Source organism: Muscardinus avellanarius (assembly GCF_963383645.1).
Source record: "Muscardinus avellanarius genome assembly, chromosome: 16".
Classification (NCBI taxonomy): domain Eukaryota; kingdom Metazoa; phylum Chordata; class Mammalia; order Rodentia; family Gliridae; genus Muscardinus; species Muscardinus avellanarius.
The window spans coordinates 50,234,383-50,306,471 of NC_137802.1; the positions used below are offsets into that span (position 1 = coordinate 50,234,383).

Consider the following 72,089-nt stretch of genomic DNA (forward strand, 5'->3'; position numbering starts at 1 on the left):
CAGCTAATTAATACCTGCTTCTCCCTGTCAGTCAGGACCCTGCCTTCTCCATAGCCAGGGCTCGGGTGTTGGGCTGGGTCCCGGGTGGGGAACCTAATGTATTGTGATCTCTCTGGCATCCCAGGAGTTTTGACACTGGGTGAGCAGGAAGCATCCTGTAGTTTTTAAACTTACACAAACAATCTCATGCCTTCTCTGAAGTGCCATCAAGAAGTGGAAGGAGCCTGGCATGGTGCACACGCTAGTAATACCAGTACTTGGGAGGTTGAGACAGGAGGCTGAGACAGGAGGGTCAAAGCAGACAACCTCAGCTACTTAGTGAGGTCCTTTGCAACTCAGTGAGACCCTGTTTCAAAATAAAGAATGAAAAACCAGGCTGGGGGTGTAGCTCGGAGGTGTAGCTCAGAGGTAGAATGCCCCTGGGTTCCATCCCCAGTACTGAAAAAAAAAAAAAAAAAAAAAAAGAGGTGGGAGGAGCCACGGGGCCAGGGCGAGAAGAAGCTGGCTGCTTCTCACTGGCCCTGGGGCAGCCTCTGAACCCTGAGAACCTGTCCTGGCGAGCCCTCTGCCCGTGGGTCATCAGCACACAGCCCGAGTGCTGTGAGAAGCTGCTCTGCAGCCCAGCCCGGCTATGGAATCAGTCTCCCTCTCATTTCCACCACAGCCTGGACGTGTTATCCTGCTAAAATCACCCCCTGGGAAGGCCACCAGCCTCCTATTAGGTTTCCCAGTCTGCCTGGAGGCAGCTCTGCTAATCTGGCCATCTTTGAGTGGTGGATTCTCTCTGGGCCTGGGTGTTCTGACGCCACAACTGGCACCAGGAGGGTGGAAGAGGGACAAAATAATTAAGCCCCACGACTTCAAAGGAGACTTAATTCCCCTGTGCAAACTGCCCCCTCCATTCCCTTCCTAGTAGCTTCAAATGCATTAATCCAGGATTGTTGGCTTTGCCTTTTGTAAGAGGATTTTTGGCAGTAGTTTTAAAAACATATATATGTGTGTCTATATCTATCTATCTATCTATCTATCTATCTATCTATATACACACATATGTTTTACACACATATAGACATATATGTTTTGCATATATTTACATGTATATTTTACATATATTTACATATATAAAACTTTAACAGATATATTTCAAATACAACATAGAAGTTTACAAGCTTTTCATCTCTAAAAATGTGACAACTTTTAGGGTTCAGAAATTACAGTCTTGCGGGGCATGGTGGCACACGCTTGTAATCCCAGTATTTGGGAGGCTGAGACAAGGAGGATCTGGGTTTGCAGCCAGCCTCAGCTACTTAGTGAGGCTCTCAGCAACTTAGTGAGACCCTGTTTCCAAATAAAATATAACAGAGGTCTGGGAGTGTAGTTTAGATGTAGAAAGCCCCTGGGTTCCATTCCATACCCCCCCACACACACACAATTACATTCTTCAAAAGAAATGTCCAAGCCAGGTATGGCGGCACATGTTTGTAATCCCAGTACTTGGGAGCCTGAAACAGGAGGATTGCGGTTCGTGGCCAGCCTCAGCTACTTATCGAGGCCCTCCGCAAGTTAGTGAGATCCTGTTTCAAAAAATAGGGCTGGGGGTGTTCCATTTCATTCCAGACAATGTGACATGACTGAACTACTTCGTGTGTTACCACCTTCTTCAAAGAAAGTTAAAAAGGGAGTTCCTCATAAATGCAGGTTCCTAACGCAATGTCTAATATAATATCTGACACAAAAAGCTTTAAAAAGATCATTTTGTTTATCATTTAATTAGCTAGGAGTTAATCCTCTATAAAGGCAAAGAAAAATCACTTACAAAGCATAACACTGGGCATTCCTTTTTTTTTTTTTTTTTTTTTTTTGGTGGTACTGGGGTTCCTGACCTATTTTATACTTTTTTTTATTTTTGGAAACAGGGTCTTTTAAGCCAGCGGGGCTGGCTTCGAACCAGCGCAATCCTCCTGTCTCCGCCTCCCAAGCGCGGGATTACAAGTGTGCGCCACCACGCCTGGCTGGGAGTTCCTTTTTTACTCAAGATGTTTTAACTACTCAAAATGAGTGTAATAAAAAGGGTAAAAAACAACATCACAATTGGCAAAGTATAGGAACTTTTTTGAGGAGCAAGGATTAAAATTAAAAGGATTTCTTGGGGAAATCCAGGATTAAAACACACAGAGAGAGAGAGAGAGAGAGAGAGAGAGAGAGGGAGAGGGAGAGGGAGAGGGAGAGGGAGAGGGAGAGGGAGAGGGAGAGGGAGAGGGAGAGGGAGGGAAATCTTCAGCTGCAATCGTTCTGTTATCAATAGCGTCCTGGGCTATAGAACGAGATCTTGATTATGATCTGTTTTGACCGTAATAAGGAGATGGCAGTCTTCCTCTGTATTGGTAACCATGGTCTTCATCTCTGTCTTACTCACGATCATATCCTCTATCATAGTGAGAATCTCAACGTCTGCCGCCACCACCTCTATGAGTTGGTCTGCCCATGTCAATACCTGGCATAGGCCTCGGTGTGCGCGCTCTCTTTGTAATAGAATAATCAACAGGAATTCTTTTACCATCCAGCACCATTCCATTTGCCCTCTCCATAGCCTCCTTAAAGTCATCTTCTTACGGATTGGGAGAATATGGTTGTGGGGAAACTGTTCTCGGGAACTCCTGCTAGGGTCCCGGACACACTTTCCCTCAAACTACAACAAAACTCAAAATGACCCAAAACAGAAAAAAAAAAACCAAAAAAAAAAAAACCGCGGATTCTTGTCCTAAGCTAAGAATAAATATGCATAGCTTGGACAGTTGCTGAAGATTTAAAGAAATTTATTAAAAAGATAGAAATACAGGAGATAGTTACAGCCCTGTACCTGAGAGTGGTACAAGGGGGCAATTCGACTGAATATATACAAAGAACTCCAGTATACTGAGTGTTTTTATCCAGACCAATTCCCCGGCAGGTCTTTGATCTGTAGATAAGCTGCCCTATCTCTAGCCCAGTTTTCTGCTATCTCCAGCCAGATTTGGGGCCCTGTCTTCCTGACACAGACCTCTTCACCTTTGTTCTATCCCCAAGATGTGTTAAATTTCTTCCCATCCCTCAGGCCATTTGTCTCTCTTCAGAAATGTAAAGAAACCTCTTCCCTGGCTCCCGCTTTCTTTCCTTCTCTTTAGAAATGTAAATTACAAGTCCCTCCTTCCTGCCAGTCCTAGCTTTCTCTAGTAAAAATGATATATTTTCAAAATTGGAAATCTTTCCCAATACTGGTACATTAATACATTTTAAAACCTCCTCCCAATACTAGTACAATCTATTCTCTCAAAATACACAAAAGCAAATCCTCGCGATCGCCCCGTTCACTGGTCCTAAACTACGGTGATGCCACTCACTGGCCTGTTATCGAGAAAACACTTAATAAAGATCTCTTTTTGTGCTGTGGTGGCGCACACTTGTAACCCCAGCATTTGGGAGGCTGAGACAGGAGGATCACAGTTCGCAGACAGCCTCAGCTACTTACTGAATGTGCAACTTAGTGGAAACTTGTTTCAAAATAAATAACTAAAAAATAGGGCTGGGGGTATACTCGGAGATAGAACGCCCCTGGGTTTCATCTTTTGGGTTGGATTCGCCAGCTGTGCTCAGGTGCTCTCAAAAAAGAGCTCCCCACCTTCCAGTAGGGTAAAGATATTTCCAGGGCACATCCGTGCAAAGTTTTTCATTCATGGGGGCATTTGCCCACGGGACTGTGGTCATTTATACAGACATCTCCTCTGCCAGACAAAAGGCAGGGACCATGTCCTGCTGGATCTTATGTTATTGTTGCCAAGCAGGACCCTTGGCATAGAAAAGGTGCTCAGTAGTAGTTCTTGAATGAATAAGAGTCAGAAGTGTGATTCACAGCCCACAAAAAATGTGTAAGTCACCAGGTTTCATTTCCAGCCTGGGTTGCAGACTGTGACCCGTGGTTCTGTTTCAGGGGCTTTGGGGGATCTGACTCAACTCTCTCCCATACCCGCCTCCACTTCAACCATAAAATAATGAAGGTCGAACAACTCAGGATTCCCATCCGACCCCCTAGCTGCAGCTGTAGGTCCACCTCTATTTAGTAAGGTGTCCCAGTTTGCCTAGGACTTGCCCAGTTTTAGCAGTGAGCAGCCCCTCACTCCAGGGCAATGGAGCCAGAGTTTTGCCCTATTGCCTGTATCCAGTTCTTCTCAAGCTCCTGTAGAGGGCGCAGGAGGCAAAGCAGATGCGGCTTGAGCGCTCCCAGGCCGTAGCTCATCAGCCAGAGGCAGTCAGATTTGGATTCTGTTTCAGCCATCAGGAACAACTGTCAGGGTACCGAGGAGCGGTCAGAGAGGATCAATGACACAGCCCTCTCATTTCTTGATCTGGAGAAGCAAACTGCGTATAAATAAACCGTGGTTAATTCTAGGTGACTGAGCCTTCTCTACCCAGATGGTAAGACTCTTCAGGTAACCAAGAACGACATAGGCAAGAACAGAAAAAAATCGGTTTGATTTTGCAGGGGAGTAAATTTGCCTTTTTGCTTCTACCTTTCCAGGTTCTTAGTTGAATTAAAAAGAAAAAAAATTATACACATTTCTCTTAAGTTTTACATGACAAAGAAGCCTTATAAAGAAATGAAGTCCCCGAGAAACAGTTAAATCTGGAGCCATGGTTGTTTGATGAAGAGGGTGCGAGCTGAGTGGAGGAAGGTGGGATTTAGCAGCGCCCTTGTGAACGCTCTAAGTTCTCCCCACCATTGCATTCTTGGGTCTTCAGGGATAAGTATGTTTCTTCCCTGTGGGTACAGGGAGGCCACCTCTCAGACAAGGGTTTTATGACCTACTGCAAAAGAAATTCAGCTCTTCCTGTAGGTACTATTAAATTTCTTTCACTTATGCCTGGTGTGGTGGAGCGTGCCTGTAATCCCAGTACTTGGGAGGCTGAGACAGGAGGATCATAGGTCCAAGGCCAGCCTCAGGAATTTAATGATTGTTTAAAAAATATATGTACACACACACACACACACACACACACACACACACACACATTTTCTTCTACTTAAAAAGTTCAACCAAGCCGGGCGTGGTGGCGCACGCTTGTAATCCCCGCGCTTGGGAGGCAGAGACAGGAGGATCGCGCAGGTTCGAAGCCAGCCGCGCGCGCTGGCTTAGGAGACCCTGTTTCCAAATAAAAATGTAAACATAGGTCTGGGAGTGTAGCCCAGAGGTGGAAGGGCTTCCAGGAACCCCAGTACCACCAAAAAAAAAAAAAAGTTCAACCATGTTTTGGGAATAATGTATCCTGAGCTCCATCAACTTTTTTCAAGTGTGTCTATGAACCATCCATTAATCTCAAGTTTTAGACCCTACCTATCTCGCTGGGAAGATGGAGTGGGAAGATAAACGTTACTTTCAAAGTGAGTGTGGTGAAGCCAGGCATGGTGGCGCACGCTTGTAATCCCAGCATTTGGGAGGCTGAGACGGGAAGATCTGGGTTTGCGGCCAGCCTCAGCTACTCAGTGAGGCCCTTTGCAACTCAATGAGACCCTGTTTCAAAATAAAGAATAAAAAATTAGTGCTGGGGGTGTAGCTCAGAGGTAGAATACCCCTGGGTTCCAACCCTAGTACCACAAAACCAACCAACCAAACAAACAAAAAACAAAGTGGGTGGGGAGAATGAAAAAGGAAATCTTGCTAGAATTGTAGGAAGACAGGAGACCATGCAGACTGGACTTTGGGCATTAGCCTGGCTGAACCTAACAGCAAGTCAGCTATCAGCTATTTAGTAAGGTGACCAATTAGCGCCCTGCTGTTTCTCGCTCAGCAGGCCTGCAAAGTGCTTTGAACACAGTTGGCTCTGGGGCCAGCCCTTCTACTTGTTCATTCTTTGTTGTTAAACGATGTATTTCAGGCAGTGATTGCAGTTCAGTAGGTATGCTGTGAGAACTGTCCTGTCAAGAGCGCCTGGCTGAAAACACCCGCAAAACGATTTAGAAACAGAGCTGCTGTTTACTGCTTGGAAGGGCATGAACGTGGTTATTTTCAACTGCACCAATATTTAGTAAATGACTATTAGGATAACAGTCTTTCTTTCTTTCTTTCTTTCTTTCTTTCTTTCTTTCTTTCTTTCTTTCTTTCTTTCTTTCTTCTCTTTCTTTTTTCTTCTTTTTTCTTTTTTTTTTGCGGTGCTGAGGATGGAACCCAGGGGTATTCTACCTCTGAGCTACACCCCCAGCCCTATTTTTTCTTTCTTATTTTGAAACAGGGTCTCACTGAGTTGCAGAGGGCCTCACTAAGTAGCTGAGGCTGTCCATTAACCGAGATCTTCCTGTCTCAGCCACCCAAATGCTGGGATTATAAACGTGCGCCACCATGCCTGGCTCCAGTTTTATTGTTCTATAAAGAGAAGTCATTTGGTTCTAAACCCTTACCATGTGTGTATGTGTATGTGTGTGTGTTTTACTGAGGATTGTACCCAGGAACACACTACCACTGAGTTACATCCCCACCCCTTTTTATTTTTTAATTTGAGACAGTCTCACTAAATTGCTAAGGCTGGCTTCAAACTTGTGATCTGCCTGCCTCAGCCTTCTGAGTTGCTGGGATCACAGGCATGTGTCATTGCACCCAGCTCTTTCACCCTCTTAAAAAATCATTTTAGCCGGGCATGGTGGCGCACGCTTGTAATCCCCGCGCTTGGGAGGCAGAGACAGGAGGATCGCGCAGGTTCGAAGCCAGCCGCGCGTGCTGGCTTAGGAGACCCTGTTTCCAAATAAAAATGTAAAAATAGGTCTGGGAGTGTAGCCCGGAGGTAGAAGGGCTTCCAGGAACCCCAGTACCACCACAAAAACAACAACAACAAAAAACATTTTAAACTGGACATGGTGGTGCATGCCTGTGATTTTGGGAGGCTGAGACAGAAAGGACTGTGAGTTTGAGGATAGCCTCAGCAATTTAGCGGGACTGTCAGCAACCTAGTAAACGTGTTTCAAAACAGAAAATAAAATAGATCTGGGGGTGTAACTGGTTAGAATGCCCCAGGCTCAATCCCCAGTACCACAGGGGAAAAAATTCATTATAGAACCAAATAAGTTACGGAAAAGTGCTGGTGCTTTTTAAGAGCTGCAGAAGAGGGAAAGACCGCTTGGCTATTGCTTTGAGTTTGTATCTCACAGGTGAGAACCTGTCACCCAGAACTGGAGCAGACAGACCTGGGTGGGAATCCCATCTCCACCATAAATTAACTGCGTTGTCTTGAACAAGTTACCTAGCCTCCCTGAACCTCAGTTTCTCCCTCTGCAAAATGGGGAGGATATTCATAGTGCCCCCTTCTGAAGCTGTGGGTTGGGTTAAAGGAGATGTGTGGAAAGCATTTAAGCCAGAGCCTGGTACCCGGAGGGGTTTAACAACAAGTTGTTGATGGATTGAGTCTCTTCATTTTTAAATTTTAACTCCAAACTGGCCGGGCGTGGTGGCGCACGCTTGTAATCCCCACGCTTGGGAGGCAGAGACAGGAGGATCACGCAGGTTCGAAGCCAGCCGAGCGCGCTGGCTTAGGAGACCATGTTTCCAAATAAAAATGTAAAAATAGGTCTGGGAGTGTAGCCCGGAGGTAGAAGGGCTTCTAGGAACCCCAGTACCACCAAAAAATAAAATAAAAAAACCCCAAAAAACTCCAAACTGACTGCCTATTTTGTTAATCCAGTACTGATTCAACAGGAACTACGTTGCAATCGATTACGTGTGGCTTTTGTTAGTGGCACTTACAAGCACCCGGTGAGTAAGAGGCTTCCTCTGTTTCCCCCAGTGACCCTATTTTAGATGATCATCCCCATCGACCATAATTTCAACGATACCAGGTTAGACGCATTGGATGGTTTTACGTTTATGCTGACATCGTTTTCTTTTTAAACAAATCAAGAAGTGGAAGAAGCAAATTCAAAGAAAGCTGTTAAGTGATAATAGCATGGGTGGTACCTAGAAATGGTAAAATCTGTGCTTGGTGGCATGCAAATGACTGAGCTTTGAGAAGCACCGGATTAGTGAAATCGAACCCGCTCCATTCTCATTTCATGGAGTTTGACTCTGTAATACTGTTATACAATTTTTGTGTGTGTCGTGTGTGACCTTGAGATTATCATAGAACAAACCTTTTAGTGTAGACAGATGGTTTCAGAGGTCGGGAGGTGGGGTGCCCTAATTGAGTGCAGTATGGTGGGGAGGAACTCTGAATTTCCCATATTAGAAGAAACGGTGCTAGTTCTAGTGATCTAGGCCGCGGAAATAAAAATGGTATCATCCTCCTTTAGCCTCAGCATACCAAGAAGAGCGACAGAGGAGGAGAGACCACAGGACCAGGAGAATGGAGACCACGTCTCCCGAGAAGATCGTAAGGGGCACTTGCCTTAAGATAGTTCAAGATCTCTTATTTGAACGAGTACTACATTTATTCTATTTGACTTAAAGGTATGTGAGTCAGAGGCTAAAATTATAGGAAGATGATTTTAGACAAATGAAACAGTTCTACTTAACTAAGGAAGAAATGAGCTGTCTTAAGAGATGATGGGCTCCCCAACACTAGGGGTATTTATTTAAGTAGAGCAAGATGTTCTAGGGGACCTGGGGACCATGTGTCCGCTCCTCCTGAGTCCCAAGGAGTCTAAACAGCCTTTCTCGTCTTCAACAGAGGGAGCCATTATCTGCCGTTACTGTGTTTTGTGTAATGAATCCCCCTACCCTCCATATAACTTTTTTTTTTTTTGGTGGTACTAGGGGTGGAACCCAGAGGCTTTCTACCTCCGGGCTATACTCCCAGACCTTTTTTAATATTTTATTTGGAAACAGGGTCTCACTAAGTTGCTGAGAGCCTCACTAAGTAGCTGAGGCTGGCTTCGAACCTGTGCGATCCTCTGTCTCAGCCTCCCAAGTGCTGGGATTACAAGCGTGCGCCACCACGCCTGGCTCCATATAACATTTTACTTCTGAATCTGTGCAAAAACAAACACAACAACAAAATATTTTGGTGCTAAATGAGACAAACATAAATTGGCTAGTTTAACTATATGTTTACCTATATATATATATATATTTTTTTTTTTTTGAGGGGGGGGTGGGTCTGGGAATGGAACCCATGGGCATTCGACCTCTAAGCTACACCCCCTGCCCTGTTTTTTGTTCTTTAGTTTGAAACAGGGTCTCACTGAGTTACAGAGGGCCTAAGTAGCTGAGGCTGTCCCTGAACCGCGATCCTCCCATCTCAGCCTCCCAAATGCTAGGATTACAAATGTGTGCCACCACGCCCGGCCTTACCATGATATATTTTTAAACTAGGCTATTAAATACTCTATAGTTTGAGACTTGCATTTTAATCAGGGTTTTGGTTAACAATATAAAGTAAAACTATTAAAGAAGCATAGGTCGGCCAGGTAAATTATAAGTTCTGTAATTTCCCACTCAGAAAGCTACCAGTCAAGACTATACTTGAAATATAAAATGCAGAATTGTTATTAAACGGAACCAGGTGAAATTGTCATTTTGTGGGGGAGAATCTACAATTGTGGCTTCATATGGTTAAAGCTAATAGCAAGTCATTTATAAGCGGTTTTATGACTATTAATATACTTGGACATCTTTTTCTACTAAACTCAGTGTTTTCCTTATCCTACTGATCAAAGAAACATTATCACAGTGGGCCAAATTACAATTCAATAAGGTTTCTTGTAAAAAAAGAAAAGACTCCAAGTTCAGTTTGGCTTGTTATTGCATAGTGTATTTTCACTTGCAAAGATGTTAAGCCCTCTACTGTGTAAATCATTAAGAAGTCAAATGTAGCTGTTCTGGCGAGGTTTTCCCAGTGGTGAAGAAACAAGATAAAATTTACCCATGAGCTGAAACCAGGTGGGGAGACTGTGTATGTAGTGCTTGTGGGTAAAGGGAACGCCTTCTGAAATGAGGACTAAATGAGGTATAATCCCAGCCTCATTGGCTTGTTCACATGAAAAGCTGAGACTTCCGTGTAACTGCAGGCAGCAGGAGGCTCATTCTGTCAGCGCCAACTGTCTAACATCCCAAACTAGTATCTAATTTGAAATCAGGTATTGTGATGCGTCCAGCATGGTTCCTATTGCTCAGAATTACTTTTTCTATTCTGGGTCTTTTATTCTTTCATGTGAATTTTAGAACTTTTTCCCTACCTCTGTGAATAATGACATTGGTGTTTTAATAAGGATTTCATTGAATCCATAGGTCACTTTTGGTAGTATGGCCATTTTGATATATATATATATATATATATATATATATATATATATATATATATATATATATATATTTTTTTTTGCCTATCTGTGAACGTAAGAGGTCATTTTCTAAGGTCTTCAATTTCTTCCTTCAGTGTTTTGTAATTTTTATTGTAGAGTTTTTTTTAAAACTTCCTTGATTAGATTTATTCCTAAGTATTTTATTTTCTTGGGGGGGATTGTGAATGAAATTGTTTTCTAGATTTCTTTTTCAGTGGATTCATAGTTGATGATATATGGAAAAACTATTAACTTTTGTAAGTTTATTTTGTACCTACTTTGCTAAGTTTATCAACTCTAGAAGTCTTCTGGTTGTATTTTTTTTTATCATCTAAGTACAGACAGAATTGTGTGATCTGCAAACAGAAATAATTTCACTACTTATCTCCTTGTTTGTATCCCTTTGATTTCCTTCTCCTGCCTTATTGCTCTTGGTAAAATTTCAAGTACCATGTTGGATAGAAGTGGTGATAGTGAGCATTTTGTCTTGTTCCTGATTTTAGAGGAAATACTTTGGTTTACACCATTCAGTTATACTCAAAGATATGATAACAAACAGAGTGGCAGTGGTACAAAAACAGACATATAGATCAATGGAACAGAAGATACAAAGACAAATCCTCACATTTATAGCCAACTGATTTTTTACAAAGGGGCCAAAAAATCATATGCTGGAAAAAGATGGCCTTTTCAACAAATCATGCTGGGAAAACTTGTTATCTATATAGACAAGAATGGAATCATATCCTATTTCTCATCCTGCACCAAAGCAAATTCAAGATATCAAAGATCTAGGAACCAGACCAGAAACTTTGCAATTATTAGAAGAAAATGTAGGACCTACTCTCCAAACATATAGGCACTGGTAGAGACTTTCTCAAGTAATAAGACTCCCAAAACTGAGGAAATAAAACCAAGAAGCAAAAAATGGGATAGCATTTAACTAAAAAACTTCTATGCAGTAACAGAAACAACCAAGAGTCTACAGAAAAGACAGCCTACAGAATGAGAGAAAATCTTTGCCAGGTACCTATCTGATAGAGGACTAATATCAAGAATATATAAAAAAAACTAAAAAAAAAAAAAAACAACTGGATACCAAAGAAAACCAAATTGGGCAATTGAGCCAGGCGTGGTGGCACACACCTGTGATCCCAGTACTTGGGAGGCTGAGACAGGGAGACCACAGATTCAAAGCCAGCCTCAGTACCTCAGCGATTCAGTGAGGCTCACATCAACTTAGCGAGACCTTGTTTAAAAAAAGAAAGAAATACAACCAGCCAATAAATATATGAAAAACGTTCAACATCATTAACATTAGGAAAACACAAATGCAAATCAAAATAACAGAGTCCATCAATCTCATTAGAATGGCAGCTGTCAAGAAAATGAACAATAATTAATGCTGGAGATGATGTGGGGAGACAGGAATTCTTACACATTATTGGTGGAATTATGAATTAGTACAACTCTCTGGGGATCAATATGAGGTTCCTCAAAAGAGTAGGATTGGAACCACCATATGACTCAGCTTTACCACTCCTGGCTATTTTTCCAAAGGAATTAAAGTTAAAATACTATAGTGACAGATGTTTATAGCAGCACAACATCTAAACGCCACATTATGGAAACGACTTATGTGTCTGTCAACACGTGAATGGATAACAAAAGAATTCTACTCAGCCGTAAAGAAGAACAATATTGTTAACAGGAAAATGGACGGAAATAGAGAATATTATGTTAAATGAGATCAGCCAGTCTCAGAAAGTCAGGGGTCGTATGTTTTCTTTTATATGTGGAAACTAGAGGGAAAACAGGAAACATAAGGGATCTTGAATACATGTGAAGAGACACCGGTAGACTAGTGAAAGGGGATTGGTGGTGGGAAGATAAAAGGAGGATTGCAGAAGAGACAGTTCAATACTTGAGCTCTACTGGCAGTATTACTAGCCGGGCGTGGTGGCGCACGCTTGTAATCCCAGCATTTGGGAGGCTGAGACCGGAGGATCGCAGTTCGCAGACAGCCTCAGCTACTTAGTGAGGCCCTCTGCAACTCAGTGAGATCCGGTTTCAAAATAAAGAATAAAAAATAGGGCAGGGGGTGTAGCTTGGAGGTCAAATGCCCCTGGGTTCCATCCCCAGACCCGCAAAAAAAAAAAAAAAAAAAAAAAAAGACATTACTACCAGTTTCAGTAGCAGTAGCATGTACAGGAAGGGAGGAGGGGGAAGCAGGATGGAATGTAGAGGAAGCTGGGTGCATGTGTTTGTAGCATATTAAGCCTTCCGATGATGTATAATTGCAATGCACAAATAAAAATATAAAAACCACAAAAAACAAAGTAGCATCTTAAAACTAAAAATATGGACATAGGAAAATATCAACAGATATACATGATGATCTAAGATTCCCCTTTCTAATAGTAAATCTATTTTTCACATGACATTCACATTACCATGTTAAAATGAGACTGCTCTTACTTCTCCCCAAATCTCTTAGAGATCTATACAGAATATAGTCATTTGCTGCTGAACTATAGGAAACATTCTGAAAAATGTAGCTAGTTGATTTTGTCATTGTGCAAATGTTACAGTGTACTTACACAAACTTAGATGGTGTAGCCTACCACACATCTAGGCTGTGGCCCATTGCTCCAAAGCTATAACCCCTGTGGTATTAAATACTGTACCAGCATTAAATACTGTAGGCAATTATATGGTAAGAAATTGTATATCTAAACATAGAAGAGGTACAGTAAAAATGATTAGTGGTGGACATTTTCCTTCATTATAATAAGACCACTGTCCTGTATGTGGTCCTTGGTTATCAGAGAAATATGTTTATGTAGTACTTGACTGTACATGTACTGTAGGAAAGTCATTTAGAGACATACTTGTTGATAGAGGGGAAGTTACACAATTTGAAATTCCTGTAAGAAAACTGAGGGATTATGGAGGATTCCCTTTTCCAATTGTTAAAAGTAAAATTTAAGACCTCAAGCTTTATGCATCCATACTTGAAAGCAAGTGAGGTAAAACTCATGGCTATTTGAAGCAGTAAAGGCACAGAGGAAGTAAAGTCTGTTTCATAGTTGAAACAGGCTGAGTTCAAGCTACTTGCTTAATGCCTGCGGGGATGTGGGGAAGGGGTTAAAACCCCTATTATATCCTCCATAAGAAACATCACTCTGCTTTATCACAGAACATTGGCATCTACCCCCGACGTTAAAAGCTGTTAAATCTCATCTCAATTCTCAGCCATTTTCTGGTGGTGTATTGTAAGGGCAGGCCTGGTTTAGATGGACGTGGCTTCTGTCACCTGCCTCTGGAGGCTCAGCAAAAGCAGCACTTCTACCCTGAGCCTTTGGTTATTATAGTGAACCACCTGACATCTCACTCTGGCAAACTTTCCATTCTTATTAACAAAATCTCTGCCCTACCTGGACTACCACGGAATGTATCAGAGAGGCTGTCCAATCTTTCTGGGATAGTTTGCACTCTTAGTCCTGCAATGCTGAACACCAAGAAATAGATGTTTTGGTAAATTAGTACTTTAACTCACAAGGAACTGGGGGTAAAGTTCTACATATTATTTAGAAAAACAAATGTCAAAGGAAGTGTGCACCCAATATCAGGTTTCCTCTCCTCTCAGGAAACTGAACAGTGTGGAGCCAGTCACTAATGGTACTGTCCACTCAAGAGCAAGTGAATTCACTGTAAACTAGTGCATGCTGGTTTAGAGCTCTCTCCCCCCAAACAGCTTACATTTACTATTGAGCCTTTTTTTCGAATATTTATGTCATAGGTTTCTTCATATCTCTTCCATGTTAAATGTAGAAACACTCCAACTTTACTTCTGGAGGCAGACCGACCTCCACGTGACTTTCATGTAAACAACATTCTCACCAAGTGTCTCACACAAGTCAACCTAATACTACAGCACTCAGAAATGGGTGGTGAGACAAGGCCCCCGAGGATGCAAATTCATGACTGTGACGCGCCATTCCAGACTGTCACTGTACTATGGGGACAAAAAATTGTACGCTTGTCTTGCATACAAACATTTAGTGCATTAAAAACACTGAGACCATTTGTTTCATTTTTTTTATTACATTTGGACCTTTAAGAAACATATACCATCAGATATACCACTATTCAGTAAAAATCTATTCTAATTTTTAGGAAGCATACATGTCACAAATTATCTTTCTTCTAGTCTCCAAGACTTTACTAATAGTCTATCAAAAAAGGCAGGCTCTGGCCTACGAGGACCTGAGCCTTGAGGTTTCGGATGTTTGAATTGTTGTAACACAATTCAAGTGGATGAACTTAACTGCCAGCTGTTTTTCTTCTGGAAGGGGTGGATCGTTCTGAAGCCATCTAGTCCATACAAGAACATTCCATTCCTTAGGCTTTGCGATCTATTGTCTTTGGGAAACTTGATAAAAAAGTTTTTTTCTTTTTTCCTTCTGTACAGTAAAGATGAGTTTACTAGAACATACCCAATACTAATTAGAACAAAAGGCAGTATAATGTGAATGTGCTGTGTTCACTTTAACGACTATTTCATAAGCTAGTAACTACGCTACCCCTGGAGACTATTTCTGGATCAGCATGACCCAACTGTAGTTATTTGCAGGCTACACTCCACCCCTTGACACAACTAGAGACCTGACACTGATTAAAAAGAAAAAGGGCAAGTGAACAAATACATACGCACAGGACTGTGTTCTTAGAAGGTACTCTCTGCACAGTACACAGGGAGGGGGCTTGCAAGAAGCTGTGGACGGAGACTGGGAAGGTTTAAAGCTATGGCTTTGGTAAGCACCCAAGTGAGCTGGAGGAAGGCATTTGTAAGAGGAGATTCTGCAGCATCAAAGGAGAACTCTCTAAAAGAGGTGGGTGTCTTCTCAATTTATCTAAATTCTGAGGCTTTCAGCAGTTGACGGCTAGCGACAAGATCCAAAGAAGAGAGCCATCTGCACAACGCTGTGCAAGGCAACCGATTGCCACTGGGCCCATGACGCTCATGGTCCAAAAGCCTTTGGTGGTGTGAAGTAGACAAGAAAACACTGATACACAGACCACATAACACCATTAAAACCAAAAACATTGTTTTCATTTAAAAAAGTTATTTAGGACACATAAAACAAGGCAACGATTATTCCTTCTTCTCGTCCTCAGGCGTGGGGTCTGCCGGTGGCTCCTCCACTGTGGCGCTGTTGCTCTCTGAGCCAGTGTTACTGTCGCTGGTGCCCTCCTCCGCCATGCTGTCCACGCCCTCCTGCCCACTCTCCTTGTCCTCAGGAGTGGACGTGCCCTCTTCACCGTTCTGTTGGCTCTCTGTCGTTTCTTCAAGGTGTGTCTCTTCTGTAAGCACACATTTGTCACCGTCAGTCCCAAGACATGACACAGAGCTGTGCTGTCCAACATGGCAGCCACTGGCCACAGGCTATTAAGTGCCCGCCATAGCCCATGTGACTGAGGAGCGTTTAAGCACATCTGGAACAACTCTTTTTCTTTTGTTACAGTACTGGGGATGAAACTCAGGGGTGAAATATCTGAGCTATTCCCTCAGCCCTATTTTTTATTCTTTATTTTGAAACAAGGTCTCACTAAGTTGCAGAGGACCCCACTATGTAGCTAAGGCTGCCGCAAACCCAGATTCTCCTGTCTCAGCCTCCCAAGTACTGGGATTACAAGTGTGCGCCACCACGCCTGGCATCTGGAACAACTTAAGATGTGAAAAACTACTTTTCAGCTGTATGTTTATAAAAGTGAAATACAAATAATTTTCATAAAAATTTAGCTTTTAAGTTGAGATGTGCTGTAGGAATAAAATACATACCGAATTTCAAAGACTTACCATGAAAAGAATGTGAAAAAGTAACTTTAATAGTTGATTACATGTTGTAATAATAGGATATATTTGAATAAATATTATCATTAAAATTAAAGCCGGGCATGGTGGCGCACACTTGTAATCCCAGTACTTGGGAGGCTGAGACAGGAGGATCCCAGGTCACAGCCAGCTTCAGCTACTTGTGAGACCCTCTGTAACTTAGTGAGACCCTGTTTCAAATAAAAGAATAAAAAGTGGGGCTGGAAGTGTAGCTCAGAGGTAGAATGCCCCTGGGTTTTATTCATAGTTCCTTAAAAAAAAAAAAGAAAAAAGTATCAGAGGTAAGGTGGTCTAGAAATGTCAAATAATGGTCAATCTAATCAGTACTCTATGTAAGTTTTACGTGTCATTTTTTTTTTTTTACCATGAGAGATGCTTTTATACAGGAAAATTGACTCATCTAGAAGTGTACTTTTTTAGGAAGAGGTCAGCATATTTTTTCTGTAGAGGCCTAGATCGTACTTATTTTAGACTTTGTGGATCAGGCACCTTTGTTGTAACCATTCATTTATATCTCTAGCTTTAAATCAACCACACACAATATGTAAGCAAATGGGTGTGGCTGTGTTCCAGTAAAACTTTATTTACAAAAAAGATAGGTTTTACTCTGCCAGACACTGTCCTAGAAACCAAAGACAATCAATCTTTTTTTATTGGAACTGGAGATTGAACCCAGGGTTACCTCTGAGCTATACCACTAGCCTTTTCCCAAAATTTTTTATTTTGAAACATAGTCTTGCTAATTTGCTGAGGCTGGCACTGAGCTTGCAATCTTCCTGTCTAAACTTTTCAACTGGGATTGTGTTGTGCCACCATGCCCAGCTAAAGGCAATCAATCTCAAGAACAATGATCATATCTTGTGTATATAATATTAGCAATAAAGGTTAAAATACTGAGTGTGCACACCACGTCAAATTGAGTAACAGAATGCACTCAGAGGCAATACTAGAATGCTTTCAAAGAGGAAGCCGAGGTTAAAGAACTGATCTAAAGTCGAGGTACTAGTATCAGACCCCAATCTCTTTGACTTCAGAGCCAGTGTCTTTAACCACTGGGCTGATCAACTTCACAATCTCAAGCCAAAAAACAGCATGTACCATCTGGTGTGTAACCAAGGTCTTGGACAGCAAGGCTGGCAGCAATGTGCCACTGCTGTTTCCATAATGATACCAATGTTTCAAGAGAGATTCAGATTTGGAAAGAATTGGGCCACAGAGAGTAACTCAAGGGGCAAGAGAGGGATCTCTGAAAAGCAAAAAGCAGAGGCTGCTGCTCCAGGCCTGACAATTCCCTCCACGCCGCGGGGGTTACCTGACTCTGTTGGAACGTTCTCGTCGTCCTTCTTTTCCTCGGCTTTGTTCGCCGACTGCTCCTCCTCCGGGGCGCTGCTGCTCTGGCTGCGCTCGGCTTGCTCTGCAGCCTCCCTCTCCCTTTCCTCCTGCCTTTTGCGGGCCTGTTCTTCTGCTTGTGCAATTTCAGCTGCAATTTTCTCCATATCCACTTCTACCTTCAGACCACACAACTAATAAAAAAAAAAAAAAAAAAAGAAAACCCTTTAGTAGTGTTCTTTTCTTAAAATCATTAAACTAGATAAACTGTTTGAAAAGTGGGCTTTACTGCCTATAAAACATATACTATATGGGAAGAAAAAAACACGGTTCTTAGTCTTCCCTGACACATGACAAGGAAGCTCACCAACAGCCATGTAACATCAAATATTATGAGGTGCCTGGTGAGGCGATACTGAGATACTAGATTATTCACAAGGATTCCAATTTGTATTTCAGGCCATCAAACACTAGATTTACTTGTTTTTAATATAAAATACAAACTGTATTAAAAGTTTGAATAAATTTAAATATATATATATATATATATATATTTTTTTTTTTTTGGTGGTACTGGGGTTCCTGGAAACCCTTCTCCGGGCTACACTCCCAGACCTATTTTATACTTTTTAAATTTGGAAACAGGGTCTCTTAAGCCAGCGCGGCTGGCTTCGAACCTGCGTGATCCTCCTGTCTCTGTCTCCCAAGCACGGGGATTACAAGCACGCGCCACCACGTCTGGCCAAATTTAAATAATTTTACAAAGCAAGGATATTATAGGCTACACAGTGATGATTACCCTCTTTCCAAGTTAAAAAGACTCAATAAAAACACTGGGAAAAAAAGAACATAGGAAAAAAAAAGCAACAGGAACAGGGTTAAAAGTATAGTTAACACATCCAATGAATACCCTTTTGAGTTCATTGTTAAAAGAATCTGTGCTTTCCAGGAATTTCCTCTTCTTTTCCTGGTGCCGCTCCTCGATTTGAAGAAGTTCAGCTTCCAGCTTTCGCTGTAAGACATACAATCAGGTTTTAAATAATCACTTAATTATTTTCTCTGAAGCAAATATCAAACAGAAAATATGTCTACTTTTTGATGGTTCATACTTTTTTCCTTCCTTTGCGGTACTGGCGATTGAACCTAGGGGCATTCTATCTTCAAGCTACACCCCCAGCTCTATTTTTTATTCTTCATTTTGAAACAAGGTCTCACTAAGTAGGTGAGGCTGGCCACTAACCTGCAATCCTCCTGTCTCCGCCTCCCAAGTACTGGGATTACAAGTATGTGACACCATGCCCAGCTGGTTCATACTTTCAAGTAGTGTGACAAACAACATTTTGCATTGTTTTCTTTTTCTTTTTTTTTGGTACTAGGGATTGAACCCAGGGGCATTCTACCTACGAGCTACACCTCCAGCCCTATATTTTATTTTGAAACAGGGTCTCACTAAATTGAGGAAGGCCTCACTAAGTAGCTGAGGCTGGCCTCAAATCTGTGATCTTCCTGGATCAGCCTCCTAAGTATTGGGATTACAAGTGCGCACCACCACGCCCAGCTAACATTTTGCATTTATAATCTTAATAATTTATTAGAAGTCTTGCTAAGGTTTTAAAAGTACAAAATGAAGCATTAGAGGGATTACCATTGTTAATAAAGTAAATGTTAAAAAATACTTTTTCAAACCTGAGCAATTTCTCTGGAAAAAAAGTGTTTAATAAAGCAATAAAGGTAGACAGGTTGTCTCAAAGTTCTTAAGTGTACATTATTTCTTAGCAAATATTACTTTTTTTTTTTTGTGGTACTGGCAATGGAACTCAGGGGCATTCTACCTCCGAGCTACATTCCCAGCCCTATTTTTTTTTTTTTTTTTTGGTGGCACTGGGGTTCCTGGAAGCCCTTCTACTTCCACGGGCTACACTCCCAGACCTATATTTTAACCTTTTCATTTGGAAACAGGGTCTCTTAAGCCAGCGAGGCTGGCCAGCGCAATCCTCCTGTCTTCGCCTCCCAAGCGTGGGATTACATGCGTGCGCCACCACGCCCGGCCCCCAGCCCTATTTTTTAGTCCTTTAAATTTTGAAACAGGGTCTCACTGAGTTGCAAAGGGCCTTGCTAAGTAGTTGAGGCTGGCCACAAACTGCGATCCTCCTATCTCAGCCTCCCAAATGCTGGGATTACAAGCATACATCACCAAGCCCAGCAGCAAATACTACTTTTAATTACAAGATTTTTTTTCCAGTATTGGGAACTGAACCTAGGGGCATTAAACCTCTGAGCTATACCTCAGTCTTTTATTATTTTGGAACACGGTCTCACTAAGTTGCTGAGGCTAGCCTTGAACCTGTGATCCTTCTGTATCAACTTCCTAAGTACTGAGAGCATACCTAGCTCCATTACAAGGTTTTGTTATGGTTTTGTTTTATTACTGTTATTTTTGATGCTGAGGATTGAATCTGGGGGTACTCTACCACTGAGCTCCACCCCCAGCCCTCATTTTTTTTTTTTTTGCGGTACTGGGGATGGAACCCAGGGTCATTGTACCACTGAGCTACACCCCCAGCTCTATTTTTTAGTTCTTTAAATTTTGAAACAGGGTCTCACTGAGTTACGAAGGGCCATGCTAAGTAGCTGAGGCTGTCTGCAAACCACAATCCTCGGTCAGCCTCCTGAATGCTGGGATTACAAGTGTGTGCCGTGGCGCCCGGCTCCCAGCCCTCTTTTAGTTTTAAGGAGGATATCACTAAGTTCTCCAGGGTGGTCTACTTGCAATCGCCTACCTCAAGCATTTCCTGAGTAGCTGGGATTACAGGTGTGCACCACCTCAGTTACAGTTTTTTCCCCTTGCTGTACTAGGGATTGAACCCACGGGCATTCTACCTTCGAGCTACAACCCCAACCCTATTATTTATTTATTTAGTCTTAATTTTGAAACAAGGCCTCACTAAGTTGTGGAGGGCTTCACCAAGTTGCCGAGGCTGGTTGCAAACCTGCGATCTTCCTGTCTCAGCCTCATAAGTACTAGGATTATAAGGGTGCACCACCACGCTCGTCTCTTTGTTATAGTTTTCTTTTTTGGGGGGCAGAATTGGGGATGGAACCTGAGTTACACTCCAGCCCTATTTTTTTATTCTTTATTTTGAAACAGGGTCTCACTGAGTTGCGAAGGACCTCACTAAGTAGTTGAGGCTGGCCATGGTCCTCCTGTCTCTGCCTCCCGTTTGTTACAGTTTTTAAGAACAATATTATAAAATCTCTGGGAGCAGTCCATTCCCTTAAACCTTGTTCCCAAATCAGAATAGGTCAGAGTGAAATATTTCACAGGTATATTTATGCATAGTGTAAGAATTGTGTTGCCAGGGATTTGTAGCATAGGCTCATCTTATTATAATCAATGTTGCTTACCTGATGAACCATTAAGGACTGGACCTGTCTCTTAAGGACCTGCATTCTAGCTGTTGTGACAACGGACCGGACATCTGGCACCACGCTCTCACTAAGGATTTCACTGATGAGGCGGTGGTTTCTCTGGAAGCGGGCGGTGGCTGTATGCTTCATTGAAAAGCCATCATCGTAATCTGGAATGAAGACGACATTTTGGAAGTTAAGTCCCCAGTAGCCATCAAGAAGAGAGTACTACAATGTTAACCTTGAATTACCAAGGAACTGTGGCCCTCACTGGCCCAGCAAGTGGGCCTGACCAGCCTGATAGGAGCACTAGGCAGACATTTGGCAAAAATCATAGAGGATGTCACAGAAGGGTTTGGATCAAACACAGATGAAACAGAACCATATCTCTTTAGGCTTTGAAACCAACAGGAAGGCTGCAACTGATGGCAGTAACTAAATTCTGTTCAATGTTTCACTCTTGATTAATTTAAGGCATTTAACGATGGGAGGATAACACATGAGCTATGTGCAGTATTTTTGTAGCTCTTTAAAATTAATGAAAATGCCCATTTTGTAAAACTGACTTGTCATTAAAGAGAAAAATCCTCTCTAGTGGTTTCCCAGACAACATCTACGTTTTTTTTTAGTTTTTTTTTTTAATTAAAAAAAAATGAAGGCTGGGTGTGGTGGCCCATGCCTATACTCTCAGCTACTACAGACACTGAGACAGGAGGATCAAAAGTTAAGAGTGCAGTCTGGCAGCTTAGTGAGACCTTGTCTCAAAAAAAGGGTTTGGTACTACAGCTTCGTGGAAGAGGGCCTCCGGGCTCAACCCTCAGTACCACACAAACACAAACAGCAACAATAAAGGACTGAAAAAGCTTTATACATATCTGTTGTCCACGTATATCAAGTTCAGACACATACAATATGGGTCTGGCTTATAGTCTTATTTATTTTATTTTTTTTTTGGTGGTACTTGGGTTCCTGGAAGCCCTTCTACTTCCGGGCTACACTCCCAGACTTATTTTTACTTGGAAACAGGGTCTCCTAAGCCAGTGCCCGCGGCTGGCTTCGAACCTGCGCGATCCTCCTGTCTCTGCCTCCCAAGCGCGGGGATTACAAGCGTGCGCCACCACACCCGGCTAGTCTTATTTTTAATAATTATACAATATTGTTTTCTTCTCCTTCATTCCTATTTTTTGGTTCTGTGGATCAAACCCAGGGGCATTCCACCTCTGTGCTACATCCCCAGCTCTGTTTTTTTTATTTTTATTTTATTTAATTTTAATTTTATTTTTTTTGGTGGTACTGGGGGTGGAGCCCTGGGACTTTCAACATCCGGGGCACACTCCCAGACCTATTTTATATTTTATTTGGAAATAGGGTCTCACTAAGTTGCTGAGAGCCTCATGAAGTAGCTGAGGCTGGCTTTGAACCTGTGTAATCCTGTCTCAGCCTCCCAAGCGCGGGGATTATGAGTGTGCACCACCAAGCCCGGCTTACTGTTTTTTTATTTTGAAACAGGGTCTCACTAAGTTTCTGAGGCTGTCCTTGAATCTGTGATCTGTACAACAGTGTTTTCTTTCTTCTTCTTCTTTTTTTTTTGTGGTAGTAGGGATTGAACCCAGGGGAATTCTATTTTGGAGCTACACAACAGGGTCTCACTAAGTTGTGGAGGGCCTAGGTAGCTGAGGCTAGCCTTGAACCTGTGACCCTCTTGTTTCAGCCTTCCAAGTACTGGGATTACAAGTATACCCGCCATGCCACACACAACAGCGTTTTCTAAATCTCAGCCTTTGCTCTACCACCATGAAAGTTTTTCTCATACAGTTGAGGACAACCTATACTATTATTTACTAAGTATTTTCTTTTAAATTAATTATATCACTTAAAAAACACATTAAAACAAAGTTTAACCAGGTGTGGTGGCGCACGCTTGTAATCCCAGCATTCGGGAGGCTGAGACAGGAGGATTGCGGTTTGTGGCCAGCCTCAGCTACTTAGTGAGGCCCTTTGCAACTCAGTGAGACCCTGTTTCAAAATAAAGAATAAAAAATAGGGCTGGGGGTGTAGCTAGGAGGTAGAATGCCCCTGGGTTCCATCCCTAGTACAGCAAAACAAACAAAAAACAAAACAACAAAAACAAAAAACAAAATTTGTCTCTCAACCATTTAATCATCTTAAGTGTCTCACCAAAGGTGCCATAGGTCTCTTGGCTTTATTTTTTTTTCATTTTTGGTACTGGGGATTGAACCCAGGGGCAATCTACCTCTGAGCTATTCCCTTTTAATTTTTCTTTGGAAACAAAATCCTAATCCCAATATACCCCATCTCTTTTTATTTTTTGTTTTTAAACAGGATCTCATTACGTTGATGAGAGTCTCGCTAAGTTGGTGAGGCTGTCCTTGAACCTGCAATTCTCCTGTCTCAGCCTCCCAAGTGCTGTGATTACAGGTGTGTGCCACCAACGCCTGCCTGGTTTTAGGTACGCTCGACTTCCCAAGTTCTCCTGAGGGATGAAGTTCAAAGTCTAAAGTCATTCTTACACTGACATCTTAATTATGCTCTTTACTACTAGCGGATTAAAAAGCCTCTCTTAAAACACAACAGGCAGAAACTAGAGACTGTTTCGAATCTTTTAGTTCTTCTCAACTTCACGGTGCCAGCTTTCATTTAAGAAAACCTTTATTTTCTACTTACGACTTCTTTGTTGTTAGCTCGTTTTCCGTGTACATATCTTTAGTGCTGCTGATTCTGCTTAACAGTATTATTTCTGCTCCATGTTCTGCTCTCTATACTCTTACCTTCTATTGTCTGTTTTTAAGAACACCTGTCAATATTGCAGTCCATTCTTTTACAATCTCACTTCTTTTCTTTCTTTCTTTTTTTTTTTTTGGTGGTACTGGAGATTGAGCCCAGGGGCATTCAACCTCCAAGCTGCACCCTCAGCTCCATTTTTATTTTTATTTTTAAACAGGGTCTCCTTAGGGTAATGAAAGTCTCACTCCTTGTTGAAACTGTCCTCAAACCTGTGATCCTCCAGTCTTAGCCTCCTCAGCACTGAGATGATTATTTTTGGGGAAGGGGTAATGGAAGTTGAGCCCAGAGGCACTCTACCTCTGAGCTACACCCCAGCCCTTTTTATTTTAAATAGGGTCTCACTAAGTAGCTGAGGCTCTCCTTTGCAACCCTCCCGTCTCAGCCTCCCAAGTACTGGGGTTACAGGTAGGCACCACTGCGCCTGGCTTGTTTTTCTCCCCTTTTGAGTGTAATTTAGTCATATCTTTAAGGTAATATTACTGTTTCCTACCTAGTTGGTATCTTCTTTAAAGTTCTTACCAACTTCCTGTTACTGCTATTATGAGATTGTAAGTTGTTTTCTTGGTGTGGCTTAGAACCTTTCCCACATCACAGCAGTCCATAAGAGGAAAACTTAATATCTGCATAGCATGCTGGATATATGGCTGTAGGTGCTCCTAACTGAAGGTGGCTGTCTGAGGGTCCTTGCAGCTTTAGACCCTGCCTGGCTGCAGAGGACCAGGAGAGCAACCTGTACACTACACATGGAATCCCAATTAGAAAGTTCTGCCATTTGCATGTATGGTGTGTCCTCTTGAGTGGGCTTATGAGCAGTATTTATAAATTGTTGTAGAATTAACTAGAAAGATTTCATAATGCTTCTACCCACTCATTAACTTTCTCGCTTGAGAGCATTTAATTCAGAAAACCTAGTCAATCAATAAGAATATTGGGTTTAACAAGAAGGCACTTAAGGAAGCAAAATCCCAATTGTGACTCGAATACCTCAAACTCAAGCAGGGGCTCTGAGCATGTCTTTTTATTTCAAGGCATGAGGGATAAATCTGGGTGTGGGGGAGAAAGGGAGAGGGCCATCATCTCTGAGCCTTTAGCCCTTTTCATTTTTCTTCTTCTTCTTTTTTTTTTGGTGGTACTGAGGTTCCTGGAAGCCCTTCTACCTCCAGGCTATACTCCCAGACCTATTTTATACTTTTAAAAAAAAATTGGAAACAGGGTCTCTTAAGCCAGCATGGCTGGCTTTGAACCTGCGCAATCCTCCTGTCTCCACCTCCCAAGCGTGGGGATTACAAGCGTGCGCCACCACGCCCGGCTAATTTTTCATCTTGAAAAAGAGTCTCACTAAGTTGCCAAGGCTGGCCTCAAACCTGCAATCCTCCTGTCTCAGCCCAAGTTCTGGGATTATAAGTGTGTGCCTGTGTTAGTACAAAGATTCTGACAAACAATAAACGCAAGTTGCCAGGTGTGGTGGCGCACGCTTGTAATCCCAGCATTTGGGAGGCTGAGACAAGATGATCCAGTTCTCGGCCAGCCAGAGCTACTTAGTGAGGCCCTCTGAAACTTAGTGAGATCCTGTTTCAAAATAAAGAATTAAAAAAAAAAAATAAAAAGGGCTGGGGGTGTAGCTTGAAGGTCGAATGCCCCTGGGATCCATCCCCAATACCAAAAAAAAAAAAAAAATAAATAAAAAAAAAATGGCTGGGCGTGGTGGCGCATACTTGTAATCCCCGTGCTTGGGAGGCAGATACAGGAGGATAGCGCAGGTTCGTAGCCAATCTCGCTGGCTTAAGAAACCCTGTTTCCAAATAAAATTATAAAAATAGGTCTGGGAGTGTAGCCCGAAGGTAGAAAGGCTTCCAAGAACCCCAGTTCCACCAAAAAAAAAAAACAAAAAACAAAAACAAAAACAGCAAGTTTTTTTCTTTTGCTATTTTCTGTTCTGAAAAGATTATTTCTTTTTCTTGTAGGAAATCTGCATTAAATTTTATTAAGAATAATCAAGATATTGAAATGGAATTTAAATTATGCTTTTCTATTTAAGAAATAAAAACGTATACTTCACGTATGTATGTATGTATGTATGTATGTATGTATGTATGTATGTGTTGGAGGACTTGGGACTGAATCCAGGGTCCTCGTGAATCCTAGGCAAATGTTCTACCACTGAGCTATATCCCCAGCTTGCATTTGAACTCAGAGAAATCATAACCAAAATTCCACTCTTTTTCTTACCATCTGGATCTTCAGCAGGCTGAATGCTCATGTAGGGTTCTCCCTTCTCCATGCGAGACTGTCTCTGTCGACTTTCTTCCTCTAATGCAGCTTCTGCACGACTTTTTGCATTGATGTAAGCCAGGTACGCGGGGGAATTATGATAGGCCTTCATGGATTCATTGTACTCTATCTGAAACATAGAGGTTTCTGGTTTGTGATCACATTTGCAGGCTAGTGTGTAACCGTGCTACCTCCTCTGTCTATCATGAGCCACCACAGAGCGTCAGGGTCGGCTTTTGGACTCTGCAGTCTAGAGAAAGTGGCCAGGCTGAGGGCCTCAGTGCTGCTTCCTTGTGTTTCTTTCATAAATGGGCCATGGCCGACGTGCTTTACGGCATATCCTTCCCACTAAAGTTCCTACCTTTTCTGCTTCGTATTCGTTTAAATATTCTTGTTTTTCTTCATCAGTGAGATCTCGCCACATGCCACCAATAATCTTGCCAATCTCCCACAACTTTAGGTCAGGGTTGGAAGCCTTTACTTGGTCCCAGACCTTAAAAAGGAAACAGAATTTCAATATGAATGCCTGAATATATAGACATTTAAGGATACTTATAAATTTATAAGGGAATTTCTAAAAATCAACAAAAGCAGAGGACAGCATCAGATTCCTATAAACTCATTAGCCTGCTTCAACCAATAAACAGCTAGCTAATCCCATATCATCTTTACCCTATGGATTTCTAAACTGACTGATAATTCATTTATGAGGTGGGGGTCTTGCTATGCTGCCCAGGCCGGCCTTAGACTCTGAGGCTCAAGCAATCCTCCAGCTTCGGCTTTCTGAGTAGGCGGGCACAGGCACACGCCACCGTGCCTGGCTCTCCTGGATGATTTTTAGGCAGACCTCAGACATCATGTCACTTTACTCCTAAATGCGTCAATTAGTCAGGCTTAGAACATCTCCAACCACTGTACGTACTTAAGATAAGCTAGTCTATGTCTCTAAAAATTTACATAAACTTAGAAAAGTGGTTGGCATAATATGATGCAAATTACAATACGTGATATACTGCCATAAACATATATAGTGACTATGACCAAAAACTTAAAAAATTCTAAATTGTGGCTAAAATGTCTTCTTTTTGGCAGGTTTGGGGATGGAACCCAGGGGCATTTGACCTCTGAGCTACATCCCCTGCTCTATTTTTTTTTTTTACTCTTTATTTTGAAACAGAGTCTAGGTTGCAGAGGGCCTAAGTAGCTGAGGCTGTCCATGAAACTGCGATCCTTAGGTCTCAGCCCCCTGAATGTTGGGATTACAAGCATGCACCACCATGCCTGGCTTAAAATGTCATTTTTAATGTAAATATTGGCTATATTTCTAAGTAAATTATAAGCCCACCAAAAAAACTGGTAAATTTGAGAAAATATGTAGAAAATAAAAATTACCATAAGCTTATTGCTTAAGGTAACCATTGTTTTCCAGGCATTTCCCCCGCCAAACTAATATGTAATTGTTACTATACTTACAAAAATAAGAAGTTAATATATATAGTCTTATGTTCCTTTTTTCACTTGGTATTTTTTCTCATGTCATTTAATATTCTCCAAAAGACATTACTTTCATAGCTATAGAACATTCAATCTTAAAGCATATTTAATCACATTCCTCTTGTTGGATTTTAGTTAGGAAATCAGAACACATTTCTTTAAAAGCTACAATTTTTACGCTTCCCTGAATATGCAGAGAAACGTGGGCGAGGCCGGGCTGAAGCTGTGTGTAGGCTGAGACGCAAGGTGGCGGCCCTCACTCCCTCCCAGTTCCTGGCGCCTACCTTTCTGCTGTACCTCATGTAGGGCATCAGCGGCTTATCTGGTGGCTTTGGGGGTTTTGGAATCGTAATACCAGAGGAAGCCTACAAAAAAGTTAAATACATTCATTATTTAACTGCAAGGAGTTCACCAGCCACCTGAAAAGAGAGACCCTTAAAAAAAATTCTAATGTGCTTTCTTCTACTCGTCCATGGATACAAGAGTCTTACATTTCTCCACAGAAAATAGCTATCACTGCAAATTCAGAAATGTTCACATCAAAAGAAAGTGACCTTAAGCAAAAAACTGGAATGTTTAACTTGGCAGTTTATTGCCACTGCTTTGACACTTGGCTGTAAAAACAAATAAAACATTATGTAATGCTAATCCATACATTGAAAATATATGGTTATATATCAAACATCTCACGTTTAGGACCTGGCACCCTTTTATTTTCCTCAATTGCCACTATGCATACAGTCAACACTTGATTGTCTGCAGCAGAACCTAAAAGCTTATCACTTACCACTCACACTGTCTACAAGTGACCTTGTATTCATTGGTACTGTGTCACATAAACACAACACAGAAACTACCACACAGGTTCAAAAGCAAAAAAAGAAAGCACGAACTGATCTCCTCCAGCTCTATTCTGTCTGTTGTGGTTTTCTTATAAGGAGGATCAAGAAGTGTGAGCTAAAGTTATATCTTTCTTTGTCCTCGGTCCTAATGTAGGAGCAAACAAGAATTCCAAGAACAGAGTACTGACAGACACTGGGGGCTATCATTTTTGAGGTCTTATAGTAATAAGCCCATTCCATTAGAATTTTTGATGTGCTAAGACATAAGAGGAAAAGGAAAGATGGGATACAGAAAGGAAAGGGGAAATGGAAGAAGAGAGAAAGAGACATTGAAAGATATTTTTTAAAAAGGTAAAGAAAGCAGATGAGAAAAAAAACAATAAAAGGAATGAGAGATAGTTGAGGAATATTCCTTCTATGGGCTGAGGCCTACATAGGAAATATCACATGGCCTCTGGGAGATAACCCCCAAAACACACCTGTTTCCCAACTTTTTTTGTGGTACCGGAGATTGAACTCAGGGACTTTCTGTATCTAGGCTAGGCCCCCCAGCCCTATTTTATTTTGTTTTTCTTTATTTGTGGTACTGGGGATTGAACTGAGGGGCATTCTACCTCTGAGCTGTACTCCCAGCCCCATTTTTAATTTTGAAACAGGTTCTTGCTAGGTTGATGAGTGTCTTACTACTTGCTGAGGCTGTCCTTGAACCTGCAATCCTATCTCAGCCTTCCAAGTTCTGAGATTACAGGTGTGCGAAACTGTGCTTAGCTTCATTTTTCATTTTGAAACAGGGTCTCACTAAGTTGTTGAGGGCCTTGCTAGTTGCTTTGGTTGGCTGTGAACCCGCGAGCCTCCAGTTTCAGCCTCACAGGCCTGTGCCACCAGGCTCAGCTCATTCTTAGCTTCTAAGTCTTCTCTTAACCAGCATTTGATTAAGGAATCAGAACAACAACAACAAAAATCATGGCCAAATGATAATAACTCTCCCTGCTAGGTCTAGGGGAAGAAGTATTGGCTTTACTCAAATGACAAAGAGATATGGATTGTCAAATCCTTCTAAGAAACTCAAAGTGACATTTTGTTCTCTTACCCTTCTGTTGCTGCTGTGGTAAAACCCCAGGTTGTATTTCTTCATTCTGGGTTCAGACCCCAATCACAATCTCATTTTTCATTCAAGGGCTCAGGGGTTGGCATGTTTGGCCCTTTTGCACCGCCATCAAGAAATACTTCCATTTCTTATACTGGGGCCTCCCTTCCTTCCCTTAATGCTTTTAAATAACTACGCTTTACCTATGAAGGTTTAGGAAAACGTATCACCTCTGAAGCAGTGTCCCCTCTCTCCTCCTCCCAGCATTCTTACACACCCCATGCTGGTGCCCAGGAGGACAGACAGGTCTGGGGAAGATCGACAGCGGTGCCATGAGAAGCCAGTAAGGGGAGGTCTGCATCAAGGTTTACAGGCGTCTTTTAAGGAAAGGAAAGCCTATGAGGCTAACTTTGTGTCATGGAGTCAGAGGAAGAGATACACCAAATCTGCTTCACCCATGAAGTTGTTAGAAAACATTTTCAACTTTTATCCCACACAAACCTTCAGAATTCTACAGAGCAGGTTACAAATAAAATTGGAATTGTCACCCTAATTGAAGGTGGTAGGTCACTGTTAATCTTTTTAAAACATGAAAGAAGTAGAGATTTTTACAATGTTTATGCTTCCAAGCTGTAAGTATAAATTAAAACAAAGTTTAGTAGCATTTGCTCTTTGGCATTTTTTTTTTTTAAAGAATCATATTAATGGATTTGCTTATTTCTTCCCTTTGTTCCAAAGAAAGGTACACAAATGATTGATATATTTAGGTCATATTTTCATTACACTGACCAGTCAATTTACAGATGCAACATAACAAAGTTAAATTCCAGCTGGTTATTGGAATCCCAAAGAATTACATCATTACCCACCCCCAATTTATTTAGTATCTCAGACAGACATCTTTCTAATTCAAAGTCTTCAACATTGCTTTACTCTTAAAAACAAATAGTTGGCACTGAACACACTTTAACTCTTTCTGGATGAGTGTCAAACAGAACAACCCTGCTCTGCGATTACCCTCTGAGGTAGGAAAATCTACAGTTGGCTCTTACTGCACGGCCCAGTGGGTATGCTTTTGGAGTGGTCAGTTAGTAAGGTTTATTTACGAGTTTTCTTCTAGTATAGGATATCTAGCCTACAGAGAAAAGAAATGAGCCATTTTAAACATTAGTCTCAATCTGCACGCCGTACTTAGAATGTGAATCCTCATCTGAATGAAGAACTGACTAGGCGTGAACTGCAGCTCAAGGCTGTCCTGGGCACTCCGAAGCTGACAACTTGCTATATTAAAGTGTTCACTGAAAACTAAGTGCCTGGAGTCCCGAGTGGATCCAGTGCTATGTGTCCTACAGGAAGCTCCTTAGAGCCTCCACCTCCAGATCACTGACTAAGGCAATGCACAGACAACAGACCAAACAGGAGCACCTTCTTCCTTCCTGCATGTAATGCTCATCTGGGGTCATCTTAAAATTAAAACATTTTTATAATGGCCAAAAATCACAGCTACTGAGCATTAACACAGCTTAAATTAGATATAAGAAAGGCAATGTATAACACCCACAGTTTTAGGCTTTTCAGATAGCAGTTTGATAACCCTTTGATCTGGTGTTAAGACAAGAACACAAACCACCACAAAGAACCAAAACATCAAAATTCCCCCCAGCACCATAGCTCTCCTATGCTAGCCTACTGTGAAGTTGGTGCCCACTCCAAATGCTGAGTTGTTTTAAACATTTGCAAGGAAGGAAAGGGAGAAACAGATGACCAACCCAGGCCCAGAGACAGTGAGCATACTTTTCTTCTCCTAGTCTAAGTCTCCACTGAATGATCTAGCTTTATCAAAAGAGAATCCCAACAGCTACATCCAAGTTGAGAACAAAATGTTTACACACACAAACCAAAAAACAAATGATTTTAATATAATTTCTATGTTAACATAGATAATCAAGAGCTGACTGTATAGAGCTATTTTTAAGCACAATCATTCTATTATTTACTGTCCGTAAATAAATTTCTGCATGAATGACCCAAAATTGATTCTGCTCATTGTTTAAATACAAATATTCTTTATCATTTGATAATCTTGCCAATCATCACACTTGTGAAAAGACATTTAGGCCAGAGAAAAACATGTACTGATGCACATAAAAATTATATGCATTGCAAAATGCATACATATACACACTGTCAGAATTCTTTTCAGATACCATGAAATATGCATGGCACATAAAACTTGGTATGCTTATGAAGTACAAATTATGCAGAAACAATGAAAAATTTAGACAAACAAAACCTATCAAGCTAAGCAATGTGCTTACCAGGATAGACAGCTAGTTTGATATTTATAAGCTCTTGGTTGTAGCTTGACTACAGGGTGAGAGGGTTTCCTGGTTACATTTATTGAAGGCACTTATTTAGTATTTATGAATACAACAAATGAAAACCAGGTATTAAAAAGTTTACAGCCATTTTGGGTTGTATATAGTCTCATCAACACCACATTCCAGTGTATATAAGGTATTTTTTTTTAGTATGGTACTAGGGACTAAACCCAAGGGCATTCCACCTCTGAGCTAGACCCCCAGCCCTATTTTTTATTCTTTATTTTGAAACAGGGTCTCATTAAGTTGTGAAGGGGCCTCACTAAGTAGCTGAGGCTGGCTGTGAACCTGGGATCCTCCTGTCTCAAGCCTCTCAAATGCTGGGATTACAAGTGTGTGCCACCACGCCCGGCTGGCATTTGACTTTTGGATTTATTTTGATTTACTACCCACACTTCTTTGAATGGCGTTTAAGATAATCCTAAAAATAACTTTGAGGTATATCATTTGACTTTGATTACTTAGGTTAATCACTTAAAATGAAATAGCTTATGTTTTGGAAAATGTATCATTGACATGATTTCCAATGTACTTCTAGTTGTACATATCTAATCTGTCACTTCCAATTAATTTTATTCAACTTTTATTTTGCAATTCTTTGAAAAGATATTCAAGTCTTTCTTTTTAACTGAAGAGATGAGTCTCAGAAGGTCAGCTATTAAATCCAAAAGACAAATAATCATATATAGCAATTGAGAGCGACAGGGTAGCCACAAGCTTCCCAGTCCTGAAGCCCCGGCCCTTCTCAGAATCAGAGTTGAGACTAAATGCCAATTACCTTAGAAATATGGAAGGTACTTTTCATCTTCAAAGTATTTTAACCAAAAGAAATTTTCAGCTTGTCTACACATAGTGTAAGTGTTAAGTGCCCCAGGCTTTATCCCTACTGACCACCAAACAGAATGGATTTTTCTTCCACATATATATCCAGCTCTCACTTTTTCCCCCTGCATGAGATCGTTTAAATAATGTTGAAAGTAGCTGAAAAGCCAGGTTAATTTTTACACGGCTGTGCTCAGGGTGAAAGGACCTAACTCTGGAGGCGTTTCTGGCCAGTCCCAGTGGCGTGCCGGAGGCTGTAACAGTTGATTCTCCTACCGTGACCCGGCTGTTGGTGCCGGGGTTCCCTCCCAGCCTGTAGTTGTTGTAGGCGAGATGACTGTATGGATTGTATCCCACAAACCCCGGTGTGCTGGGCATTTGCTGATGGGAACAAATGAGACAAAAACACGAATGAGAAATGAGCTCAAACGAGGAAAACACAGAATGAAAATGATCTGCATATGGCATGCAAAAGCAACCTGAACTTAAACAAGCAGTGATGTGTTGTAATTGTTCTTTTTCTGTCATTGAGGAAGTTAAATTTTTCTTTCACTGAGAAACCAGTTTGCAAGTGTTGTTGATTTTCTTTATTTTAGCAGGGGCTGGGGGTGTTTGTGAGCTGTGAATGTGTGGCTTGCTTTTTGAGGTAGGCAACATGCTGAAGTGTTTCAAACACTCAGAATTACTTTATGATCAACAGTATGATATAAAAACTTAGTGATACATGATGTCTGACATAGGAAGGCTTGATGTGTGATAAGCCAGAAATCTGAAAACACTACATGCAAAACAAAACACAATTTATTCGACAGTTATGTGGATGCCACCAATGTATTCATCTATTAAAAACAAATAAAAACAAGAAATGGATCTGCTTTTCATAGACAGTTTTAAATAATTTTATATAATGTGAGAAATGAAAGAGACTCAAATCAGGAAGCCAGGAGTCGTCAATGGCAAGGAACATATGTTGGATTCAATGGATATCACATACATGATTTCAAAACAAAGACTTGTAAGAAATGCATGGATTTCATTCTGGGGCATTATCTAATCTTTTTAAACCCAGTCACTCTTTTATAGGCTTTCTCTTCCATCTCTTCGTTGATTCATCTTCCATTGGTCAATCATGGACAATCTCTGTATTTAGTCTTATGGGAACTACTTGTTTAATTGGTAGACTTGAACTCTATCTAGTTTTCTGAAAGCTCTTGCCTTTTCAAAACACAACTGCCCACTGCAGCAACAGAATTCTTGTTTTTTGTGAATTATGTATTGATATTAGCATAAATGGGTTCCTATATAACAGTGGCCTTGTGGTAAATACAATGACATCCAATGTTCATGAAAGTCAAGGCATAATGCATAAAAAGAATGTAGCAAAAAGAGACTAAAAGTTGGGTATTTTTACCTAATGAAACTTAATCAAAACAAGTGACAGAAATTTCATTTTTACATGCAATTAACAGTATTAGTCCTGAATTGTAGAATGTAAAATACACTTAATACATCCCAACTATACTTCAGCTGTTACAAAATAAACACAATTTTCTAAAACATGCCACTGTACATATCCTTAGTATACAAAAGACATTCAAGCAGAGAGTACATTTGATAGTTTAAGGAAAAAAACTGACCAATTTCTAGTCTATATAGTTAAAGAAGACGCAAATTAAGCATACGTAAGTAGGCAAAACACAGATGAAGTATCAAAGGCACAAAAGTAGTGTATATTACTTGGGGTGGTACGTTTGAGTGATGGTGGAGGTGGTGGTGGTAATGGTGGTGGTGGTAGTGGTAGAAGTAATGGAAAAAAAAAATAAGGAAGGAGAATAATTCATTTAGTATCCATTCTGTTAGATGTTCTAATTCCTAGATTTCTATAATATTGTGTTAATGTGAAATTATAATGATACAGAAATATGACTGAAGAAAGGCAAAAAAAAATTCCTTTCTACATATGAGAAATCAGAAGGGGATACTCAGTTTTTGAAACATTTTAATCTCAAAAATATCAAGTTTGTTTGTTCTCAAAATAATACACACTGGCTGAGGCAGTCTTTACATCAAAATGACACCTTCAAAGGTTGCATATACAACGAGAATCACTGTTTAACATTACGAGGCAATAATGTGAGAAAAATAAGGGAAGTAAAAAAATTGAAACTAAAACACTGTGATTATACCATTTCCAAAGTTGAAGTACACGGTTAGCTCTTTGAGGTCTGAATCTCCACTGTTCAATTCCACCTGTACGGCCATTAGTAGAGTTACATGGAGATGGTAGTAAGAAATGTTCTTTGATTTAAGAAAGAAAATAAACCAAACACAGGACTTTAAGATCTACGGGAATTAACTTTAAGATGTGTATTAAATTAATTAAACTGAGAACATATGATAAAATTCCTTTTTAAAAGCATCTCACTAAATAAAAACAAATTGTTGATAAATGTAACTAAAACATACATCTGAGAGTTAAAAAAAAATAAGGCTGGTTATCTAATGAAGAAAACAAAATTATATAAGGACCTAATTAGAAGTAAAAAGTAGCCTAGCTTGAAATTTAGGTGGTAGGGGGTATTGAAGGAAGAGCTAACAACTATTAAAGAACTGATTTTGCAGGATATGGTCATGTTAACAGTGTTTCTTTTAAAAAAACAAAATAATAACAAAAAAGCCCCCCAAGAAGCCAAAGAGGAAGCCATTTTGGCATGGCCTGAACAGTTACTGCTATATCTGTTTTGTGGGTTGGACAATTATTTTACATGCTGATCAAGCTGAGTCAGAGCTTGCTGGGTGAGAAAAAGCAGTTCAAACTTTTTTTTCAAAATCAAATCAATAAAATATAATTTACTGAGTGGAATAAAATTCAGCAGCAAGATCTGACCCACAGATAATGAAACCCTCACTTGAACAGCTTGAAAATAAAGACTTACAGTAAGTGTAGTTATAGGCTTAGAAGTTTTATTGTTTGATTTAATGTGGAAATTTTATATATAGGCAAGAAAGGAGAAAAAAATATAACCAGCTGAAGGTTAGGTTTAAAAAAAGTCAGAGTGAGCATTCACTCAATATCAACCTAAAGACTCTTAATAGTGAAGATTAACAAGAAGTGTTAAACTTGTCATTTATTTCCCATTTAAAAAAAAACAAACAGAGCAGAGGAGGTTGGAATTTCACAGTATTTTTTTTTATTGTTGGGGTTGGTTCAAGGTAAGATGCAAAGTTATTTTATTTAGTAGGAAGTGCTGTTTTTTTAGCTTAATTTTTCATTTTGTGGCTGTGATGATTGAGTGACTGTCACTGGAAGACATCTGGGTTTTTGTATCAAGGCCAGACTTGGCTATTACATTAACAAGAAAATTAAAACTTACTGTTGCAGGAGCTGGGGTGGGAGGTGGGGCATAAGATGGTCTTTCTGTTTGAAAGAAAATAAATAACTTCTTGTAAACAACTGAGATATAATACTATGCAACAAAACTACCAATGGTCCTGTTTTGAAGAAAAAAAATGAGAGTATTTTGGAATTCCCATTTGCTAGGGCATTAGTCTCTTATTAACATAGATTGATAAATATAAAAATTGAAACTTACTTGACATTTTGGAAGATTAAGTTCTCAGTTCCTTAAGAATGAATCTGAGACACTAAAATAAAAAAAGGAAAAAAAAGGAAAAAAAAAGAGAATCAAAACTCGGTAAGCATAAGAGAATGTTTTCCTAAAGAATAGGGTTTAATTGGTATTTCTGAGTAAAATTACTTCACGGTTAGCTGCTAGTAATCAAGCCTTTTGCAAAGTTTAACTAGTTCTTGTAGGAATTTGGTTGATCAGAATTAAGACTAAGAGAAATTGCTGGGGATATTTGGAGTAATATTAGAAATGTATTTTTAGGTTTTTGCTTATGATACTACGCCACGTCTTGTATGGAAAACATTTTGCTGATGTCATGTAAACGTTTACTCAGACTGATAAAAAAAATAATGACAATAGAATGTGATGTATTATCAGGGTGACCACAACAAGGCCTACCAGTATTGACAGCTCCCTGATCAGCAACTCTCCCTTGCTTTTGGGATAACAAGTTCTATGAAAATAGAGCAGCGCTTTATTCCTGCAGGCGGCATAAAAGGTAACTTTGGTATAATATGGAACTGCGCATTGGTAAACAGCTTCAAAAGTGCTGGGAATAAATTTTGAGAGTCTACCTGGAGAACTCTTATTCCTCCGTCACAGGCCACTTCAAAATTTATCTCCTCAGCGGCACTTTCTTGACAAATTACCTCAGCAGAATTAACGCTCCCTCATCTGCATTTCTACCTAGAACAAAGATCTATGACACTGTTTCTTAAAACTTTATTTTAACCTGTCAATATGGCTAGATTATGTGTTGCTAGGGGACAAAGACCATCTAATTTATTACTGTATTCCCAAACACCTGGCTCGATTCTTAGCAAAATTTGTCCTGGTATCACCAGCTCACAACATGAACAGACACACGTGAGCTTGTTTCTTAAACCCATAAACATCACACATGGTAAAGTGTAAAGAGACAGAAATTCATTTTTAGAAAAAAAAAAAAAAAGGCAAATAAACTTCTAAGAGCACTTTCATCCAACATTACGTGAAACGAACACGATTTTCTGCTTCCATCTGGCATTTTAAGGAAACTCCTCGGAACACCAGGAAGAGAGTGTCCAGGTATGTAAACAGTTTATTTCTCAATGGTCCAATCTGGGTCTCTCCCTCTTTCCTTAGAGAACAGGCAGAAACCTTCGACTCCTGTGGAGCTCTTCTTGCTCACATTAAGGGAGCTGTCAACATCCATTAGACCTTGCTGTGGGGATCCCTGACCAAAACGGCCCCAAGCTCCCTCCCTGTCCATGACACGTCATTGATTCATACTTTCAAAAGGATTGCTGGACTTGGCTAGAACCTAAACTCGAAGCGTGGGCCTGTCCGACATTTGCCTACATTTCGCTCTCACCTGGTGCCTGGCATGAAACAGAGGAAACTCGATAAATAGGTGTTGAATAATTACCTTATACGGAATAGGCTTATTACACGATCTTGCGCACCAGCCACAACGAGATCTACGGCTATCCCCATTTTACAGATGAAACAAGGAGAGACTCAAGAGTTTAAGTAACTTGTCCAGAGCCCTGCGGCCAGGAAGCGCCGGGGCCGGGCTGCGAACCCCCGGCGCACGGCCCCGCGCCCCCGCCGCGCACTCGCCCGAGCCTCGCCGCGCCCCCGGAAGGGCCGCCGCCTGCGTGGGGGCCGCGGGCCCCGGCGAGCCCGGCCCGGGGCTCCCTCCGCGGGCCTGCGAGCGCGTCGTGGAAGATGCCCCCGGCCGGCGGCCGCCCTGCGCGCGGGCGGAGGGGCCCGACTCGGCCTCGCCGCCGACTCCGCAGACGCCGCGCCGCCGGGCCCGGGCCCCGGAGCCCCGCCCGGGGATCCGGGCAGACGGGACGCCGCGGCCGCCCCCCTCCGGGCCGGGTCGGGCCCCCTCGGAAACACTCACCCGCGGGCCGAGAACGCGCCCGCAGCCCGGGCTCCGCTTCCCTTTGTCCCGCGCTCGCCCCGCCCCGCGCCGGAGCGTCCGCGCTCGCACTTTCCACACGCCGCTGGGTATGCGCCCGGCCAAAAAAATAAATAAATAACATTAAATAAAAAAACCCTTCCGGCGGGGACGCGGTGATGCCTGCTGGAGTCATGGGTTATATATATATTTTTTTAGGCTCCACAGTTTCTTAAAAAAAAAAAAAAACCTATCCTGCGGTTTGGGCCGCCGATTCGTCACGGCAGGAGGCGGGTGGCGGCCCGGACGGCTGGCCCCGGCTGGCCGGGCTCCGGGGTCTGGCTCGCACGAGGCTCCGGCGGCTGGCAGCCTCCCGAGCCGCGAAGGCCCGAGCCGAAGGCCACGCGGTTACGTGTTTATTTTGGCCGTTTTCCGAGCGCTCGTGGGGCTGAGCCGAGGCCCCAGGCTGTCTGTCCCCAGTGCATTCGGGTCCCTCTCCCCGCTTCCAGCTTTAGACTCGTTCGCCTTTTTTCGACCCAGCTCAAATGGCTCTGTGTGATGTCCCCGGTGATCCTTTCTTTGGACTCGCCGTGCTCCATGGTAGACACTACTGTAGTCCTGTGCCTGACTTCGGCACTGTCCATGCGGGATGAAGGTCTTGGAAGAAAAGGCTCAGACATCTGGGTTGTCTTTTTTTGGGGGGGTGGTGGTACTGGAGATGGAACCCAGGGGCATTCGACCTCTAAGCTACACCACCAGCCCTATTTTTTATTCTTTATTTTGAAACAGGGTCTCACTGAGTTGCAGAGGGCCTCACTAAGTAGCTGAGGCTGGATGCAAACCGCGATCCTCCTGTCACAGCCCCCCAAGTACTTGAGATTACAGGTGTGTCACTATAGCCGGCTTGCACTGGTTGTATTACTAAAGGCGTACTAAAGGCTTGATTGTGTGTGTGTGTGTGTGTGTGTGTGTGTGTGTGTGTGTGTGACACACACACGCACAACATACACACGGGATTGAACCCAGGAATATTCTACCTTTGATCATTTTGCTACATTGCTGAGGCTGGCCTTGAACCTGTGATCCTCCTGGTTCAGCCTCCCAAGTACTGGGATTATAGGGGTGTGCCACAATGCCCATCAGGCATTGACTCTTGATTATATGTCCCATAAATGTGTGTTGAGGTGGCCTTTTGGTCTATTCTGAGGCTTTTCACTAAATCATGAACGGGGTGTGATGGCACATACCTGTAATACCAGTACTTGGGAAGTTGAGTCAGGAGGATCACAGGTTTTAGGCCATCCTCAGCAACTTAGTGAGACCTTGTTTAATAAATAAATAAATAAATAAATAAATAAATAAATAAATAAATAAAGCCTGGCATGGTGACCCACACTTGTAATCTCAGCGTTGGGGAGGCTGAGACTGGAGGATCGCAGTTTCCAAACATCCTCAGCTACTTAGTGAGGCCCTCCTCAACTTAGTGAGACCCTGTTTCAAAAAAATAAAAAATAAGAAATAGGGCAGGGACGCTGGGCGTGGTGGTGGACGCTTGTAATCCCTGCGCTTGGGAGGCTTAGACAGGAGGATCGTACAGGTTTGAAGCCAGCTTCGCTGTCTTAAGAGACCCTGTTTCCAAAAAAAATATAAAATAGGTCTGGGAGTGTAGCCCGGAGGTAGAAGGGTTTCCAGAAACCCCAGTACCACCCCCGCCCCCCCCCAAAAAAAAGGGCAGGGGTGTAGTTTGGAGGTCGAATGCCCCTGGGTTCCATCCCCAGACCCGCAAAGTAAGTAAATAAGTAAATAAATTGATCGATTGATCGATTGATTGATAAACAAATGGCCTACAAGTGTAGCTCAAAGGTAGAATACCTCTGGGTTCAATCCTGTGTGTGTGTGTGTGTGTGTGTGTGTGTATCATGAGTACTTTGGCATCCCATATGGAGTATTTAGACACCTGGCTGATGTGAGCCACCACAGTGGGAGAATGAACAGATGGAATCCCTGACCTGTAGTTACTTGAGAACAGTGTTGGCATTTCGAGGGACTGGCTGAATTCTTGGGCTGCCCTTAGGCCTCCATCCTCGTTGTTCCAGTAAGAACTGGGGTCATTGCCAGAAGTCTGCAAATCCAGGGACAAGCGATGCCCTGTTCGAATCTTCCACCTGCATTGTTTTTATATTTCTGAATAGATATTAATGAAACTGAAGAGCATATTGAAAGGAGAGACTAAAAGTAAGGTGGTTCAATGAAAACAGGGGCCTGAGTGGTGTTTGAGATTATGTGCACGAAATTTACAGTAAAAACATGTGAAGGGAGATGTAGGGTACGGGAAGCCTTGCCAGGGATCCGGTATCTTCTTGCTCAGGCTGGTGCAGCAACTCCAGCCTGCTTCCTTTCTGCCTTTGGGGTTTGGGGTGGGTGGGGGGAGCTGGGCAAGCGCAGCTTTGGGAGATGCTGTGCTGTGACATCTCTAGACTGCTCTCTGAAGACAAGCTGCAGGTCCTGGATGCTAAGCACAGAGCACACTGCGGGTGGCACAGGAACGGTGAGGAGGGAAGAGGATGTGAGTAGAGCAGTGATTTTTGTCTGATACATTTTCTCACCTGTTTTTTTTTTTTTTTATTTTGCAGTCAGTGTTGGGGATTGAACCCAGGGCCTTGCATGTGCTAAGCACATGTTCTATCCCTGAGCTGTAGGTCTTTCTACTAAATTAACATTCCCCAACCCTTACTCTCCATTCATGGCCTGCGTTTTATTTTTTCAATTCACTCATCACCACCTAACACACTATATAGCATTTATGAATTTGTTTTGTTGTCTTTTGCTTTTCATCAGAGTGCAAGTTCTTGGAGAATGAGGACTTTTGAAATCCTGAGCAGTGCACGGTCTACTTAGGTGCTTGTTATTTGTGGAATAAATGAAAACGAATCACCATCTCGTTCTCCTCCTTTGGATCTTCCTCTGCTCCTTAAGATATGAAAAATTAAAAAAAGGAAGAATAGCCAGGTGTGGTGGTGCATGTCCATAATTCCAGGAGGATTGTAGGTTTGAGGACAGCCTCAGCAAGTAGTGAGGCTCTCATCAACCTAGTGAGACCCTGTTTCAAAGTTAAAAGAAGAAAACAGGGCTTAGGTGTAGCTTGGCGATAGACTACTCCTGGGTTCAATCCCCAGTAACACACACACACACACACACACACACACACACACACACACACACACTTCCCCAGTCCTTAAGATATTAAAACTGACGGGTAAAATATCCAACATGGAAATATACATTCTACTTGCAGAGTTTGTTCTCCTCAAACAAATGGGATTTTACATGTACACGGATATTTATGTAAACTATAGTATATATGTTTGGAATTATGTTTATTCCTGGAATAAATATATATTTATATATATATATATGTATATATATATATATGCTAAGCAGCCCTGGGGAGAGGGTGTTATTTGAATAAGAGAGGAAAGAGGGCCAGGGATGTAGGTCAGTGTGGGCAAGAGAGAGACGGAAAGGAATAGTGCCCCTTATTCTACAGTGAGAACTGAAAATCAAGACCACTGAATTCTATCCCTGATTCTCCTTCAAGCACAGGAATTACAGGTGTGTGCCACTGTGCCCGGAGGTCATCAGAATTTTTAAAAGCTTTTTAGCTGGGTGTGGAAACGCATGCTTGTAATCCCCGCGCTTGGGAGGCTGAGACAGGAGGATCGCACGGGTTCGAAGCCAGCCTCAGCTACTTAGTGAGGCCCTCAGCAACTTAGTGAGACCCTGTTTCCAAATAAAATATACAAAAAGGTCTGGGAGTATAGTCCGGAGGTAGAAAGCCTCTGGGTTCCACCCCCAGCACCACCAAAAAAAAAAAAAAAAGAAAAAAAAAAAAGAAAGCTGCTCAGCTCATGGCAGATGTGAAGGGGCAGGGGAGAGAGACAGGGTGGGGGGGATGACAGGATCACGGACAGATATAGGCCCCAAGGCCATCCCCCCACCCCAAGTGTCTTACTCCCTCTACTTGCCTACACTTACCATCCAGTAATTCATTCCAATGATCAGAGCCCTCATGATCCCGTTTTTTCACCTCTGACCATTGCTGCAGAGTCTAACATGAGCTTCTGGGGGGACATTCTAGATTTAAACCATAACAGGGATCAAACATACATGGGCCTCTTACATGTGGAGCAAGTGCTCTACCATGAATGAGGCCCATGTACGCCACACCCCCAGCCAGAATTGGCAAACCATTGCTGCAGGCCAAATCTGGCTGCCTCTTGTTTTTTTTTTTTGTAAATAAAATTTTATTTAGATATAGCCACACCCATTATTTAACCTATTGTCCATGGTTACTTGCAGCGATGAGAGCAGAGTTTCGTAGCTGCTGTGGGGATTCAATGACAAGAAAGGCCTGAACTATTGGATATCTGGGATTCTACAGGAAAAGCTTACCAACACTAGTCTAGGGTCTAAGTGTGTGAGGGCAACTTGGGCCTCTACTGATTTTTATATATTCCTTATTTCAGAATGATTATTTGCAATGTGTCCCTGAATATTGGTAGTCTGTGTGTACATGCTGGCTATAACTTGTAAAGATGGGATCAAATTCTGCTTTTGAACAAACTTTCTTCTGATTTCATGTTGATAATTTGAGCAATGTGTATATGCATATTATTTGAAGTTTAATTTTGGCCCTTGGGTCAAAATGAATTATTTAATTATTTTCATTAATTTTTTTGTGGCACTGAGGATGGAACCCAGGTGTATTCTGCCTCCAACCTATACTCCAGGCCCTACCTTTTTTTTTTTTTTTTGTGGTACTGGGGTTCCTGGAAGCCCTTCTACCTCCGGGCTACACTCCCAGACCCATTTTTACATTTTTATTTGGAAACAGGGTCTTCTAAGCCAGCGCGTGCGCTGGCTTCGAACCTGCGCGATCCTCCTGTCTCTGCCTCCCAAGCATGGGGATTACAAGCGTGCGCCATCACGCCCGGCTCAAGCCCTACTTTTTATTCAATACTTTGAAACAGGGTCTCACTAAGTTGCGGTAGGCCTCACTAAGTAGCTGAGGCTGGCTGTGAACTTGAGATTCTCCTGTCTTAACCTCCTAAACTGGGATTACAAGTGTATGCTATCACCTCTGGCTGATTTTGATTTTTTTGTTAGAACAAAATATCAATCTTAATTTATCTTTTATTTTTATTTATTTATTTATTTATTTATTTAATTTATTTTTTGTGGGCCTGGGGCTGGAACCCAGGGAGGGGCATTCAACCTCTGAGCTACACTCCCTGCCCTATATATATTTTTTTATAATTCTTTGTTTTGAAACAGAGTCTCACTGAGTTGCAGAAGGCCTCACTAAGTAGCTGAGGCTGACCATGAACTGCGATCCTCTGGTCTCGTCCTCCCAAATGCTGGGATTACAAGCAGGTGCTACCATGCCTGGCTTAATTTATCTTTAAAAAAACATTAAAATCCATTCTCTCTCTACCGTGATTTCCTTTATTCACCAAGTGAGCCAACTTTCTCTGCTTTGCATAACGATGGCTAAGAGATCTCTGAAGGAGAAAAACTACATATCAAACTCAAATACGAGGCAGTTTTAGAATTCATGTTTCAATTTTTTTTATTGTAGTGGTATCATTTACTTTGGTAAATTCATAACCTGATTTTAAAATTCCTCAAAGCCAATAAAACTTTGTTATAAATACAAGTACTATATTTTAAAATGTACATGTTATACGCACAATGGCTGCATAGTGGAATGACTATAACAAGCAGTTACATTCATGATGCCGGGTGTCAAGGTTTTAACACTGCAATAGGTTACACTAGGCATATTGCTTATTATGATCGGTGTTGCTTACTATAGTAACTTCAGTACAATAGCTTATATGTTTGCATATTTAAAGCTTTAATAAAAATTTTAGCATTTAACTAATAGTGAATTTTTTTTTTTTTTTTTTTTTTTTGGTGCTGGGGATCAAACTCAGGGCCTCTCCCATGCTAGGAAGTACACTTCCACCGAGCTACAACCCCGGCCCAGATGAAACATTTTTATGTATAGGATGTGTGAAATTAGGTCAGATGCTTATGCAAGAATAAACACTTAACATGCTGTTGTATTCTTGACAAAACAAAATCATCCCTTTTCCCTAAGTAGAATAAGACAGGCTAAACGGAATCTGAAAAAATTGAAAGAAAAATTTAAAATGTTATAGTTGTTTTATGTTAAAGATGACAACATAATTTTCTTCTGGCTAAAATATACATTTTACTGGTACATATATATGTATATACATATATGCATATATATAAAATGAGAGAGATATTGATTTTAAAGGTCGTACTAAAATGCTAACACAGCTGTAGCCCTTAGATGATACTTTTGCTGGAAAAACGTATGGTGAATTGTACTCAACCATTTTTTTCTGCTCAGAAAAAAATAATAGCCTATAAATTTCTAATGTTTTAAAACAGGTATTTATTATTTAAGGACTTAAAGTAAATATACCTGTATTAAATAAATTAGGTTGTTTAAAAAACTTTGTAACAATAGTTTACTTATTCACAAATATGTTTTCTGTCCATATTGATTTCCATTGAACAATTTAGAAACAAATCCTGCAAATAAATATATATTTTTTTGCGGGTCTGGGGATGGAACCAGGGGCATTCGACCTCTGAGCTACACCCCCTGCCCTATTTTTTATTCTTTATTTTGAAACCGGGTCTCAGTTGCAGAGGGCCCCTCACTAAGTAGCTGAGGCTGTCCACGAACCGCGATCCTCTGGTCTCAGCCTCCCAAATGCTGGGATTACAAGCGTGCGCTACCACGCCTGGCTCTGCAAATATTTTTAGCTTAGAAAACAATAATGTTACCTTAGTTCACAGAAATGCAAGCTTTCATACTTCATATAGTATCTTATCTAAGGCTCAGGGCAAATACTCTAATCACTAACTTTACAAATGGAAAAATTTAGATGATGAGACACTGGGTGACTGTATTCTAGTAACTAATAACCTCTTTTTCAATTTTCTTTTCATATTTTGTGTGTATAGCTGCCCTTCGGACTTGGTGGAAAGACACAACTATTAAAGTTTTCTTTTTTCAATAAAACAACTCTTGTGGAAATCAGATACTGATTATAAAAACTTTCAGATGTAGATTAATTTTATTTAATCATCAAAGTAGCGCTGGGGTATGTTCTATAATTTGTTCAGAATTTTCATGGCAAAGAATTCTTCTTGTCTCAAAAGGAAAAATCCTAAGTGAATAGTGAATCCCCCCCTTAAAAGTTTGTATATATTGCTTTCTTTTAAAACTAGAACAACCTTTTTAGTTTTAGGCAGTCATCTAATATGATGAATAAACTCAGTGTAGTTCTTCACATAATATAGTCATCTTTATTCTCTTTTCCTTACAGTTTTCAGCCATTGAATAAAAATACAGACTTATCTAAGCCAACTCCATATATATAATCGCTGATAGAATTTCCAGGGAAAAAACAGACTACTGAGTTTTTCACTTGAAAAAGTTGCCCCTCTCTTAAAAATATACCCATAATTGGGTTTAGGGAAACTTTATCCCTTAATGGTTTTTTTTTTTTCTGAAGAGAATCATATGCACACATTAATCCAACCATTTCCCGTACATACTCGGTAACTTACATCACAGGACAGAAGGAGTCAGCATGGCCCACTTCGGTCCATCCTAACGGTCCATCCTAAAGTCATTTTCAAATCAAGCCAGATACTATCCTTGGCTTAACTAGTTGCTGATGGAGGTTTGATAGAGGGGATACTACATGACCTTCTCATGATGAGCCTGACTTCTATATCGGGCAAATTATCTTGCTTAGTCTGTAAACATCCTTCATCAGTGGCTGCTAAATGAAGATCAAATCGAAGAGAAACAGATTTTTTCCTCAATCGAGGGTTATCTTTAAAAAAGGAACCTTCCCATTCTTTGATAACTTCATCCACTTTCTCTGTCCTGAAATGAAAAAGTGAACCCTTGTATAGGAAGAGGTATGTAAAAGATATAGTCCCTATTTGTGAAAAAATCTTGCCATTTGTATTATTATTATTATTATTATTATTATTATTAATTATTATTATTATTATTGGTACTGGGGTTCCTGGGAGCCCTTCTACCTCCGGGCTACACTCCCAGACCTATTTTATTTTTTGGAAACAGGGTCTCTTACGCCAGCGCGGCTGGCTTCGAACCTGCGCGATCCTCCTGTCTCTGCCTCCCAAGTGCGGGGATTACAAGCGTGTGCCACCATGCCTGGCTTGTCATTTGTATATTTTATAGTTTGTGAAATATTTAATTGACACAAAGGACTTTAAAAATCAAGAATATAATTTCTAAGGAATTCTGTGGAGTTTCTACAGAATTCTTTTTATTTTATTATATTTTTTGGTGGTACTGGGGTTCCTGGAAGCCCTTCTACCTCCGGGCTACACTCCCAGACCTATTTTTTCTTTTTAATGTGGAAACAGGGTCTCTTAAGCCAGCGCGGCCGGCTTCGAACCTGTGTGATCCTCCTGTCTCTGCCTCCCAAGTGCAGGGATTACAAGTGTGTGCCACCACACCGGGCGCTTTGATTTTATTTTTGGAAAATATGATGAATTGATTTGTACTCTTTCATTGGAGTTTTTATACATATATTTGTGTCAGTTTAAAAATCATGGTATAAGCTGGGCGTGGGAGGCTGAGACAGGAGGATCACATAGGTTCGAAGCCAGCCTCAGCTACTTAGTGAGGTTCTCAGCAACTTAGTGAGACCCTGTTTCCAAATTAAAAAAAAAAAAAATATATATATATATATATGGTCTGGGAGTATAGCCCGGAGGTAGAAAGCCTCTGGGTTCCACCCCTAGTACCACCAAAAAAATAAAAAATAAAAAATAAATAAAAAAATAAAAATATAAATAAATAAAATAAAACTAAAAATCATGGTATATTAAAATATGTTTTGAAACACTAAAATAAAGATTCATTATGAAGATTACTCAGTTGAAGTGACTTTCTTTATATATATTTGCTATTATTTCTTAGTCAAAGTTACTTACTGAATTGTGCCATGAGCTTCAGTACTCTCCTTCACGATATTTCCATTTAATATTGCCTGTTTGGTCACCGTTTCCACTTTTTCATTCTCATACTTTTGTGAGAGTTTTGTTGAAAAAGATATTTCATTTATAATGGCTGTGAAAATGTCATTTATGAAATGTTAAGTTACAATATTGAAGTAATATTCACAGTTAAATTGCATGGCAAACTTTTATTGAGCTATAACTTTTTCACCAACATTGGAGTATTTAACTTCCTTATGATTCTTTTTTTTTTTTTTTTTTTTTTTTTATACTGGGGTTCCTGGAAGCCCTTCTACCTCCGGGCTACACTCCCAGACCTATTTTTACATTTTTATTTGGAAACAGGGTCTCCTAAGCCAGCACGCGCGGCTGGCTTCGAACCTGCGCGATCCTCCTGTCTCTGCCTCCCAAGCGCGGGGATTACAAGCGTGCGCCACCACGCCCGGCTTCCTTATGATTCTTACATAAAGATACTTCCTTTTCAACTGAGTTTATACCCCAAACTCACCTGAAGGTAAAACAAAACCAACTCTACTTGTGGTAGGTTTTTGGTCTTTTTTCCCACCTTGGATACAACCATAATATCTGAAATTGGAAAGAATTATTAAGGAGCAACACTATATAGTATTAGCAAATAATTGAAACAAATTGGAGAATGGATAAATTGTATATTCATACAACTGAAACACAACTTAGCCATGAAAATAAGTGAATGTAGGCTAGAAAAAAGAAGGTTATAACTAATTTTACAAAGGTTAAAATAATTCATAAAATAATTTCATACTTTGTTTAGAGATATACACATATTACTGTAAAGGAATGCATGATACTAATAAGCTTCAAATTCGGGAGCCAGGAGGAGGAATTAGGAAGAAGGAGGAGGATGAGACTGGGATGTGGTTTAGTTGTCTAGGGAACACTAGAAACATTTTACTTCTTAAATCAGGCAAGTGAGTACATGGATATTCATTGTAAGTTTGGGCTTGCATATGCCAGGCAGCACTCTACCACTGAGATACTTCCCCAACTCTATGGACTGATTGATTGTGGTACTGGAGATGGAACCCAGGGACATTCTACCTCCAACCTACACCGCCAGCCCTATTTTATTTTATTATTAAATTTTGAAACAGGATCTCATTAAGTTGTGGAGGGCCTCACTAAGTTGCTGAGGCTGACTGCAAACCTATGCTCCTCCTGTCTCAGCTTCCCAAGTACTGAGATTATAAGCATGTACTACCACAACCAGCCTAACCCTTTTAAAAATTATTATTTTTAAATTTTTGAGACAGGCTCCCACTAAGTTGTTCAGGCTGGCCTCTAATTTGTGATATTCCCGCCTCAGCTTTCCCAGTAGCTGGGATTATAGGCATGAACCATCACACCTGACTGGTATGATAAAATGAAAAAAAAAATTAAAGAAATATTAAGCTGGCATGGTGGCATATGTTTGTAATCCCAGCATTTGGGGAGGCTGAGACAGGAGGATCGCAGGTTCATGGCCAGCCTCAGCTACTCAGGCCGTTAGTGAGACCCTGTTTCAAAATAAAAAATAAAATAGGGCTGGAGGTGTAGCTTGGAAATAGAATGCCCCCGAGTTCAACTCCCATTACCAACACACACACACACACACACACACACACACACACACACACACACAGAGAGAAATATTAAGTCGGGTTTGGTGGCATACACTTGTAATCCTAGTACTTGGGAGGCTGAGACAGGAGGATCGTAGGCTCAAGTCCAGCCTCAGCAACTTGTGAGGTCCTCTGCAACTTAGTGAGACCCTGTTTCAAAATAAGATAATAAAGAATAAAAAATAGGGCTGGGAGTATGGCTCAGAGAGAGGTAGAATGTCCCTGGGTTCCATCCCCAGTAACACACACACACACACACACACACACACACACACACACGAAATAGTAAAGATCAATTTGTTGCATCTTGCCTAATTAGGAATTAAAGAAATCCTAACTATTTCATTTGACTATATAGATAGATACTTGGCAACTATCTCCATCTCTATTTACATAGAACCTACAATGCCCCAGGTATTGTTACCTTAAGTACTTCACACAGCAATCCTTTGAGGCAGATAATCTTATTATTCTCATTTGATAGCTAGGATAACTCAAGCACAGAAAGGTTAAGAGCTTGCTCCAGGCTACTCAGCTAGCAAGTGGTGTATTTTGAGTCCAGTTTATGCTTCTTAAAGATTTAATAATATTAACACTTATTATAGGCTAAAGTTGTTTTATCTAGTTTTAAAGAGGATTTAGAATTCTGAAACAAGCAAAAATAAAGGGTTTCATTTTGTTGGAACATAAAGAATTGGGAGTCATACTACATTCAAAGCTATTTGACCTCATAAATGATTATAAATGATGATACTGTATGCATAAATAAGAATTACTGTTTTGATGCCTTTTCCTATCAAAACGTCTGGAAGTCTTTTAAATCATGGTTCAGAAGATTATTTTCCTTAGTTGTAGAAAGTATGTAAAATGGTTTATGAAAGATAAAAACTAATCTTAAAAGAGATGAACAGCAAAGCAAATGAGAAGATTAAGAAGGTCATCTTTAGTTGGCTGTGGTGGCACATGCTTATAATTCCAGCATTCGGGAGGAACAGGAGGATCGTGGTTTGAGGCCAGCTTCAGCTACTTAGTGAGGCTCTCAGCAACTTAGTGAGACCCTGTTTCAAAACAAAGAATAAAAAATCAGGCTTGGTGTGTAGCTTGGAAGTAGAATGCCCCTGGGTTCCATCCCCAGCGCCACACACACACAAAGGTCATCTTTGCTGTCATCAAAAATCGCTTACCTTTTGTGCTGGCTAACACAATTTTAGCTACTTTATTCCTGGTCTTAGCTGGGAACAGTCTTCCCTATATTCTTTGCAGTGCATACTGATCCTATTTCCTTGGAGGAGCTCGGTGGGTACGATAGGTGTTTGTTTTAGAACTGATTTCTCTGACTACATCAACAGTGACACGTGTGGCTGTCCGTCCGGCCCCTCGTCATTAGCTATGTGGAATGTAGGTACCTGATTTCTTCCTGTTCTAGGAGACGGCGGTAGGTTGCGATTTCTTGTTCCAGCCTCATCTTGGTGTTGAGAAGCATCTCGTGCTGTTGCAGCTGCTTTTCGATGCCCCGCCTCACTTCTTGTAGCTCCGTCTCTAGCCCTTCAATCACGGACTCGAGGTCTTGCAGCTGCGTCTGGTAATGCCTCTCGCTGGCTTGCAGGGAGTTCTCAAGACCCCGTTCCTGTGTAGAGATTCTCATCCGTGATTCAGTGACACCAAGTGTTTCCGAACTCTCCTTTACATTGTCTTCAGTGTGTGTGTGTGTGTGTGTGTGTGTGTGTGTGTGTGTGTGTGTGTGTGTGTGTGTGTTGGGAATCAGGCTCAGGGTCTTGAGACTTGTAAGGCAGGTCCTCTACTATGAAGCCACAGTCCCAGCCCCAACATTCTCATTCTCTCTCTCTCTCTCTCTCTCTCTCTCTCTCTCTCTCTCTCTCTCTCAAGGTTGCAGTAATAATGTGTCTCACTACTTATACAAGAGGCATTTCTGTGTGGCTCAAATTAAAAAAAAAAGTATTTACATTTTATATGCATAACTAGAGAGCCTGCTGTATTTTCAAGGGAATCCTACAATCCTTCCTATGGCAAAAAAGAAATACCCTATATGATGATGAATCTATTGATACTTTGAGTTATTTGACTTTTTTAAATATTGAAAATACATTAAATATTAAAGACAGAGCATACTACTTATAACAAGAATTTCAGGAAAATGCTTAAATATTTTGTACTAGGAATCTCCACCCCCCATGGTGACAAGAAGTACGACTTCATTTTTATAGATGTGAACTAAACCTGGAGGGAGTTGATAACAGGAGAATCAGGGATAGAATTCAGTGGTCTTGACTTTCAGTTCTCACTGTAGAGTAAGGGGCACTGTTCCCTTCCGTCTCTCTCTTGCCCACGCTGACCTACATCCCTGGCCCTCTTTCCTCTCTTATTCAAATAACACCCTTTCCCCAGGGCTGCTTAGCCGGGCGTGGTGGCGCACACTTGTAATCCCCGCACTTGGGAGGCTGAGACAGGAGGATGACATGGGTTAAAAGCCATCCTCAGCTACTTAGTGAGGCTCTCAGCAACTTAGTGAGACCCTGTTTCCAAATAAAATATAAAAAAGGTCTGGGAGTATAGCCCGGAGGTAGAAAGCCTCTGGGTTCCACCCCCAGTACCACCAAAACAAACAAACAAACAAAACAAACAAACAAACAAAAAACAAATAACACCGGGGGCACCGTGGGCGATGGGACCCCTCTCACCACCGCATGGAGAGACTCGATTTCCACTTGCAGGTGGTGCCACTGGCGCCGGGCCTCTTTAAGCTCCGCGCGAGCAGTCTTTAAGGCCTCTTCATCTTTGTTCATCTTTTTGCTTATATCTTCTTCTAGCTATAAGAAAAGCAACCAACAACAGAAACAAACAGAAACAAAGACAGTTTTAGAAAAAACGATATAGGGATCACGTCATTGTTTTCTCTTAGGTGTTAGATAACAAATGTTGGTTCTCGTTCTTTGCTGCTAATCAATAAAAAATGTGAGCCATTCAATGGCCTTCTCAGCCTCAGTTTCCTCCGGTGTAAAATGATTTCAAAAGTCCTTTCCAAATAATATGATGATCCAAAAATACAGAAAGTGCATCTATTTTTACGAAAATAAATCCTGTTGTGGATCTTAAATTTTTGACCTCTGATTCTTAACTTTCCATTACTTATGGGTCATTAAAAAAGGAGGATTGAAAATTAGCTATTATTTTTTCCACATATTTTCTTGTAGGCTGCTTTACAGACAGATATATAGCTACAAATGCCAAACTGATAAATTCTAGGACCCAGGTGTGTGGACAGAGAGTAAATACTGCTGGAAAGTATATTGCTAGTAAATTTAGAGACTGAAGTTGTCATAGGCATGAAGGTTCTTAAACAGAGTTCTGTATTAAGAAAACCCACTGTATAGCCAAGTGCAGTGGTGCATGACTGTAATCCTAGTACTTGGGAGGCTGAGACAAGAGGATTGCAGGTTCAAGGATAGTCTCAGCAATTTAGAACCTGTTTCTACATTAAAAAATAAGGGCTGGAAGTGTAGTTTGATGGAATGCACCTGGATTCAATACCCAGTACAAAAAACAAAACAAAATGGAAACCAAATCCACTGTGGATTTACCTCTTTCAAAGTGATCTTTTTAGAAGACATCTTAATTTTGAGTATCTGGAGTAGTAACAAAAATGACATTTTAAAGATTGTTTTCTACATTATGTTAAGTGAGATCAGCCAAGCACAGAAAGAGAAGGGACATGTGTTTTCTCTAATATGCCCAAACTAGGGACTATTAGGAATATCAGAGGGACTCCAGATAATGGAGCAGAAACCTCAGCAAAGCTGAAATGGAAGGGTAGGAGACAAAGAAGGCTGAGGTTGATTAATGGAGGAGCTACATCTGAATATGTGCAAAAATATGAATGTATCATGGTAAACCTGGACGCTCATTGTTGGGAAGGGGGGAAGGGAAAGTGGGAGGAAGAGCACAGTCTGAATGTATGCCATTTTTAATATGATACACATAAAAATTTAAAGAAATTAATAAAAATATTTTATGTCTTCATATTAAACAAGTATAATTTATATTAAATTATGTCTTCATTTTTAACAAGATAATTTATATTCAGCTTTAAGTGTTTTCATATTATTGCTGTTAGAATTAAAAGGAAGTATCTGTTGACAAAATTCTCAGCTTTTGGCCCCAAGAACAGTAGAAGAATATGCTCAGTTGGCTGCAATATTTTAATGTGGTCATCCAATAAATGTCATTTAAGGAAAACTGGAGTAAATAAGGGTGACTAAAATTTTGGACAAAGTATTAGGGAACAATATTGATTATGTATGCTTCTTTTGGTTTGCTGATCGCTTCTTCTTAGCGTCAATTTGGCATTTGTACAGCAAATAACACATACCACAGCAACCACAAAAGGAACCGTAAAGGATTTTGAAAAATTGAGAACAAAAAATGCTGGCATCTAGCACTGTGTTGTGGCACACATCTGTAATCCCACTACCTGGGAGTCTGAGACAGGAGGATCACAGGTTCTAGGACAGCCTCAGCAATTTGGCAAAACCCTGTTTCAAAAAAAAAATAAAAATAAAAAAGGCCAGGAGAGCAGTTTGGAGGTAGAATGCCCCGGCGTTCAATCCTCAACAAGAAAAAAAGAGTGCTGGTCTACCCAGTATGGAACTGGTGGCTAAGCTTGTGTGGTAGCTCAGTTCCCAAGATAGTCCCCAGAGCAGCAGACCTCCCTAGATTCATTCATTGTGTGGTTCCCCCCACAGTGAATCTGGGCTGACCTGTGTCTTGCTTTTAACTGGTAGAATGTTGCGGAAGTGATGGCGTCAGCCGGAGGACTAAGCCTTAAGAAGCCCTGGCAGCTTTCTCCTCTTGGCTTTTGAGAGCCCTGAGCCATTATGCTAGAAGTTTGGAAACCCTGTTGGAGAGATCATACAGCAAAGCCAGATGGGGAGACACCCTGAGGTTATGTGGAGTGAGAGAGAAACCCGCCCAGGGAGCCCTGCCAAGGTGCTGGACCTGTGAGTGAGCTCTCAGGTGGTCCAGGCCACTCCAGCCCCAAGGTCATTGTGTCCCAGTCCCCCACAAAGTGTAGCAGAAGCTTCTCCCCCACTGAGCCTTGTCACCCCACAGAATCATTAGACGGAACACAGTGGTTATTTTAGTCCATTGAGTTATGGGGTAACTTATTATACAGCAATTGGTAACTAGAAAAGCTTATGTTTCTCTATTTTGTGATTTTTTTTTTTGGTGCCCAGGATTGAACTCAGGGTCTTGTGCTACTTTTAAATAATTAAATAAGCCAGGTGTGGTGGTGCACACTTGTAATTCCAGCATTTGGGAGGCTGAGACAGAAGGATCGTGGTTTGAGGACAGCCTCAGCTACTTAGTGAGGCCCTTTGCAATTCAGTGAGAATTTGTTTCAAAATAAAGTATAAAAAATAGGGCTGGAGGTATTGATTGGAGGTAGAATGTCCCTGGGTTCCATCCCTAGTACCGCAAAAAAAAAAAAAAAAAAAAAAAAAGGCTTTTTTGAATTTATTTCAGTTGATTTTCTGAAGTAGCTGTATGTTAAAAAAAATGCTCTAAACAAAACTCCTGTAGTTTTGCTTTATTCTTTGAATTTACTCACTTTAGTATTGAAAAATAAAATGTTTCTTTGGTTTATAATTTTTAGAAGTTATCATTTATTTTTTTCCATTCTCATTGTAAAAGGTGAGTGAACTATTCCAACACATAAATCAAATGTCCTGGTGATTTTGCTTAATCCTAGGGTATTGGTCATTGTTTATGAAGACTGAGAATTTTACTCAGAGGTAAAATTTATAATGTTACTGAAATGAGTTGCTAATGGAATAAAGACCTGTGACTACAGAGCAATATTTTAAAATCTTTGTTGATGTTCTTAAGTAAAATTTCTGCTCTATTTGAGTGCTTAGAATAAAACTTGAACTCAAATATGATAAACTAAAACAAAATAACCCCCTCCAAGCCAAACAACCCTGCCTAACCTTCTGCATCTTTAATCCTAAAATATTTGTTTTAAATTTTATTTAAAACTTAAATTAAAAATTTGTTTAAAACTTGATTGCTAAAGGTGATTGTCACATTAAAAACTAAGTATATGAAATTCAGATTTAACCTTTATCTAAGTTGACTCCGTTTTAAAAAATATTTATACAAGATTTGTATTGGAAATAAATATTTCTCACTATATAGTGCAAAAGCAAAAAAAATCTATCGTCTAGATGGAGAGTTGTTACCAATCTGGCAATTTTGATTGCCGTAGTTTATGTTATTGGTTCTGAATGCCTGTTCCTTCACCAGATGTTTTCTATTTATAACAATCTCCTATAAAACCGAATTCATTAAAAAGAGTACATAAACCTTCCAAACACATTTTAGTCTTATCTTCAGAAAGTGTGCACTTCCATACATCTTACTATAAAGCTTTCATTTTAGAGCTGTTATTCCCATCACTTCTATAAATAACTTCACACTCTCTTTGAAGGATATTTGAGATGTTTCCTTCCTGAAGAATGTCTAAAAGAGGTTAGAGTGCACCGTTTCATTGTCTGTTGACCCTGTGTTTTATTAATGACCGTAACCCCACCATTTATATAACAATCAAATGCATTCGTCAATATTTATTGCATGTTAATTTAAGAGTAAAACCACAGTATTTCCCCTGTAGTCCCAGGCACAGTAAAACCTACATTTCTTCCCCAGTATATGCTGCATTGAAAAGGAAATACTGTACCTCAGAGAGACCAGGACAGGAATTGGGTAGACATGGACTGTCTCCTTATCCTGGGAGGTGCCTGTCTGTATAAAATCATTACCTGGATCCTTGTTGAGAGCACCGTCTCTATCTGATTGCTGCTGAGGAGCTTTTCATAGTTTGCCCTGATCTCATTGAGGAGCTGGGACAGTTCCATTCTTTTCCCATCCTCCACCTTGGCTAACTGAACCTTATCGATAGGATGAGTCTGCGGCAGAGCCTGCCCTGCCTGCGTCGCTGGGAGCAGACAGCCCGCGGAGCCTTAAAGCAGCAGAGCTCCTTTTTCGGAGGCATCAGGAACTCTCGCGCGTTTCTAATCAATTATGCAACTATTCAGCCAACCCTTCGCTGGTTCAAATAACAGCATCTCCAGGAAGGCAAGGAAAATAAAAACATCCTTGGTATTCCTGAGCGCCTGTGGGGGTGGGGTTACGGTGGAGGGGGTGGGACAAGGAAATTCATTTATTTTACAAAAAGAAAATGGGGTATGACATTAAGAGAATGATATTTAGTCTTCCCAAGATACTGCATGGAAATAAATCTGGGCCCCACACATGATAACAAGATTTCTTTTAGAGTTTGTCTCACCTTTTGGAGTCTTTAAACAGAATGCTGTGAAGGTCATTAGAATAGGTTGTAAATCTGACATACTCTTCCAGGTTTTAGAAAAGGTACTGTCAGATTAAGTTGACAGTTATCATTAGCCACAGACTTGATTGACTACCCATCCCTCAATTGTATACCGGGTATTAGGCCACGGTGGACTGCTGGCCACCATGCAGAGCTTGATGTATTCAGGGGGATCCAGAGGCATATTTGAGATGAAGCCAAGGCCAGACTCACGTGCTGATGGAGTCTGGGAGCTGCGAGTTCACATTTCCAGTGTCTCAACAAGGTGGAAGAAATAGAACCACTGGGTCCCCATGGAGGAGGTATTCACTGGGGTCAGGTTTATTGCTACTTGCAGTTAACACACACATCATACCAGTAAAAACAACATTGGCACAGATCTTCTGGTTTAAAAAAGCTCTTTGCATCTGTCCTTTCTTCCAGTCTGCACAATCCCTGAAGTTTGTGATGTGTAGACGTTAAAAGATGAAGGCTGGGGGTCAAGGAGCTTGGCTGAGGCTGCTCGGGGATGGAGAGGCATCCTTGGGACCGGAGCTTCCATTGCTTGGCTGTATTCCATTGCTCCAGCTGCCTCTGCATGATCTCTCCACTTAGCATCCTTGCTCAATCTGGCCAGCTTGTTGTTAGATGAGACCAAAGTATTTTTGTGAATGAATCTGGTCCTGTTATTTGTAGGGTGGCTTGGCTGGATTGTATGTAGACTGCACTGCAGAGGATAATCAGACCTCAGCTCTTGTGCTCATATTCTCTCTCTCTCTCTCTCTCTCTCTCTCTCTCTCTCTCTCTCTCTCTCTCTCTCTCTCTCTCGTAAAAAGGGTCTTTCTAAGTTGCTGAGTCTGGCCTCACCTGTGATTCTCCTGTCTCAGTCTCTCAAACTCTGGGATTATAGGCATACACCACATCATCCAGCTCATCTTGCTCTTACAATTTCTAAATTAACTTGCTTCTGGCTAGGCCAGTCTGGGCCAGGCATTCCCATGGTCCTCTCCAAGCAAAGCTGGCTCACCCCCAGCTGCTGCTGAGGGAGAAGTTCCAAGTCATTTCTGTGCTCCACCTCCATCACCCCACCAGTCACAGCTTGTCAATCCAATTGTTACAGTTTAAATGGTGTTGAGGGTTCTTTTTCTTATTCAACTAAAGTTTGTTGAATAGAAAAATTAAAACTATTAGGAAGCTCAGTGCAGCTTTAACAAATTTTTATTAAAATCAGTAGGAAATAGATATAAAATTATCTTCTGAGTAGCTCATTTATTAGTGTTTGGAGTTGATATAGTTGAGTCGGGAGGGTTGTAATCCCAGAAGCGGATAAATGCATTGTGATGAATTTAGCTGGGTGGCACCTAGCAGACTAGTAGGATGTGCCTGGAGGAGGTATCCCTGGGGATGTGGCTAGGAGATGGTATATGATTCCTCCTCCTCTGGTTTGTTTTCTTGCTTCTGGCCTCCATGATGTGAGCACAGCCCACATGATCTTCCTCTCTCTGCATCCTGTAGCCATGCCTGTAGATCCACAGTCCCCGGCCTCACGTGGACTGAGCTGAAACCATAGAAAAAACAGATTTTTTTTTTTTTTTATGGTACTGGGGTTCCTGGAAGCCCTTCTACCTCCGGGCTACACTCCCAGACCTATTTTATATTTTTGAAACAGGGTTTCTTATGCCAGCGCGGCTGGCTTCGAACCTGCACGATCCTCCTGTCTCCGCCTCCCAAGCGCTGGGATTACAAGCGTGCGCCACCACGCCCGGCCGAAAAAACAGATCTTTTTCCTCTAAGTTATGCGGTCAATCTTTAGATTATAGCTTCAAGAATGCTGACAGATACACCCATCCTGGCAGTCTGCGTTTCACACAGTCTCCCAGGTACTTCCTATGCCTCCTAAAACAATGCTTTTTACTACAAATAGAGCATGAACCACAAATGCACAAATGCAAATCACAAATCACATATATACAAATCAGCAGACACATTAGAGCATAGAAAAAGAATCTGGTGAAATTAATTTTAACATTAAATTTTTACTTAGTCCAGTATATCCAAAATGTATTGATCAATATAACATATTGATGAGATTTTTCTACTCTATTTTTGATGCTGTCTTTGAAATCCAAAGTGTATTTTATACCCCATCTCAGTTTGAACAGACCAAATTTAAAGTGCCATATTAAAATGGCCATATGGATTCTTTATTGAAGATGGCAGCCACTGAAGAGGACATGCATTCCTCAAAGAAGCCCTGGACACCAGATTTTGGCTTAATATCTGATTGGGACAACTTAAGGAGACATTTTCAGCTGTGACTGCTTATCTAGAATACAGGAGAGAGAGTGGATAATGGCGGAATCAGAAGCAAGATGACAAGGAGGTGCCTGCCACACAAGAAAAGTGATTTTTGGAAGAACATCCCAGAAGAGATTAGAGAAAAGACCACTTCAGCTGTACATGCTGGGGAACTCTTAACATACCTTGTAAGAAAAATGATCCGGGCGTGGTGGAGGGAGCCCAGCAGTGCTGGGCAGGAAGCCCAGTTGCGCGACCTGGGGAGCTCAGTGCACCTGGCTGACCTGCTCCTCTGTGCTGTACTGGGGGCCATGATGTGCTCGGAACAGCAGATCCTGCTCTACATGGTGAGGCTGTGTGCCTCCACTTGTGGAAGGGAGAGAAAATTCATTGCTGCTGAGTGCTCGATTTCACAACCTCTCTAAAACACACATACTGTCTTTTATTATGAAAAAATATTGGAGAGGGGCCAAGATGGCAGAGGCAGCAGGCAGGATTCAGAAGATGCAGACAAATCCTATCCAATCCACCTTGAACTTTTGGAAAAAAATCTCTGTGAAGGGGAACTGCTCCTGCCATGCATGCTTAAGAATTCTGGACATTATACCATGTAAGGAAGGAGCTCAGCGGAGAACCAGGAGGAAGGCAGCAGCGGCAGGGGCAGTGGAGGCCAGTATTTGGGAGAGGCAGAGATCCGATCCAATCCACCTTGAACTTTCAAAGAAATCGCCCCACAGGTAGGCTGCTATGGCCACTCATGCTTAGAGATTCTGGACAACTTGCTGTGTGGGAAAAGTGTTTGGGAGAGAACTGAGATGGTGGTAGCAGTGGCAGCAGCAGAGGCTAGTATTTGGGAGAGGCAGAGATCTGATCCAATCCACCTTGATCTTTTGAAGAAATCGCCCCAAAGGTAGAATGCTACTGCCGTGTATGCTCAGGAATTCTGTACAACATGCTGTGTGGGAAAGGTGTTTGGGAAAGAATTGAGATGGTAGAGGCAGCGGCAATGACGGTGGCCAGTATTCGGGAGAGGCAGAGGTCTGATTCAATCCATCTTGATCTTTTGAAGAAATAGCTCCAAAGGTAGAATGCTACCACCGCACATGCTCGGGAATTTGGGACAACATGCTGCGTGAATAAGGTGCTCGGAAGAGAACCAAGATGGCTGTGGCAGTGACAGCAGTGGTCAGTATTTGGTAGAGGCAGATATCCAATCCAATCCACCTTAAAATTTTAAAGAAATTCCCTCAAAGCTAGACTGCTACTGCTGCACATGCTCGGGAATTCTGGAAAACATACTGTGTGGGAAAGGTATTCAGGAGAGAACTGAGATGGTGGCGGTGGCAGTGGTGGTGGTGGTGACCAGTATTTGGAGAGACAGACAGATCCAGTCCAATCCACCTTGAACTTTTGAGGAAATCTCCCCAAAAGTAGACTGTTCCTGCCACACATGCTCGGGAATTCTGGACAACATGCTAAGTGGTAAAAGGGTTTGGGGGGTATCAGAGGGAGCCCTGCATAGCAGGGATGGGCCGCCATGCTGTGTGTCTGGGAGACATCAACTCTCATGGCCACCGCGCTCCTCTGCGCAGAGCGGGAGGCCAGGGTGCATGTGGAGCAGCAGAGCCTGCTCTCTGAAGTGAAGCGGTGGACCTCTACCTTTGGAGGGAAGACAAAATTCATTGTCACTAGGTATTTGGGGGTCCCAGCTTTTGCAAAAGACATGTACTGCTTTCTCATATTAAAAAAAAAAAAAATAGAAGAATGCCGGGTGTGGTGGCACACGCTTGTAATCCCTGCACTTGGGAGGCGGAGACAGGAGGATCGCGTAGGTTCGAAGCCAGCCACGCGCGCTGGCTTAGGAGACCCTGTTTCCAAATAAAAATGTAAAAATAGGTCTGGGAGTGTAGCCTGGAGGTAGAAGGGCTTCCATGAACCCCAGTACCACCAAAAAAAAAAAAAAAAAAAAAAAAAGAAATTGTATCAGAATGCAAACAAGAGTGTTATTCATACAGGGATGATAAATCCACTCTAGTTATTAAATGAAAACAATTTAGAAATTTACTTTGTTAATAGAAATAAGTTTCCTAGTACTTAGGAGGCCAAGACAGGAGTATCAGAGGTTCAAGCATAGCCTCAGCAACTTAGTGAGGCTTTCAGCATCGTAATGAGACCCTGTTTCCAAATAAAAAATAAAATAGGGCTGGGGCTATAGCCTGAAGGTAGAAGGTCCTCCAGGTTCCAACCTTAGCACACACACACACACACACACACACACACACACACACACACGTTATCACACACCTCACAACTGCTAAAATGCTGTGGTTGAAGACTCTCATTCTAGGGGCATCCCTGGAATGTCTGCATATTTCACACTGAAACCATTGAGGAACTTGAAAAAGTAGTGATAAGCATGTCTCCTTCCCAGAGTGTCTGACTTAATGAACTCACGAGGTGTCCTGAGCATACAACTCGTTAAAACAAGATGAAAAAAAGTTGTGCAGAGTTTGAGAACAACTGTTATTGGTGTAAGTTTCCTTCCATTTATTTCTCTTCCATTCATTTTATAGAGGAAAGGGTTATTAGCACAAGTGTCTGAAGCAGGACTCCCACAGGTAAACACTGGCAAGTCACCCCTGCTGTACATGATACAATTCTGAGTCCTTAGACCTAGGAGGTAAGATCTATCCATTGCTTTATTTTTCTATAACATCACTCTTTATATTCAGCTCCCCCTCTTATCTACATGTATAGAAGTTAAATTATCTTTGTAGATGATATGATCCTATCTTGGAAGAACACTGCCCCCACCCCAGTTAAAAGAAAACTCTACCAGAAGACTTCTAGTGTTGATAAACAAGTTCAGTAAAATAGCTGGATACAAAATCAATGTACATAAATGAATAGCTTTTCTATATACCAATAATGAATACACTGAAAAAGAAATAACATGTCCCCTAGCCCATTTGTATTTATACATGTCATACTCAAGAAGTGGGGTTTTTTGGGGGAATCATATTGAAAGGAAATGGATGAGTTTATTTTTCTGTAATGCATTTGGGCACATATGTTTCACCCTTCAAATTACCTAACCATGCTGTGTACAAGGATGACAAACCTTAATCCACTTATTGTTCTGTCTCTCCTACACATAAATGTTGCTATCATTTTTTATTCTAAAAATCATAATAGATAGAATTGAGGGTGACACAACTTTATACTAAGTGGCTTTCCCCTCCAGGCAGTTGCAATTATCTCTTTTCTTTAGATAGATAGATCAGCCCAACTGATCTTTTAATTTGGGGGATAATCTCATAGAGCTTGGGCATAATTTTATTTATGAAGTATAGTTTCTTTAGCAGTTTAAGACATCTCTTTAATCAAGCACCTGTTTTACTAGGATTATAGATGCATAATTAGTCAGCTCTAAAAAAGTTGCTATAAATGTCAGGCCTTTGCTGGTGTGTCCCCTTCAGTTTGCACCATTGTTTGTTTTGTTTTATTTTGTTTTTTGTTTTTTTTGCTCAGAGGAGCATGTCTCTACATGATGTGGGTTAGTCTTAGTTTCCGTGTATCGCCTGGGAAGGCAGTTTGATAAAGAGATGGAAAGCGTTGGTCAGCATTTTGCAGCAGGTTTTCTGTGTGTATGAGAAGTGCTTACAACGTGCCTCCATAAATCCTGCACGTGCTTTTCGTAAGGAGTGACCAAGCTGGGCCTATGACACACACACAGATTTGCTCCTGGCAAATACTGAACTCATTTTTTGCTGCTGTAACTCAACGGTAAAAAAAAAAAGCAGGGCAATTTCTCCGGCTGAGGACTTTGTCCGTGGATCCCACTTTCTCTGGCATTTTCCACGATGTTTTCTCTTCCTACCTGGTATTTGTGGCCCGACACGAGCAAGTGCTTAGAGAGTGAGGACATTGTAGGACACCAATTGTACGTGATTTCAGTGTATTATAATTGCTGGGTTCAATCTCCAGTGCAACCAAAAGAGAGAGAGAAAAAAATCACGTTAAATGGTTAGTTTTGCAGACTCTGAGCACCTAACAAAACTCTTCAGAATTCAGTTTTCTTTTGTCCACTCCTTTTTCATCTTGAACTACCTTCATCAAGTCCCAGCCTCCTCCCCCTTTTCTTTTTGTGATACTGAGGGTTGAACTCAGAGGCAGTCTACCTCTGAGCTGTACCTCTAGCCCTTTTAATTTTGGTTTGGAAACAGAATCTCAGTAGGCTGCTGAGAATCTTACTAGGTTGCTTAGGCTGGTCTTGAACCTACAATCCTCCTGTCTCAGCTTCCCAAATACTGGGATCACAGGTGTGAACCATCATGCCTGTCTAAGTCCCAGGTGTTGAGGTTAGAGTTTGCGGGGGAAACTGCACCCATGCACCAGACCCACTTGAAATACAGCGTTCACCTTTCCTTTCTGATCCCTGGAAGACAGGTCTTTGTTGGTTCTTGAAACTAAGAGAAAACCCAAATAAACCTTAATTGCTTTTAAATTTAAAAATCAGCATGCTATTAGTTTCCCACTGGCTTTGCGAAGATAAGAATAACTGAGATGCTTTCAAGATTTACCAGTGCACCAGGAGCAGCAGATTACTAATCACTAGGTTTCACAACATTCTGTTCCAGACCACCAGCGAAGGGGCTGGAAATCTACAGGTACATTGCTAACCTAAGATTTTCTTTTTCTTTCTCCCTTGCCTAAAGACAAAAGGAGCTTAAAACTTGTGCTGAGTTAAGGTGGTCTTTCAAGACACGAGTCTACCATCTTCTTGGGTTTGCAGGCTTACATTTTTTTTTCTTCCCCCAATAACTTGTCCTGGATTCACCGGGCCCTTTCCAAATGGTGCGTAAAGGGACCCAGGTTCCATAACAACCCAAAGTGCATCACTTTCTCTAACTTGTGACATTGGCCCTGTTAACTTCTAGGAGGTATCCTAGATACTGCAGTGTCCCCCAGTAGTAGTTTATCCTAGACAGTCCAATTCCTTGCACGCACATTTATCCTCTCTTGAGTTTTCCCCTGTGTTCTCTTCTTTTTCTCTTGACTTTTTGCCATGCGCACAAACTTTTAGCATCTTGACGGCAATTCCCTGACACTTATTCCATAATATAGCCCCAAACTACCCTTGAATACAGCTGTGGATTTTTTTCTCTTTTTTTAAAATCAGGTTTATGTTTCTTGTTATAATATTCTGTAGTGATTATTCAGTCATTTGCAATACACGTGTTTTTATTCATTTGGGGCCTTTCTAATTTTAATTTAAAACATTTTTGAGTGGTGGTTCATGCCTGTAATCCCAGTACTTGGGAGGTTGAGACAAGAGGATTACAGATTCAAGGCCAGCCTCAGCAATTTAGCAAGACCTTGTTTAGAAATACAAAACACAAAGAACTGGGGATGTAGCTCAGAGGTAGAATGCATCTGGGTTCAAGCCCCAGTACTGTGTATTGTACCAAAAAACCTAACTACCAAGATAGTTCTCTAAGTCTTGCCAATCTTTTATTTTGCCGGTCTGGGGATGAAACCCAGGGGCATTTGACCTCTGAGCTACACCCCCTGCCCTATTTTTTTTATTCTTTATTTTGAAACAGGGTCTCACTGAGTTGCGTAGGGCCTCACTAAGTAGCTGAGGCTGTCCACAAACCGCGATCCTCCGGTCTCAGCCTCCCGAATGCTGGGATTACAAGCATGAGACACCATGCCCGGCTTTTGCCAATCTTAAAGTTTCCATAAATTCATTCACTTCTGAAAATTACCTGTACACTGTTAACTCATGCAATAAATAGATTAGGCAAAGAGAGATAAAAAAAATTTTAGAAACCCATAATTTAGGGGATTATTGATATACCATAAAGACCATATCAGTCTAAGAGTCCTGAGAATGACCAGACCATCATGAACCTTCTAGTGATAACCAGACTATTGTCATTTCTACGTGTCATCAAATTTCCTTTAAGAGACTGAGAACCTCCAAACCATCTCTCACTCGAGGTAGCCAACGTTCTTCCTTGAGTGTGGATCTGCTCTTCTGATCAACTGTGTCTCTGAATGATCAATGCTGAGATTCTATTCCATCATATATGTCAAGGATCCCACTTGTCCTGAGTCAAGGCCCCCCTTTTCTGGAACTCCTAGGATCTTCTCCAGTGACAATGAGACCAAAGAAAGAGGCAGACAGATCCAGGGCTGGACAAAGTGCGGTTTATTGGGGGATTTACAAACACGCACACACGTCTCAGGCTGCAATAAAACAGGTGGACTCCTGCAGTTTGGGTCAGTGGGCTCATGTAATCATCAGGACAAAAGCCACTTTATTGAAGCAGTCTGTTCTTGGTTAATCTCAAGCTAATATCAAAGACTGGGCACATTCCTAGTATTAATGTCACCAGGCTTTGGTAGCAAAGCACCACATGCCACTCTAATGGCTTCATTTATTTATGTTGAAAAACCATGTGGGAACACACCAGGGTTACCTAGGTGCAACCAGGGCAATTATGACTTAAATTTTTTTTTTTTTTTTGCAGGTTTGGAGATGGAACCCAGGGGCATTCGACCTCCGAGCTACACCCCCTGCCCTGTTTTTTTATTCTTTATTTTGAAACAGGGTCTCACTAAATTGCAGAGGATCTCCCTAAGTAGCTGAGGCTGTCCACGAACCGCGATCCTCCGGTCTCAGCCTCCCAAATGTTGAGATTACAAGTGTGCATCACCACGCCCGGCTGGGCAATTATGACTTAAGATAGCTGCTAAGTAGTCAATCTTTACAGTACTTTAACTCATGTGTAGGACACTATTTAAGACAGGTGGAAAAGGGTTTGTTTTGATATTAAAAAATTAACAGAGGCTGGGCGTGGTGGCGCACACTTGTAATCCCAGCATTTGGGAGGCTGAGACCGGAGGTTCGCGGTTAGTGGACAGCCTCAGCTACTTAGTGAGGCTCTCTGCAACTCAGTGAGACCCTGTTTCAAAATAAAGAATAAAAAATTAGACAGGGGGTGTAGCTTGGGGGTCAAATGCCTCTGGGTTCCATCCCCAGATCCGAAAAAAAAAATTAACATAGGTAGAATTTACATAAAATCCATTTTAAAAAATGTAAAGTTCATTGCCGGGTGTGGTGGCTCACGCTTATAATCCCTGTGCTTGGGAGGCAGAGACAGGAGGATCGCACAGGTTCGAAGCCAGCCTCACTGGCTTAAGAGACCCTATTTCCAAATAGAAATATAAAGTAGGTCTGGGAGTGTAGCCCATAGGTAGAAGGGTTTCCAGGAACCCCAGTACCATCACCAAAAAAAATAAAAATAAAAATAAAAAAATAAAAAATAAATAAAATAAAAAATAAAGTTTATTGACAATTAATACACTTACAATGCTTCCTCACCAATACCAGTTCTAAATGACTCTCATTACTCCAAAGGAAAATCTAAAACCATCAATCAGTCATTCCCCATCCCCCGTGTCCCCAGCCCCTTAGAAATGACCAGTTTGCTTGTTTGGATAGCAGCACTGCTCATGGTTGCCCACAATGGAAGTAACCCATTACCATCAAAGGACAAGTGGACAAATTTGTGTTAGATCCACACAATGAAGCATTATTCAGAAATAATAAGGAATGGTGTGCTGAACGTGTCATGACATGGCGGTACACTACCACCTGTGGTAGAATAGCACCCTCTACATTTTAGTTAATTCTATCCACTGCTCTCAATTCTTAAACTTTGAACTTCTTGAGGTCAAGTGGAGTGTGTCTATTTCTTTGCAACCTTTCCCAACTGGAATTTTGCCCCAAGCCCTTAGACTGAACCCTTAGTTAAGGCTTTTGAGCAAATAAATGAGTATTAGAGCAGGCCATCATTTATTTATTTATTTATTTATTTATTTATGTATTTAATTTTTGCGGGTCTGAGGATGGAACTCAGGGGCATTTGACTTCTGAGCTACGCCCCATGCCCTATTTTTTATTCTTTATGTTTTTGAAACAGGGTCTCACTAAGTTGCGGAGGGCCTCACTAAGTAGCTGAGGCTGTCCTCAAACCACTATCCTCTGGTTTCTGCCTTCCAAATGCTGGGATTACAAGTGTGAGCCACCACACCCAGCTCAGGCCATCTTTTGCTAATTTTTTTTGTGTGTGGTATTAGGGGTGGAACTCAGGGGCTTTTCCACCTCTGGGCTATGATCCCAGACCTATTTTATATTTTTTATTTGGAAATAGGGTCTCACTGAGTTGCTGAGAGCCTCACTCAGTAGCTGAGGCTGCTTTCAAACCTGTGCTATCCTCCTGTCTCAGCCTACCAAACACTAGGATTACAAGCGTGTGCCACCACACCTGGCTATTAATGTTTTATCTTATCCTGAAAAGAAATTGATTATTGTTCAACTTCTCTTAAAAATATGTTTTGAGGGCTGGGGCTGTAGCTCAGTGGTAGAGCACTTGTTTAGTATGCACAAAGCCTTGGGTTCAATTCTCAGCACGAAAAACTCCAAAACCAAGCCAAACCAACCAAACAAAAACCAAACCAAGCCAAATACTTTGAGTTCTGAAAATGTTCTTTGCAGGCTTCAAGTTTGTTTTGATTTTCTAATTATATCATCAAGAGAGGAGTTGCTCACTTAGGGATTACTGCTGTATATTTGGGATGGCAGGATAATCTTTTCCTCTTGGGCGTGAGAACGTGTTCAGGTTAAAGACACGAATATGATATAACCAGTAATTATTAAGCTTAAGGCGATTTAATTACTTCTATAGATCACATCATTTTTCATGAATATAATACTTCTATGTAAATAATTATGAGCATTAGGAGAAAATGTTGAGAATCTGTCACTTAACTCTCAAAAACTTATTTTTGAAACTTCTAGAAGTTGCCACAGGACTAGTGATTCAGGGCTTGGAAGAGGTGGTCATTGAAATGAGCATTATTTGAAAATTAGGGAAATATTTTCAGTTCTTCTTGACAAATTCTTAGTGTTAATCTTCTTTTTCCTCTTTTTCTTTTCTTTTAGTGGTACTGGGGAGGGAACCCAAAGGCCTTACACATGCTAGGCAAGTGCTCTACTACTGAGCCATACCACCCAAGCCCTTCAGTGTCTGTCTCTCTCTCTCTCTCTCTCTCTCTCTCTCTCTCTCTCTCTCTCTCTCTCTCTCTCTCCCTCCCTCCCCTCCCTCCCTCCCCTCCCTCCCCTCCCTCCCTCCCCTCCCTCCCCTCTCTCCCTCCCTCCCTCCCTCCCTCCCTCCCTCCCTCCCTCCCTCATTGGATATTGAACTATTGAACCCAGGGACATTCTATCTCTGAGCTACACCCCCAGCCTTTTTAATCTTTTATTTTGAAACGGTCTCACTAAGTTACTGAGGGTTTCACTGAGTTACTAAGGCTGACCTCAAGCTTGCAACCCTCCTGTTTCAGCTTCCCAAGTACTAATATTTCAGGCATGTGCCACTATGCCCAGCTAGTGTTAATTTTATAGATTGATTAAATGAATTCATCTGTTTTTAATCTGTATGATACTTTTTTGATAATTAAACCATATTACCTTTTTACTGTACCTTTGTATAGTTAGCAATCAATAAGTTTTAAGCTATCTGTGAGACATAATTAGGTAGTATGATAAAAGCACACAGTTATTTTCTGACTGAATACTTAACAGAGTTGCTGAATTTCTAAAGACTAATCTACGATTCTATGCCTTTTGATAAAACAGTGCTCTGAAGTGCGTGAAAATTTTTTATTTTCTCATAATTTTGGGGGACACTTGGTTGAACTTTGGTTTCTCTTTGGCTTCTTATGCCATTGGCCTATTCAGAAAAAAAGAGTTTAATAGATTTTCAAATGTCTTTTGACTTTCATTGCAAACATTCACACCTGTAAATCAATGAACTTTCTGCAATTTAATTTAGTCCATGTGAAAAATAAGACAATGGCAGAGCAAGAGCAGTGGATGACTTATTCGGCCGCACCTTTTCTAAATATTTTTTTCACACTGTTGCCTTGAGAAAGATTCGTAATACTAATCCATCAAGCTTCAGCTCCTTCTTAATTATTTTTCTCCAATGTCATAATGTCTTGGTGGCTGAGTGCCACCTGTCATTACTGACCCCAGAAATGAACGTGGATGATATGTGGACATACAGGTGCCACAAGCTCAGTTACCTTCACAAGTTATTATCTTTGACATTTGGGCAAGTGGCCACAAATTGCTGGCTCATGCCTTCAAAGAGATGGCCACTGAAGTCAGCGCTATTTTAGAATTAGGCAAACATTTTCAGTTCTCTTTGAGAAATCCTAGGTATTCACCTTAGAGACTGAGCCAAACAGGCCCACTAGTTTTTTCTTTTTCTTTTTTCAACTCTGTGTGGCTCTGCATGAAATCTCTGAGCATTTAGCTGTATTATATTTCCTTCCTCCCTCCCTTCCTCACTCCCTTTCTCCCTCCCTCCCTTTCTTCTTTCCTCCCAACAAATCCACCTCAGGTTTATTTTTTTATTTTTTTTATTTTTTGCGAGTCTGGGATGGAACCCAGGGGCATTCAACTTCTGAGCTACACCCCCTGCCCCATTTTTATTCTTTATTTTGAAACAGGGTCTCACTGAGTTGCAGAGGGCCTCACTAAGTAGCTGAGGCTGTCCACAAACTGTGATCCTCTGGTCTCAGCCTCCGGAATGCTGGGATTACAAGTGCATGCCACCACGCCGGGCTCTACCTCAGGTTCATTTGTACAAACAGCAGGGAAGGACACCAGCCCCCTGTGGATGGAAGCCCAGGAGTCACACCGGTCCTTTTACTGTGCAGCCTTCCAGGGGCCAGGACAGCCTTAGGAGCTGCAGTCAAAGTTGGAGCTGTGGCTTTGGGACTTGGTTTGGGCCTTAGCCCAGGTCTTGGTTTGGGCCTTGGCCTTTGGCACGCAGAACCTGCAACTCGTGGCAAATCAGGCATGAATACTCTTCCCGAGCTTGGGGTCGGCAGTGAGGTCGAGCTGACCAAGCTTGGAGCTGACATCCTTCAGGGTCTTGGGCTTAGTCCCTGTGGGCTTTGCGAGGGCCTCCATCGCCTGGGTATGCACATGCACAGCCTTGGAGTTACCGTCTTGCATCTTCCTTGATGCCTTTTTTGTTGTGTTTCTTGGCAAAGCCCATATTCCTCAGGAGGTTGGGGTCTACGCCCTGAAGAGATTCACATCTTTGTGATCAGAGTTTCTTGATGCCAGTTCTCTGCCAGTTTTGGGACTGGTTGTGAGTGGTGACTTGGCCATGTCTGCATTGTAAACCGCGGCAACAGACTCACAACATGATCTCCTCCTCCTCTTCTTCTTCCTCCTCCTTTATTATTTCTTCTTCTTCTCTTGTACTGGGGATTGAGCCCAGGGACATTTCTCCCCCGAAGATATACACCAGCCCTTTATAATTTTATTTTTTTTATTTTGAAACAGGGTCCTGCTGAGTTGCTGAGGCTTGCCTTGAACCTGTGATCCTTCTGTCTCAGCCTCCCAAGGACTGGGATTACAGGCATGTGTCCCGTGCCTGGCTTTCTTTCTGAACATGCCATGTGTTATAATTTGTGTGTGACTTGCTTCTGGTAAGGGCCTCTCTGTGTGGTCCTTGGGTTGAAATCAATCCTAGTTTTGAATTTCTAGAGTTTATGTTCTTGTAATGTGATTTTAGAAATGCACTCTGAAATTCTGAATACTTATCAGTTGATGAGGACTTTTGTTAAGGCTAATGAATTTTCATAGAAGTGAAGATGCTTATGATTTTCATGCTCTGTGTCTGTATCTTAGCATAAGTTGTAGGCAGTTGTCTATTTCTAGCTCTGGCACATCTATTGTATATTTCCACTAGGGTGTTCCATTGTGACATTTAAATTCAACACACCCCGACTCTCTGTATTTTCTAATTCTTTTTGAACTTCAAATTCTGTGTATCTCTCTCTGTATCTTCTAATTTTTTCTCCCTGATAACTTTCTAGTTTTTATTTCACTGGGAAATTTTAGAATTTTTGCTTACCCTGTCTTAGCTTCCTAAAGTCTAATGGGTAGCCAAATCTTGTCTCCCAGATTAATTCTCTTGAGATTACCTTCATCCAGAAAAATTGTAATTTATCCCTAAATTGCAGGAGTAACTTGCTTTCAAGTCTCTATCCCCAGCATCCCCAGCATTCTAACCCACCTTGCATGCAGGCTAATAATAACTTTCTTTTTTTTTTTTGTGGTACTGGAGATGAAACACCCGATTGACACCCCAAGTCCTATTTTTTATTCTTTACTTTGAAACAGGGTCTCACTGAGTTGCGCAGGGCTTCACTAAGTAGCCGAGGCTGTCTGTGAACCGTGATCCTCCTGTCTCAGCCTCCCAGATGCTGGGATGACATGCGTGCGTTACCATGCCTGGTTAATAATACCTTTCTTATGCAGCAAAGAGTTACCCCTGGTCCTTCAGATTAATCTGTGCTCCTCAGAGATGCTCTTGAGACCCCAGGCCCTGTCCCTGTTCCACATATCCACCTCGTCTCTGTCACTCTCCAAGATGCATTCTTCATTCTGCCAGATCTGGCTTTATGACTCTGTGGATGTTACAGTCAATTCTCTTACTTTCCCTTTATTCATATCAGCTTCGTTTTCTTGTCTCTTCAATTTCTTCCTTTTAAAATTTAAGCTTTATCAGCCGGGTGTGGTGGCGCATGCTTGTAATTCCAGCATTTGGGAAGCTGAGAACGTAGGATCATGGTTCGCAGACAGCCTCAGCTACTTAGTGAGGCCCTTTGCAACTCAGTGAGATCTGATTTCAAAATAAAAAATAAAAAATAGAGCTGGGGAGTGTATCTCGGAGGTAGAATGCCCCTGGGTTCCATCTCTAGTACTGAAAAAAAAATTAAAGCGTTGGCACCTTATCAAACTTAAATAACATTACTATTATAATTATTATGAATTGAACTCAGGGGCACTTTGTCATTGAGCTACACCTGGCTCTTTCAATTTTTCTTTTCTTTTTTTTTTAGTTTGAGACAGGTCTTGCTAAATTGCTGAGGCTGGCCTTGAACTTATGATCCTCCTGCCTCAGTCTTCTACGTCTGGGATTATAGGCACGAACTACCATTAATAACATCATTGAAGAGATACAAAACAATATGTATAAAATATGTATAACATATTAAGAAAAAGACTTCAAGCTCACCAAGTGCTGTGTGTGCATGTAGGTCCCTATCAATCTGAACTACATTATGATGTGAGAATTCAATGCATCAATAAAAGCACATAAAAATAAAGTAATTAAAGAAAGAAAAATTAACATATGCTCATTAGCCACACTCAGTTTGAGAGAAAACATTCTCATTACCAATACATTGAGTCATCTGTGTATCTCTACTCCAACTCCTTCCTTTCTGCCCCCTAGAGGTTTGTGTTTCTAATTTACTAGCCTTCCTTTTTTATTTTACCTTAGATTGCTTGAATCACTGAACTATGCAATTATTTTACAGTGAAACATGTTTTTGAATTTTATAT

The 72,089-nt window shown here is 41.3% G+C and overlaps 2 protein-coding genes across 2 annotated transcripts; both read right to left on the reverse strand.

Annotated features, from left to right (window-relative positions):
- Positions 1 to 15,455: 15,455 nt before the first annotated feature.
- Positions 15,456 to 38,320, reverse strand: SMARCE1 (SWI/SNF related BAF chromatin remodeling complex subunit E1; the record flags this gene model as incomplete). Its single annotated transcript, XM_080713783.1, has 10 exons — positions 38,156 to 38,320; positions 36,010 to 36,053; positions 32,912 to 33,016; positions 27,788 to 27,868; positions 26,371 to 26,502; positions 25,968 to 26,139; positions 20,931 to 21,103; positions 18,436 to 18,537; positions 17,509 to 17,719; positions 15,456 to 15,664 (listed from the first exon to the last, which is right to left on the reverse strand). Exons 1-10 carry the CDS (start codon positions 38,295 to 38,297, stop codon positions 15,456 to 15,458), a joined length of 1,371 nt encoding a protein of 456 aa, XP_080569909.1. The 5' UTR covers positions 38,298 to 38,320.
- A 7,602-nt stretch (positions 38,321 to 45,922) lies between these two features.
- On the reverse strand, positions 45,923 to 55,832 carry KRT222 (keratin 222; the record flags this gene model as incomplete). Its single annotated transcript, XM_080713797.1, has 6 exons — positions 45,923 to 46,151; positions 47,237 to 47,372; positions 47,769 to 47,845; positions 50,307 to 50,527; positions 51,600 to 51,728; positions 55,737 to 55,832. The coding sequence occupies 6 exons, from the start codon at positions 55,830 to 55,832 to the stop codon at positions 45,923 to 45,925; spliced, it is 888 nt and encodes a 295-aa protein (XP_080569923.1).
- Between the last annotated feature and the right edge of the window lie 16,257 nt (positions 55,833 to 72,089).